Here is a 72,089-nt window from a genome sequence, read left to right on the forward strand (position 1 = left end):
CAATTGGGACCTTTTGGACCCTGTCCTGGCGCCAGTGGCACCAGGCTCATAAAGATGCCCAGTCCCAGCGCTGGAAGCGCCGGGCTCATAATGCTTGGGTGGACTTACCTGCAGCAGACCATGCTGCTTACTTACCTGCCAGTTGAACCCCTGATCCTCTTCTGTTTGGGACTACTTTTCCTGTTGGGTGGGGCAGGAGCCACTCCCTAGGTTCAGAACACTGGAACTCTTCTGGAAAGCAGGAACTCTTTTCTTAGGCGCGGCTGTGGAAGGAGACACCTAAGCACCACAGGAGGCTATTTAAACCACACCCGATGGATGAATCTTGCTTTGCGTTATTCTGCATTCTCTGCAGCAGAACGCTCATCGTGTCTTCTGCTTCTGATCCTGGGCCTAAGGGAACAAAGGCTTACCATCCTGGAATCCAGTCTTCAGCAGCACCTGTAAAGACAAAGAAAGAACAGGTTAGCATTACGGTCTTCAGTGGCAGCGCATCTCTTACCTGGTCCATCGGCTGTCACCAACGCCTCGCGCTGCATTCCGGCATCTGAAAGACAAAGGCTTACCTACTCTTCGCATGCTCCGGAGGTCTTCGCACTGCATTCCGGCATCTGAAAGACAAAAGCTTACCAGCTCTTCGCACGCTCCGGAGGCCTTCGGCGCTGCATCCCGCATCTGAAAGACAAAAGAAGGTGCGTTTAAAGACATTGGGCAACTTTATTACTCACGTGCCATTACTTCTTCCCACGCCGAATCCAGTGGGTATTCCAGCACCCTTCAGCTTCTCTAAAGCTCCGAACTTGTACCTGCAAGATAAAAGGGACAGTTAGTGCGCATCGTGAAGCAGGCTACAAGCGCTTACTTACGTGCTTCCAGGCGCTTCTATTCCTCACGCGGGTTCGATCCTCAACTCTCATCAGCCCGCCATCCGCCATCGCCGGAACCCTGCAAAACAAGAGATATCATTACAAAAGACTTTTAAGACATTTGAAGTGCCCAGAACTTACCGTTCGTGCAGTTAACGACGGACAGCAGTCCTCTGAGGTCAAGAGGCCTGCACCCTTATCCAGTGAAGAAACTGGTTACGGCACCCTGCCCCGAGGCAGATGGAGAGCTCGGCGTTCACTTACCTAAGGTGAGGGTGCTAACCTTTGGGGTTCTACAGAAGAGAAAGGGAAGAGGAGAAAGGCACCCAATAACCCCAGTTCATTAATCCCATATTTTCTATCTGCAGACATCTTACTCCTCGAGTCAGACATACAGTGCACAGAGGTCCAGCCCAAAGAGCCAATCGTGTGTTACACATCACCTTTGAAGATACGGCATTCACCCAGTCAAGACCGGGGCCTCTGCGGGAATCAGGTGAGCGTTACAAGTGACCAGCCTAATGCAAGGGATTTACAGTGACCATTACTGGCAGAGAAAGGCTGTGACTGCAGGCTACTGCATGTGATTTACAGTGACCAGCCTAATGCAAGGGATTTACAGTGACCATTACTGGCAGAGATAGGCTGTGACTGCAGCCTCATGCATGTGATTTACAGTGACCAGCCTAATGCAAGGGATTTACACTGACCATTACTGGCAGAGATAGGCTGTGACTGCAGCCTCATGCATGTGATTTACAGTGACCAGCCTAATGCAAGGGATTTACAGTGACCATTACTGGCAGAGATAGGCTGTGACTGCAGCCTCATGCATGTGATTTACAGTGACCAGCCTAATGCAAGGGATTTACAGTGACCATTACTGGCAGAGATAGGCTGTGACTGCAGCCTCATGCATGTGATTTACAGTGACCAGCCTAATGCAAGGGATTTACAGTGACCATTACTGGCAGAGATAGGCTGTGACTGCAGCCTCATGCATGTGCTTCACATGGACGATTACTGGCATAGATAGGTTGTGTCCGTAGCCTCGTGAAAATGGTGTAAACTTCTCATATGAAGAGTATTGTTGGTGGCATGGCATGTATTGTAATTTGTCGCAGTATTACCCTACAGAACCACTAATTGTATGGCTGTTTACCTAATTTGGTTGAAAATGTGTGTGATTTAAAAAATTTCTTGGAAGGGAGAACCTCAGAAAATGTTCAAAATGTGTTGGGGCTCCCTGGCTATGCTGGACCCTACATGCTAATTTTGGAGCAATTTAGGCCCCTCGACTGAAAATATTCCCGAGGCATGACTGGCTGCAAACTGCAAATCATGAAATTGACTGGATTATTGTCAAGTGGTACCCTAGAGAGCCAATCCCAGTGCCCCCTTAGTAGCTATCGCCCGACTAACCATCCCGATTGGTGAGCATGTTCCATGTTCTGTGTGTATGGTGGGCTAACTAGACCTTCTTCACAGTGACGTCAGCTTGGTTGCACATTCCTACACTTGCAGTGCCAAAGGGACAATCTGTTTTCTCCTAGTAGAAATGGGGGCAATATTCCTTACTGATGAATGGTCTGAAATATCACTTGTGTGGTGTGATGTTAATGTCTGTATTTTGTTTTGAAAAGTCATATGTATGACGTTTTTGTGATAATATGCCTATTAAACATTTTTAATATTGTTTATATTCCCTGATAAAGAAATAAGAATGTTTTTTATGAAATTTCGGTTGAACATATTACCCACTAGGGAAAGACTAGTAAGAACTAAACAGCAAGATAACAAAGAAATCTTTTGTCAGATATGCAAAAATCAAGACGAAACTGAAAGTTTGCATTATCTGACGATGTTATGTCCTGCCCTTGTCAAAGAAAGAAGTGTATGTCGATCTTACTTTGAGTCTACACAAAAGACAATGAGCTCTGACCAAAGATGGGCTTGGATACTGTCAGGGATTGAGAAACGAATGATATACATAATTTTTCATTTTTGGAAGAAGATTATGGAAAGAATCGAAAATGGGAACTGATTGAAATGAATTACTAAAATGCAATAAGTTTGATAAGACAAAAGGAAAAGTTTACTGTAAACTGAAACATTTTTTTTAATTAAAAAAAAAAACATTTTTAATTGACCTTTAGAATTATTTTTGGGGGGAAATGTCACCACTTTCATTTTTTGTCTACTGTTTATGATTTTAAACTTTTGCTTTATGTTCTCATTTTAAATCCTTTAACCAGACTTGAATTATTGACAATGGAGGAAAGGGTGAAAAGACTCCATCCTAATGTTGGTTTCCAGAATCGTCTCTGGGGCTGCTAACTCTTCCTTGACCTGTTTTTTATGTATAGATTTCCAGCCTTTTTATGAGATAGAAAGCTGTCCATAGCCTTTTTTCAAAATCCCTCCTTTCCCAGGTCCAAGTCTCACTCACTCTGTTAGATGCATTCACCCTGATGGCTAAGCCATTCCCCCAATATTTTATCCAAATGTACCATGTTTGGGTTTTAAAAACAATGTGAATAGGGTAGTTGGCCCTACTAGGAATTTATCATAAAAGAGCGTTTTTTTCTCGTCAAAAAACATTTGTCATGCTAACTATATAAGTATCTGACCTGTGTGTGTGCATTTACACTGTCCGATACAATGTGCTGACATGTAATACTTTATATTTGAGATGTGTATTGCCATTTTACACACTTCTGGCTATTTTCTGAGGCTCTAAACTTTGAACTTGTTTTGCGGGTTGCAAAGTGGTTCATAGTCAAAAGGGGTACTTAATTTTCGGTATTTGATAGTCTTTAAAAAAAAATCCTTCAAACATTTGGTGAATTGGTAGTGCATAAAAATGCACTGGATTGGAACTCTTCAATGATTTCTGACATAGTGGTCATGAACTTTGACATACCTGAATGCATTCTTACTGGTAGGAAGGTGCACTCTATTAACTGCCATAGTTCCCCAGTGTCCCCAGTGTGCAATATGAATTCATAATAATCTCTATGACCACATACCTACATGTCTGAAAATAAATATGAATGCTTCCCTCTCTAGAAACCGGATCAATCGAATGCCACAGTGCGTTCATTGTAAGACTTGAATTTCCTGCTGACATTGGAACGATTCACTTTTATTGATGGCTATTTTATACTTTTCCCAGTTTTGAAGGGTGGCTTTTAATGCCACTTGTGTCCATTTAAATGCTTCTCCTGACTCCATATAAGTGCTTCTATGCTGCGCGCTGCGCCAAGTGCACCCCTTAGTCTTCATAAAAGCTATTACAGCATTGGACGCGAGCAACTGCAAATCGGAAAGGCCGGCAGAATGACCTTCCTCCCAATACATCTTCCTGCTAACAGGGGCAATGCACCACAGTGTTTGAACGTGTTGGGGTTTAGTACATGAACAGATGTTTTTCAGTTTAAAAAGAAGATATTTTTATACACACTTTTGAAAATAATCAAAATGCTCATTTCTGAAACGGCAGTTTTCTGAGCTCTGTTGAACACTCGCTGGCTTTCTGGAAGCGCATCCGTGGGGGGATGTACTCAGCGGGGCGGAGGAGCCCAGAGGAGAGGAAACACTGGGAGAAAAGATGAAATGGGAAAGAAAGAGGCTGAACGTTTACAAAGGAATGGTGCACAAGGGGAGGAGGTGCAAGGGGAGGCGCTCGAGGAATGCAGGGGGGAAATGTGGTAGGAATATGCAGTGGGCGAGTGTGTGCAGGGGCAAGGTCCACTGGGGAGCAACCAACAGCTTCAGGTGCTTTTTGTTTGTTTTTATTTCATTATTACGGTTTTAGGAAAAAAAGTTAAAAGATATAAATTAGTTCATTTAAATCCATAATAAACATATTCCATAGTACATTTTAAAAAAATGTCTCCCCTAAAAGATCAAAGACGTTAATAAAAAATTGAATTGGTGTAAGTACTAATGAGACTCGCTCACCACTTATCTTTTTATTTTTATTTAAGTGCATAGTGGCTTTGAAACAAAACCTTCAGCACTACAGTACATACAATTGTACACAATTCACAGTCAGTTGATACAAAACAGATAGATTCTAAAATTACAGCTTCAAAATTAACAATTATACAAGACATTCAGTTACATTCGAGCTTCACTAAATAAAATGACAGTTTCCTTCCATGTGTGGAACGCGGCTGCAGTGATTACAAGACTTTCGGCGGAATACACAGCACTCCAAAATTGGTCAGACTGCCAGCCAGTCACAGAACAGGTTGTATCCCCAAGCCCTTACTATATTTCACCCATAATGCTGGGGAAATAGTGAGGATATGCCGGCTGGTTTCAATAGAACATTTACATGATCTGCAACACCTTTCCTCATCAACGAATTCCACGCCATGCGCCAGTGTACTCAGCTTTTGGCAGTATATTGAAGCGCAAATAACATATGAAGCGTTTGAGATCCAAAGAGCATGGTTTTAACAGCTACGAGCAATTTGTGTTAGGGCATAAACCGGTATCCAGTCATAATTTCGAATATAATATATTCGAAAGTAAAAATGTCGAAAATATTTAGTCGAAAAACAAAAATGTCGAAAAACAAAAATGTCGACTTTTTTTCGACTTTTTTCGATTTTATGTGTTAATAATAAATATTTTATTAAACTTTTCTTTAAAAATAATTAAAGGTATTTCCATGGGGAGTGGGGGTGATGGGGAGGATGGGGGGGTTGGGGATAGGGGTTTGGGATGGTTTTTTAAATAATTAATTAATTATTTAATATTATATTAAAGATTTTTTTAAAATAATTAAAGGTATATCTATGGGGGATGGGGGGGATGGGGAGGAGGGGGGGGGGGTTGGGGTAGGGGTTTGGGATGGGGGGTTGGGGGGGGGACCCCCCCCATAATAAATGTTACTATCTGGGTAAAAAAAAAAAAAGAGTGTTTTGGGTTTTCAATTTTTTTTTTACATTTTTTTTTCGAAATTATGACTTTTCCTATTATATGTATGTTTTTTCGACTTTTTTGCATTCGACATTTTTTTTTCGACATTTTTGCTATTCGACATTATGTTTTCGACTTTTTGTCTATAAACCCATAAACCCTGTGTGCTAGATACACTGTATAATCGTTTGGAGCTCAACTTGGCAATGTCATATGGCCTGTCACAGACCACAGTTTCAGGCTTCAGCTCTTGGAAATAAGGGAAAGGATATGCGTTGTCAGGAAGAATGAGAACAATGGAATCGAGATGGAGAGTAACCATCTGCTTCAGATAGCATTAGGACTGATTCAGGGAGTTGTTATAATCATTCTGTGCAATAAGGCCTAGCAACTTCTTACCCTCCCTGCTGGCCTAACGAAATGTGAGATAGAACTTGGTCTGTAATATCATCCAGTGGGCCGTCAGGGAAAGAAAACCGAGCTCCCAGCTCAAAGCCTCGACGGGGACAGCATTGGACATGCCCAATACCGAGCGCAGACATTTACATTCAAATTGGTCCAACCAATTAACCAATTTTGACGGTTCACTCCAGACCGTATAGTATGCTAGGAATTGCTTCGACTTTACAGATTTCCAAGAAACCTTCAAAATTGTATCCAGAGGCGTAGATAGGCAAGGACCTTAGCAGGCAAGGCCCACCCAAAATCTCTAAATGCTCACTCAGAGGCGCATTTACAGATGTTAATGTCACTGCGTGGTCCCAACTACATTCACTTCAGACCTCACTTGTAAGACAATACTGGCTACGCCTTTGATTGTATCCCCCTTTCCTGGCAATACATCTACGGATGACCAGCCACTTCTTAAGCACCTTTGAGTGACAAAGTCACCAAGGAATTAGGAAATGGGACAAGATTTAAGGGAGCTGCCCAGATAATTATACAATTTCACCACCTCCAATATAGCACCCTCTAATCTTCCCATGAGCATAATCTTGGTGTTTGAGATGTTGAATACCATCGATGCAAGGACATGAGTATCCATGATCAGGGCTGCCTCATTACTCAACTTAATGTCGACGTATAGGTATGCAATTTGCACAGCTGGATTGTCCTCAGATATAGGATTCAATTCTTCAGGGTGGTCCACAGCCATAAACCTCCTATAAAGGTGGCAACATTTTCTAATGTAGTTAGATTTCAGTAGAACAAATAGAAAGCTCCAATTGGCTTTATTTATGTAATGATCCTAATGTCTGCACCAATTTCAATACAGTGTACAGTGTCTAAAGTTCTGCTCTTACTGTCTGCAGTGATCATATGTGATCTATGTATTAACGGTACCTCTCTCCGAAGAGCTTTCTTCTTGTTCGCTCACCACTTCTCAGACAGTTCCAAAAAGATTGTGTATTAGTACCCGGCGAGGGTGCAATCAGAATGAAAGAGCCATTCTAATTGGCCCTCGCAGAGTCGTTACCAGGCCGGGAATCCCTCCGTCGGGATTCCACAGCCTTTGTCCCCGGCGGGGGGCGTGGCAGCCCCTCAGCCAATGAGGAGGCTCAAAGCAGGGCCATCCCCACTCCGAGCCTCCCCACGGCTGAGAGGCTACCTTCGGCCCCTGCCGGGGACAGAGGTAAGGCTTTTTTTTCCTTCCCTCCCTCCTCCCACCTCCCTGCCCTCCCCATCCCTCTTACTTTCTATGCCTTGGTCCCCGGCGGGGGACGATGAAAGCCTCCAGCCGTGTGAAGACTCGGAGCGGGGCCATCCCCGCTCTGAGCCTCCACACGGCTGGAGACTTCCATCGTCCCCCGCCGGGGACCCAGGTACTTTTCCCCTTTCCCCTCACTCCCTTCCGCCCTCCCAACCACACTTACCTTCTTTTTTTCGGGAGCGGACGCGCTGGAAACGCTTCTGTTTCCAGCGCGTCTGCTCCCGATGGCGGCCATGGAAAGGGAAAACAGACTCCATTTTCCCTTTCCATGGCAGCCATTTTCTTTGACGTCTTTTATTTTTTTTTCAGAAACGCTGCAGCATTTCGGGAAAAAAATAAAGCTTTTAGTGCCCCAGTGACGCAGTTTTTGTGGACTGGGGTACTAATAGCTATATGACCCTCCCGGCAGGGGCATTACCGACTCTGGTAATGCCCGGGGCCTTTATTAAGGCCCTCGCTTCATTCAGGGCCTATAACTATGGGCCCCGGGGCATTACCTAAGTCGGTAATGCCCCCGCCGCTCTGGGCTTATTGCTTAAGTAATGAATAAAGAATTTTGAGTACATTTGGCAAATAAAATGTTTCTTAAATCCCTGATTTCCTCACACAATAAACGAAAAAACTTTAGATTACACTATAGCCGCCAAACAGGAATATTGCCTCAGTGGCTAGTCTCTATTGATAACTTTGAAGGGTATAGTTGGAACGATTATGAACGTAAAAAATGTGAGGTGCCCTGGCCCAAACGGGCTCGCTAGCATTGTTTTAAAACAGGACCCTTTAGTTTGGGCATGGATTTTAAACATCCTATTAAAGAGGGTTTGCCATTCCCAGGAGATTCCGGAGTCCTGGAAGCAAACCATCTTATTACCAATATACAAGAAAGGAGACAGATCAATTCCAGACAAATTATAGATGGCTGTCTCTCTTAGACGTGACCAGGAATTTGTTTTCATATATGGTCCTGAGTGTCCTGCAGAAATGGGTAGAGAAAATCACCTACTTCAATTTAATTAGACCAGCTTTTATCTGGGGACTTCTACCACCCATAATATGAGATCCCTGGGCACATTACTCTGGAGATCATCTGCCAAAGGTGGGTCTGCCTTGTATATTATTTTTGTGGACTTCAAGGCAGCGTTGGACACTGTTTGCAGTGAAAAGCTATGGTGTAAGTTGGAGCAGTGGGGCTGCCCAAAATGGTTACTGTGTATATTGAAGGGACTACATCAGAATACGGGGTGTAGAGTGAGGTTGGATGACTCTGGTACTTTGTCGGAGTTGGGTGCTATAAAGAGGGGTATCAAACAGGAATGTGTGTTGTTTAACATATATCTGTCCCACCTCTCCTTGCAATTCTCTGTAGTGGGCTGTTATCCAAAAGTTGGAGGTGTGCCTTTACCATATATGTTATATGCCGACAACTTGGTGATATTTAACCACACCTTTAGTGGCACAAGGAGGGTGTTTGAAACACTCGCCTCTTATTCAGTGGAAAAGGATCTGACAATCAATATGGATAAAACGACAGCTATGGTGGCCCTAGCCCAGAAGATAAGTCTCCCGACTTTCCATACATCGTTGGGCACCCTTGATTATGGTGAGAATTATAGCCATATGGGCCTAGAAATGAGAAACAATATGTTGTATGGCCCGTTAACAGAGACTAAAAAGATAAACGCCCGCCGTCTGACCCACATGATAGACATTGTGGACAGACAGATGGCAGGCTACTTGATTGAGGGCATTATCATTTTATATAAACAAAGTTTTTGCCCCATAGTTTTATATGGCCTTGAAGCCTTGGCCATGGGGGATTTGACGTGGCTAGACAAGCTAGAGGGGCACTTTTGGCGTAGAGTACTACAATTATCTCCCCCGACCACCATGGAATACCTCAGGCTTGAATTGGGACTGACTTCACTGAGGAGCCTACTACTGACCAAGCGAGGCAAGCTTCACATGAAAGCTAATTCCAGCCCCAAATGACAATTACTTTCCCTAGTGGCGGGAGATAATAGACCACAATTGGAACACAGGGGCAGCACATTTTCAGCGTTTAACTATACATCATATGATAATATTAACTGGCTCCCACACTTTACTCGGGGCACAAAGTACACAATCCTGAAGAAAATCTTCAGAAGAAAAATGAATCAATGGTATTGGCTAAATAATTACGAACGCCTCTCCATTTTGCGATCCTGCAGATACGTATCAAAGGTCTCAAATAGTTATTTTAAAACTCAATCTTACCTTAGACAGAGCTCAAGTCTGGCTGTGCTCAATTTTATTCTTAGATTGCGCATAAATAAACTGCCTTTATTTGCCCTACGAGGAGCATATCTTAAGGTTCCACTAGCCCAAAGGGTATGGCGCATGTGTAAAAATGCCAGGCATGATTGAAACAGATAGACATGTATTTACTGAATGTAAAGGCCTGGGTTCTCTGTATATGACCACGTACAATAGATATGTTCATAGCTATGACTCGATAAGAAGTGAGGAGTCTGAAAGCTTACATAGCGTACTATACTGGCTGTGGCGGCACATTTCTAAACTGCTATCCATTGGATAGTGTACCCCCTGTAAGTACCTTTTGAATGATCTGAGTGACAAAGGGGATTTTCTTCATACTATTATCCTGACCCTCTCAGCCAGAGCACCCAAGCACGCATCATTAGTATGGCTGTTTGTTTTTCATCCTTCTGCCCAGTAACACGGGACTGCTACCCCTGCCTTCCCGTGCTTCACTACTTCCCCCTGCTAAACCCTCACTCTGGGACATCATGCTCCAACCCACAGGACCCCCGGTACTCCTCCTCACATAATCCTCACATGTCACCGCTGCTCGCCAGCCTGCCCTTGTGCGTGGGCATGGCTACTGCACCAAGTCCTCTCACAGCCACACAGGATTCCCCATAGTAGTTTTCCCCCACCATAGGCACACCTCACACAAGTACTACTCCCACCTTGCCTCTAGACCGCCCCCACCAGACCCCACAGTTCTGGCACATCCAAGCACTCGCTTAATGTTTGCATATCCTACCAAATCTGCACCCTATGCCATACAATGCCTCTTTTCTCCGTACCCTACCACTACTCACATTAGATTGCAGCCCACTCCCAGCCATTTACTACAATAGTACATGCACCAATACCAGCCAGACACCTGTACTTATTCATTACCCCTAACGGATGCTCATTCTCCCATCTTTACAGTGGCTAATCAGCATCACCTATGAAGGACCAGACAACCTAAACTACCCCGTGACCTTCAATTTTCCTTAATCAAAGACCAACCAACCAATGTGGTCTCATAATTGATTAACATGTGCTATTTCAATGATCAAATGTACCTGTAACTGTTATGGGACCACTCACCTCACTACCCACAATGCATATATTATTCATGCTTGCACAATTCATGTATATGATTCCAATCTGTTGTGTTGCATTTTACTCACCTTGTCACCATACACTTGCACATCACCACACATGCACAGCCTTGATGAAGACTTCGGTCGAAACACGTGTTGGCTCTTTTCACATGTGACCTGCACTATAGATGCCAAGATAACTGTCAGTGCCATTACAAACAAGTTTTACCTACCTACTCTCGTGTACATTTTTAAATGACATACAATTGTTTTGCCGCCAGGTTTTTTAATGAAAAAAATTCAGTGAAAAAACTCATCGAAAAATGAAAGGCGGTTGCGTAAGGGGATAAAAAGGGTAGAGTGTTAGGGATAGGGATACAATAATGGGGAAGGGGGCTTGCAGGACCACCAGATATAAAAATAATGTCAATTAGTTTTTTTGCAGAAAAATATTTGTAAAGAAACTCATTGAAACAAACAGATGGTAAAAGAACACAGAATCTTTTAAATATGCTAGATGCTTTGCCATTTTTCACATGTGCTATTCATTCTGATTTAACGCTAGCGTGTGGGTGTTTCATTGATTGTGCATTTTTTTATTACGTTTAAGAATATGAATTCATTATTAACTATAGTTTTTTTTATTATGTTTCCATGAATTGTTTTTGTTTGTGTTATTTCTTTAAAACCAGTAGTACTTTTAATTAACAAGTAATTAAAAAAAAATCTCTGTTTGGGGAGTGATGATAAAAAGATCTCCATGCACCAAAGTAAGCATTTCTCCACATTGACAATCGGAGCAGTTGTATCGTTTATAATGTTTAGATTTCCTGAAAATTCAGGGACTCCAATGGATCGGAGGGTATTTTTCACATGCCTAAACCAAGGTACAGATAACCACCCATTTTGGTTAAACATGTCAATCCTAGTTTCCTTATAAATGAGCAGCAAAGGGGATCTGGCTTTTCTTTGCTCAATACGCAATAGGTTTCAAACACACCATGAATTCAATAGAGGACCACCCCAGTGGAGAGTGAAGGGTCGGGTTTGAGGTTATTAGTGGGAGTCCCGAAAACTGTTTTAAGAACTTGTTTGATTTTCGGTCAATAAAATACATTCCATGTAGCCTCAAACCTCATCACCATAAATGCATGATTGTTTTCAATACTTTCAAAGCTGGTTTAATGTTCTCTTCATTTGTTCTCGTGCAAACATTGAAACTGCTGCAGAATTCTTAATTAAACTCAGATTTGATTTGGAGAGTTGGTCCTGCCAAGAGACTCTTTTATTGAATCTGATGTCTAGGTTATCAGGAAAATGATACTTCCTCAATAGTAAAATCATGAATAGCTAAGCGTAGACCATTTGCTTTCCTTTTACTCCCAAAATATACCATTTCATTTTTGAATAATTTTTTTCCAGACCCTTTGCCAAGCACAGGTCTGCAAATAACAGCAGTTTCTTTTTTAAACCTGGCATTGCATTTGACACTAAAATGGTTGTAGTGGGTCTATTGCTCGACCAAAAACTGCTCGAATGTATTTTGATACTTTACTTTGCATAGAAATGAAGAAGGCCTAACCTGGTTTCAGTTGCTGTCATTAAAGGTTGTTTGCCTTAAACGTGCCGTGACTTCATTATCGCGTGACAGCCTTTCAAGATTGTTAATGCACCATTATTGCCTTCCACTTTCTAGTGCATTGAAACAAGCAGCTCCCCAACAAGAAATTATAAAAGGTACAAAGGGGGAATGCTGGGATGTCTCCTGTCTAGTTTTGATCTCGCCTTGATGGACAACTGCAGAGGCTACCTTTTCTCTGGCTAGACAAACTCACAGATCTACCAAGATTAGTCAAGGTGGTGCAGAATCTTGTTTTTTTGTTTCACTCCACCTTGACATTTGGGGCAATGGTCAACGCGGCTGTGAGGCTGCTCACTTACAGTTCAGCCTCATTTGCCAAGTGTGTCCTGTATTAGGCCCCGAGGATACAGCTTTTTTCATACTGGCTCTGGCTCTTACCAGGATCTAATGCTGTATGTAATAGCCTTAACATGGAGCTGGCCAGTACATTTCTCAATCAAGTTCAACTCGACCACAACCAAGCTTTTTATTGATCTTGGAGCGCATTGCTCCTTTGGGGAATACATTAGGCCGGATGTCCATTCATCAGCAGATCAAGCTGAAAGTTGCTACTATTATTTGGAAAGCTACAATAGATTCTGAACTTCCTTCTCTCTCAAAGTTGGCTGTGCCTTGATGTCCATGAGACTACTAGGCTTCTCCATCGTCTGAATACCATTGCAGCTAAAGAGAATTCTAGAATTGTATTGTATTTAGTTTTAGGTTTTGCTAAAAAAATAGTTGTTTCAATTGTAATGCAAATAAAAATTAAAAATAAATTAAAAGAATTGCAGCTAAAGACAAGATGATATGTGAGAAATGTTTAAAAGCATGGGGTCTTTGTTACCTCTTGGCAAATTCTCCTGGTTTCATTAGTATGCTGTCCAACAAAACAAATGTTCTTAAAGTCCTTAAAATTGCTTTTTAATAGAGCATGGTAATTCCTGTTTTTACTTCTTAGTTCTTGAGTGCTTCGTTGGCTAATGAGATGAATTTGTTTGTTTCATTGTGTGCTCTATTTATGAATCATTTCTTGTGGTAATGTGATTTGTTGTATGCACTAAAGTGATGTGAAGCTGTACATCAGAACTTTAAGAGCCTTGTGTAACAATACTTAATAAAGTGATGATGATGTGATCAGACTCTACGGTTCGAGATTTGGCCAAGTGAGTGATTTCCTGATTTTGGAACCTTGAGATTTGAAGCTCAACTTCCCCCCACCTAACTGGGTGATCCTGAGCAAGCAATTACTTTTACCTGTGCCATATTATCTTCACCTGTTACAAATGGAATATCTCCATAACAGGCAGGCAGAGCCCCAGCATTAGACGCCACAAAAATCGGAACTTTTGCCTGTGCTTTATTTTGTTTGTGAATAGTACATTGCTTGACGACCACTAGTACTACATCCATGCTATTTAAACTCATGCATATGCATAGCAATGAAGAGCGATCCATTCAGTTAAGACATCTGAAACAACAGTAGCTAATGTAAAATATAACCCATCACAATAAAACTCAAACACAACAATACGTCAAAGAATCTTGGAAACAAAATTGTTATAGCAAGTAAAAACATAGGAATTACATTCATGGTAATGTGCAGTAGAATTGAAGTAGTCCCAATGATCTTCTATAACTACGTGCCCCTTATGCCTGTAACACGTTTGCATGTTTTCCACCATTTTTCTATAACACCACATTAAAATTGTTTTTTTAGAGTGCTCATGTAGGTTGTTAACTGCATCTCACTGATGAGCTTTAATCGGAAAAATTGTGCCTGTGATGTTCAACCATCTTTAAGAGATATCTGGTTTTGGCACATTTATATCGACACTGCTTTTAGACCACCTGCTTGGAATGATTAAAACCACATGTGACTGTGTCTGTGAGACGTTGTTTATCCTTTGAAGTCACTATCCTGATCCCATGCCAGGGCATATATTACTGTCCACATCAGAAGAGCATCAAAGTCCAAAGAGGTCAGAACAGGAAAGATCTAGGTGACTCCATTGACTTGAATAGAGTCCTCTTCCCTTTGACATTGGGTTTTGAGGCAAGACATCCTCAGACATGTTGGGACAAACCCAGGTAGACCACAGGAGAACCCCCATCCCTGGCACTCTTACATCTAGCAGTATTACATTCCAATGATTTCAATGGAACCACTGTCCCTATTCCGAGGGGTTCAGAGGCAAGATATATTGAGCCGAACCAGTAAAGTGAAGCACACACCGACCGTGCCCCCCATGAACTGATAATATTTCCCCCTTCACTCAGCTGGGAAATACACTGGAAAAACTCACTCAACTATTTAGCAGCAGGGCATACAGGGCATGCTAATGTGGAGAAACTTACTTACACCCCTTGTAATCTACCTGGGAAACCTAATTTGATATTCCCAAGGGGGAAGGGAAGTGTTAGGCCTTTTCCAGGTCCAAAGAATGACCCTAGACAGCACACACCGTGGCTCGCTCCTTTTTCCATACTTACTGCATTTTAGGAAAACCCACGTCCTCCTTGAGGGGGGGTCACAGACGGAAGACATCCAGTCACAATTCTTACAGACCTAGTGTGCCCTCTCCTCAGATCCTAACGGAGCATAGTGTGTGACCAGGGAGAGAGGTTATTTCCTCTAATCCGCTGATCGTGCACTCCCTTGCTGCCATGGAATCAAAGACAGTTAAACCTAAAAAAGGAAACAAGAGTGGTTGTTCTTGCAACTGTCTAATTTGCAAGCACAATGAATCGGTTTCGATTCGTGTCAGTGCTCTTTTCGTCCAAGTTAGGTGTTTAGTGTTCATAGTCCTAGTTTCCAAGCATTGTCTCATCCCTATCCTCTTTCCACAGCCAGTATTTTACCTATGCACTTGGAAAAACTGCAGAATCGTTATCAGACCTATGTGCTGTTATGTACACTGTTTATTGTATTACATGCAATTACTCTGCTGGTGCAGACTTGTATCGTTCAGAAATTCAAGGGCTCTGAATGACTGTTGTTTTTCCCCTTGTACCATCCCTCCTTGAGCGCTTTGAAACACTTGCCTTGTGTATAGGTGCTTTAAAAATAACCATTACCATACCATACCAGTAACTTTCTGGAATGACCCCCACCGTAGGAGTTCTATCTTTCCAGGTAACAGACTCTATTATTCTTTACCTTTGAAAAATTGTTTCCCTCATTCTGTTATTTATCTTTTATTCTGTTGTCTCCCTTGTTACAGCTCCTGAAAGTACCAATCCAGCGATAGGGGGTGTGTCACGTAGCACTCCTACCTTGGGGGGGGGGGGAGTCTCACAGAGTTTTTTATCCATCCTGTGGGCTTTTTCACTTAAGGTTTGTAGTGTATTGCTTCTTTAACTCCTGAGAGGTCCTGTATTCTTCGGCACCGTAATACTAGTAAGACTGAGATCCTCCTCTTTAGGACACCAGCTCCCTCCTTTCCTCCCTTTCTTGCTGCCCACTCTGGGCCCTCTTCCTGCTCCTTCCTGTGAGGCTAAGAACCTTGGTGTCATCTTTGACTCCACCCTCTCCTTCTCTGCTCACATCTCTGACGTCTCTAAGAAGTCAAACTATCAGCTGCACCTCCTCAGAGGTATTCTACCTTTTCTCACTTTCCCTCAGAAGCTCACTATCTCCGGAGCTCTGGTCCTCTCTAGGTTGGACTATTACAACAGCCTCTTTCCAAATCTTCCTGCCTCTACTCTTCGACCGTTACATCTTATCCAGAACAGAACCGCAAGACTTATACTTGGCCTCAAGCCCAGGCAATCTATCTCTCCACTCTGAAATCTTTTCACTGGCTCTTAATGGCTGCAAGAATCAAGTTCAACATCCTGTACATCATCCACAAGGCTTTCAGCAGCCTGGGACCACTCTACCTCCAACTTTCTCTTCCAAAACATCTTCCTTCTCGAGCTCTCTGCTCATCCACCTCCAACTCTTGCAGGGTCAGACACTTCTCCATGCAGAGACTTAAGGTCAGATCTATCTCCTCGGCTGGGGCCTCCCTCTGGAATCAACTCCCTGCCCCTCTCAAACTTGAGCATAACTGTGATGCTGGAAATGCATCGGAGGGACTGGAACTCTGTATCTTTATCCTTTACTGCTTTTCATCGTGTGTTCTGTCGTGTTTTCCGTGCAGGAGTCCATGTGGGACTCCTGGCAGTGCAGCCCTCTCTTTTGGTTTGGTGTACATACCCATGGGATACCCTTATGGCACCATTGAGTGGGGGGGCAACCCTGTGCCCCCAGTGTATGTTTTTGGGCACCTGTGTGTGGCCCACAGAGCAGGGTACGGGCTGGTGGCAGCTCCGCAGCTCCATGCTGAATTTGACAGGTGCTCTGAATATCCTCCATTTTGGGATACCCAGACCCTGCCATTGGAATCAGTTGAATCGTGATAGGAAACAAGATGGCCCCTGTGGCCTTTTGCTTTCTATTGCCTGTTACCTTGTTTTTCCAAAGTCATGGGAATCCCTGACTCTGTCCCTTTCCCCTGACCCGCTGTTGGGTGGAAGTTCCATATAGGGTGTTGTTGTGAAGTACAAGCCAGTCTCGCTGGAGCCTTCCCACTGACTGTATGTTGTGGGTACACCCTGTGGGTGGGACCTGGGTGAATGGAGTGTGTGACCAGTATACACTTCTTATTGTGGATGTCTGGTTTCTGGTGTTTGACACAATGACTGAGACATCACTGCCCGAAACTTGTATGAATGCAGTGTGGAGTGTTGAAGGCTGGGTACTTTTCCCAATACACATAACTTGTTGAAAGTGTTTGGAGAGAAGTGAATGGCCTGAATGCACCTGAATGCACTATGCACCTGAATGGCTGCCTGCCTGCAGGAATGCCCTTCTGACCGATTGGTTGCCTGAGTGAAACCCAGCAGAATGAATGGGAGATCAACTAGTATATCTGGGGGCCTCTCACTGCTAGAATTTGTGTTCAGAAGCTGAAGTCCAAACTACGAAGAGTAACTGGAGTGAAACTGAAGCTTAACCTTGAAGCCCTGCTGGAAGAGAAGTCGTGCTGCTGCTCTACTTCGTCAATCTGAAAGCTGCTGTTTCTCCAAGGACTGGCTTCCCGAGCTACGAGAGACCATTGTGCACCAGCTGATCTTTGCCAAAGCTCCCTGGTAGATAGACCTAAGACAGGTTGCCGACCGGAGATGGGGACTGCTGCGGAATCCCAAAGAGAAGCGCCCGGACTGTTGTCCGCCACCATCGCCGACCGCTATCGCCGACCGGAGCCGCCGTGCTCCCGTTGCCTAAGAACTTTCGATTCATGGATGCGCTCGTCCGCACCGCCGCCTGCCTTATCCCGTCTGAGAAGGCCAGGCCGTTGACGCGCCGAGGAGCATCCGCCGGTGGGTTTCCCGCCACCCAAAAGACCACAGAGATGCCGATGACTCGACGCCCTTGCTGGCCCACAGTTCTTCAAACTCTTTATGGTCCTGAACTATCGACACCGAGGTGCCCCGCACGCCTCTTCCTTGCAGGATGTTTAAGCTTCCCTGTCGACGAGCACTGCTAAGAAAGAAGCTGCCACTTCACCGCCGTAGTTCACCTTGTTCTTCGCCAGACGTTAGACGACCCGTGACTCCTGCCTTAAAGGGAGGGCACTTAAGCAGGGCCGTCGATTCCCTGATGAGGAACGCTACAACGCCAGGTACTCTGGGGTTGCTGAACTATTGGAAAGACTCTTGTGAACAATATATGGACTGGGGCTTGTGAGATATCTTTATTCTACAGGTTGCCCAGGTGGGGGGATCCCCACACAGAACTGTGTCTAGGTAATGGGGTCAGTATTCTGCCAATTGTTCTAACCAACTGCTTTCCTCTTATATCTATTGTTGGTTTCCTTTATGAACTGATTTGTGTGACATTTAACCACACAGTTGTTGCACATTAAAGAGATCTAATAGTAATTGTGGTACCACATAGAACTGTATATTTGCCATTATAGATAATTGAGTACAAAGTGAGTTATCGTAATATTGTACATAACCTTGAATATTAATTATATAAATACTGTGTTTTTACTAATACAGTGTGCGGACATTCCTTTGTGGGGGCTTGGGGACTGCACTGTACTTAAGAACCAGCCTGCATCACCTCCTGAGAAGCTAGGCCTTGATTGCTCGACCAGCGCTACCCTATAGAGAATCTTGGCTGGGGTCCTCTGTGCCTCTTCTCTGCCATATAGAGAGCAGAAGTACAGACACCCCCCTCCGGTCTTTACACCACCTCCGGTTCCAGAAGCAACTGAAGACCTTCCTTTTTGCTTCCGCTTTTTCTCTTCCTCTCTCCTGCTGATGCACCTGACGGCTCCGCGGACTGGTCACCTGGTCATCGTCTGAACTTGGGCCGAGCCTCCTGCATATCCAGTTGCCCTTGCACTGCCTCCAGCTCCCCAGCATTTAAGGGTCTGTATCTGCACCCCAAGAGTCTCTTCTCTCTGCACTTATGAGCCACCCGCTGGCTGCACTTGTGAGTTATCTTCACTTGCCCACTTCCGCTCCCCCTGGCACTTCTCCCCTTCCCTCTTCCCTGCACTTGCACAATCTGAATGACACAAGGCCTGGGAAGATTGTTATTTTGTCCTCCCTTTGTTTCCCCATCCTTGTCTTGTCACGCCTAGAAATACTTGTGTACAGGCGCTTTATAAATGCCACATAATATCATATCATTTAATATTTCATATCAAATCATACTGCCACAGACACAGATTGTCGTAAAGGGCACCTGATTAGCCCAGCCATTCAGAGACCTGATACCTGGCTCAGAAAGGGTACACGGAGCCTGGTCTCCTCAGTCATAGTGATGGAAGTAGGAGTGCAGATAATTTGGATGTTCTTAAGTAGGAGAAGCAGAGGTATTTGGAGATCTGAGTGGCCAGGAGTGCTGAGAGATTCAATGGAGCCTGGAGAAAGTAAATGCAGTATCACTGGAGAGTTCTATAACTCCCTGGCAGAAAGTGGAGAAGGTACTATATGCCTTAGGTCAGAAGGTCACAATATGTATTTATTTATTTATTTTTGTTGCTTATATAGCGCACCAATCCCAAGGGCATTTGTATATCCTCCTTTGCTAACACGAGAGAGAGAGAAACAAGAAGAACTCCCTAACAGGATGAGAAAGACACGATATTGCTTAGAGTGAGACGGACATGATATACCCTAGAGTCAGAAGGACAATATATCCCACAGGACAGAGAAAGAGAGAGCAAGAGAAACCTTATGGATGAGAAGAGCACCATATCCCTTATAAAAGGCAAACAAATGAGATAACCAGTGAAATTAGAAGAACACTATATTCGTTGAGAGGAAGAGAATGGAGTGGCATTCTTTAATGAGTGAGGAGGGCCCTGAACCCTTATTGTAAACTTGGGTACGATTACTCCAGATCAGGGAACATTGTGGCAGACTCTATACTTCCGGTTTGTCTTACAAATAGTGAGCAAGAGCCCATAACCATTAAAAGAGGACCTTTGGAAACAAAAGTGGCTAGGCACTATGCCCCAGTGACTGTGAACTGAAAACAGTTTAGCTGTTTACTCCAACTCCTTCCTATTTGCGAACGGTGGCTAGAAATCGTACTGGGCGCTATGTCCCGGAGCCTATGCTTTAGCTTAGTCAACCAGCATCCCTATTAGATTACGAACCCTGACACCTTATAGTTGACGCCCATCCTGACACCATTTGCTTAGATAGCTCTGAAAGAAGAATGTTTTGTTTTGTTGTGGTTTAGCACCTAATACCTTAGGCGTTTCCCCCACCCATCCCAATGAAGGTAAATACAGTCTTTAAAAGGCACTTCTGTGTCACGTGTTTTTTTTATCACATTGCCTACAACTTCAAGTTGGATCATTGATCCTGCAGTGAAAAAGGAATGAATGGGGGAAGTCAGCAGGTAAGTTATCAACGGGATGTTTTGTTTCTATTGCACATCACAGTCAAAGTTATTTTCCCACTTTCCTTGCTATAACGTTGAAATGGTTTGGTATATCCGCCCTTGTGCTTCATTATTCTGAGAGTACTTTGCACTGACAAGTCCAGAACTGTCACTGTCAGTGATCGCTGAACGTTTTGGAGAAGTATCTGTTTTGACTGTCCAAGCCATGTTCAAGGCCTTTCAGATTATTCTGATCGTTTGCCTGGAATTATTCATGTTAAAAATTGGCCATATTGTCTGCTTCCAATCTTAAGTGAAAACACTCAATAAAGAATTGCAAATGGATTTTTAAAACAGGCGGACACGCGTTTCTTACAAAAATGCGTATTGTTTGTTTTCAGATTTATAATGTTAAAAACAATTGCTATCTGCAGTAAGAATTTTTATAGACATGTGTACTCATTATGAGTAAGGCGGTAGGTTTGGTGGTAAATCTGCCGGATGGAATTACCGGTGGAATTACTGTTAGCGCTGCATTGTCTGGCAGAATTAATGCCGCATTATGAGTGGATAGGTGCATGCAGCTACCATCTGCGAAAAATGGTAATTTTATATATCAGTATTTCCTCCAAATTACAGTGGAATTACCGCTGGAAAGTTGAAAGAAATACCAAACGGTAATTGCGCCAATGTTATTACCGCCTAGAAAAAATAGAGTTATTTCGAAAATGGGAAGCTGAGCGGCGACCATCTTTAAAAACACGATCCCTCCTGAATCCACCACGTCCGATAGCCAGCCACCAGCCAAACTTTGCTGAAGCATGCCAGGAGGAAAGGGCAAGTCGAAGCTTCCTGAAATGAGGGTTCGTAAAACCAAATTATGCAAGGCTGAGTGTTGGGAGAATTCTCATTTCTGCGCTAATTCCCTTCAAACTTAGACCCCAAGCTCTTTCTTTTGCTGGACTTTAGGACTTTTTCATTTTAACCCTGGAGTGAGTGAGCCCTTTTTCTCACTGCCTTGTGTGTTTTGACCTGATTTGGATTATGTGTTTCCTTTTTTTTTTGGCGTTTGACAAACTCCACAGGCATCTACTTTTTGTATGGTGAGACACAGCACCTTCAGTTCAGTGTCCCAGAGAAATCCCTTGGATTTCTCATGAGGTTTAAATACCTTTTCTTTGGTAAAGTGAAATTGGGCCTCATTATTTATCAGACACCTGGTAAATGGGGACTTACCTGGGCATTACGACCCCAGTGGTCCCTACAGGCGCCAGAAAAAGAAAATCCCCATTCCCATTCGAGTCCTATTGGACTCAATGGTAATGGGGAGGACGGATGGACCGGCACTGTGTGCAACAGTGTTGGTGCATCCATCAAGGTCTGCGAGCAGGTGCCTTTCCGCCTGCCAGTTCAGACCAGGTCAGACCTGGCAGGCGGAAAGGCACCCGCTCGCAGAACTCGTAGTTTGCTGGTCCAGAAACAATGGTACCGGCAAGCTTACTGGTACCGTTGTTTCCGGACCAGCAACTTTGTAATGATCCCCATTGACTTTACTTACCTTTTCTCTTTGTAGGTCCAGTACACACCATCTTATCTTATGAGGAGTGCTGGGGGGGTTACTTAGTAGCCCCTTATCCCACCTACTCATGTGACATTTTTATGTTGCCCTCATATACTTTAAATAGCTGGTGGCAGTGGTTTAAATTTCCTACCATTGTGCTTTTCTACCGCAGGCTGAATCCTCAGCTGCAGTATAGCACCCATGGGTGACCATTTTGTCAAAATGGCCCTGGTCTTCTTTTTTCTCCATTTTCTGTTTGTGAGGTCTTTCTTCGGTTTTACTCTGCGTACCAAGCCAGGTTTGAGCCCTTTGTTCATTTTGCCTTTGGCGGGCTTCAGTACTGAAACCCACCTCTGGCTCCAGTGTGTCTGGAAGGGCAGGAAGTGAGGGAAGTTCCCGAAACTCCTCTACCCTTTGTCTTTAGGAAGGCGTGAATGCACGCAGTCCTGATTGGCTGGCTGGACAGCCACCATGCTGTTTGAGTGAGAGCCTGGGCTGTGCATGAATGGGAGAAACCTGCTTAAAAGGCAAGGGTTTTGGGATTAGAGGCAGAGTCGACCACTGGGAAGAACACCTAACGAAGAAACCATGAACAAAACTTGCTGCATCCTCCTGGACCTTTGAATTGCCCGGTGAAGCCCTGCTGCTGTGCTGAATCTCCTTTTTCTGATCGACAAGAGAAGCTCCAGAAGGGATGACTTCTTCCCTTGGGTTAGAGAGACCAAATACCCCCAAGACGAACTCCACTGAACCATCTTCCCCGACTGGCTGTACTTCTTTGCTGCTGCTGCAGGAACCGAGTGCCAGGGGTCGAGATATTCATAGTCGAGTGCAATGTCTGCAATGCAACCAGACGCTCCAGGAGTCTCTTAAGGAATCTCCAGAAGCAGGATGGCCAGAGATCGAGTCCCCTCACCAGAGTGCAGGACTCAAGGAGTGAAGGAAGCCCAACCGGAATCCAAGATCTGCAGTGGTGCTTTTACCATGCGCTGAAACCGGAAGTGCTGCTGATCCAAAAAAAAAAGAGCCCGTAACTGCTGCTGACCTCCAAATTGCTGCTGCCGGAGTCCTCCAGATGTCCTCCCTCTTGTCCCCACAACTGAGGCTCAGGAACCAAGGATCTGCAAAGCTGCAACAGAACAGAATCCAGCTGGACCACTCTTCTTCAAACCAGAGATACTGTTCAGACTTGGGGTACTTAACTCAGTGTCTTGTGCTTTGCTCTTCTCAGTTGAGACTTGCAATAGCTACTTTTTTATAGTTGATTTTGGCTCTACCCTCCACACATGTAACAGCTTGTGACCCTAAAATGATTTTCTACCAAACTCTCCAACTTTGTGCAAGACTTTTATTACCTACGAAGTGCCTCAGCTCCATTCACTGTGCTCCAACTGACCTTGGCTGTCCTGGCTCTCTGCACACTCTTCTAGTCTATTGACCTTGATATTTTTTGTCCATCAGTGGTGATAACTTGGTTTTAAAAATATTATTGCTGGGAAAGATTTTCTCTAGACTTCATTGGAGGATTTAAGTATACTCACATGCCCGAGAACCTGTTTAACCCTTTCCCTTCCTTTAACCTTTCCTTTAACCTTTACTTTCTGCAAACCTCAGAATCTGGAAAGTGTACTAGTGATATATAAATGCCATTACTGTCCTTGTGAATGAAGTCACCTTTGGGTGTAGGAAGTGTGTACAAAGCATCTCTAAAGAGAATCCACTAAACTTATGCTGATTCTGTAAAAGTAGTTTAAAGTATATTTGATTGTTACAGATATTGCCCTTTTGAAAGAATGCTTATTTAAAAACTGGCGTTAAATAAATAAATAACTATTTATAACTGAAACCTTGAGTGTAAGTGTTACTTGACTACTTGTATTTGCTAATTTCATTGCTACAGCTCTACATCTCACATTTACCCCTCTTGAGATAGGCCTGGCTGCTCAGTCACACTACCAACTTGTGTAGTACAGGCCTATGCCAAAAGGTGGGTTACCTAATACAAAGAGGACAAGTGTTGTGTAGTCTCCCACAGGGTTACTACATCAATTTGTGCCTAAACTGAGCTGCAGGTCTTAGCAGATGAGGTGGTGGACAATACCAAAGAGATTTTTGGAAGTCACCATCGCAAGACATCCATCCACTGCAAGACCACAAAATGGACAGAAATAAACGATAAGTTTGTGACGGTAGCCACTGTGCACAAGACGTAGAAGACAACAGGAAGAGGTGGAACAATCTCAATGTGTATGTCCGCAGTCCCATCACCGCTCACCACTGTGATACGTCAGCCACTGGAGGAGGCACAGTGGAGCTGCTGCAACTCACCCCATGTAGCAGGAAGTAGCAAGCACCCTGCACATGGAGGGGATCAAGAGAGTAGGAGCAGCAGATGCGGGAGCAGGATGACAAGCCATACCAGGTGAGCATAAAAATACATCATGAAGACAGGGCTATGTGAAGCCCTGTGTTTGTCCCAGCCATAATTAGGCCCACACTCAGGTGAAATTGTTGATACTAAGGGCCTCGTTACACGGAAGGCGGTAAGGGTTAACGGTCATCGGTAATGGTACCGGTGACAGTTAACCCTTACTGCCTTACTACAAGGTCCCTTTGCGGGACCCGACATTAACGGCTGGTGTAGACCAGACGTTAAAATAGGGACCCGCAAAGGGACCAGGGTGCTAATTATGGTACCGCAATTTGCGGTACCGTAATTAGCACCTTCCCCATTCCCATTATGCCCTATGGGGCAGAAATGGGAATGGGGAAGGGCAATGGAGGAAGGGGGAGTTACCTCCCCGCCAACCTTGGAATAGGGCGGTAATTCGTCTTTCCTCCAAGGCGGTGCCAGTAATTTACCGGCATGGACCAAGGTGCTTATAGCACCTTGGTCCTCCGCCTACCGTGTAATGAGGCCCTAAGTCTCTTACATCTCACCGTCTACAATGCCACAGGAATAGAGATGACCACCCATTCCATGTGTAAACCTGGAAGCCACACCATGAAATGAATGGAAAGAAATATGACTGTAAACATCAACCCAAAGATCCCCCCTGTCATGTCATATCCACCATGCCAGGTGAATGTAGTAGCTTGGCTCCACACATGAGCCAACATATATGCAAAAATGTACAAAGGGTCATATTACACACAAATGTGTCAGGCACCATGCTCTACCCCTACAATGAAAGTTGTATACCACCAAGAAGGTAGTCAGCGAACTGTTACAATCATGCCAAGTTAAATAGAGCTAGACAGACACCCTCCACAAAATAAGACCTATAACTGCAGCCCCCTGCGCCAAAAACCCAGGGGACACTTCTTAGCCATCACACCAATATAATGGCATTCTGTATCATTCCTACACCAGCTAAGTAATGTGGTAAGTGCAGTGCTAATTTCTTCGGCCCCATTGAACTGTGTACAAGACAGCCATAACACCTACATACGTCGATGTACCAAGTTCACTGATCATTTCCTGTGTGCCCTGTATATGCCTGCCCCTGTACACATGACAACTGATTCTGAGTCATTCCTCGCATTACAGGCACAAAAGGCAGCCAGGGTGAAGGTACCAGTGGCAATGCTGAAGTGCCTCCACATGCTGTGTTTGTAACCTCATCAGAAAACACAACCACCCACATCGGACAACTGCCACAGGACCCCACCCACAAAAGCAGGAGCCAATGTGTACCAGGAAGCATCTGCGATCTCTACCAGCATTCAAACCGCCACAGCAACATCTGCGCAGCCCTCCACCACCAAGCTGCCTGCCCCCATATTTGCTGCTGCACTCATCACCACTTTAGCTGGCAATCTTGCCAGTTGAACCATCCCTCATTGCAACTTTCAGCAGTGAGCCTGCCTTAAGTCATTTGGGAGTGCCTGCAGCGACCACAACCACCAGTCAGCCTGAATTGGCCTCCAGTGTAAGCCTTTGTCAGCTGTCAATGGTGGGGCTGGAGTTGTCCTGCCCTCGTCCATGCCCCCGCTGTAGGTCATGTGTCTCCTGTGACAACTCCTCCCCAGTCCCCATTCACTGATGACCTGCAGTAGCATTCACAGCATAATGACACTGTAAACACAGATGGCGATGAGGCTTCAGAGGGTGGCCATACAGCAATGGACCACAGTGTTCTCAAACACACCCACTCAACGGTTTGCCAACCTGATGGCTGCCCAGTGATGTATTATCTGCTATCTGGAAGAAGCTCACAATAATGGAGCAGCAGCACGAGGGGATGGAACAGCTCACAGAGCTTCAACTATAGCATGCACAGGACATTCAGGATGCTGTGCAGGGGGTCTCAATGAGAATAGCCAGGGAAATTGCACATCAGTACCACCACCTAACTGAGGTGACTGTGACACAACGTGTAGTGGCCAGAAGGTACGGGAACTTACTGAGACACTGTCAGCTGGCCAGGAGAATATGCAGAGGGCATTTCTACTTACAATGCAACACATGCATGGTCTGGAGTCAGTCAGCTCTCCCTCCATTAGCCCCACAGAAGGGTCACAAGCAGGAAGTGCCCATCGGCTACCATGGCACACCACACCTCATACACAAAGAGTGCCTTCTGGCCAAGAAAATAGCCAGAAAAAATGATTGCCAGTCTCCAAGGTGACATTGACATAGGGATTGAGGGTGAAGGGGGGGATATAGGTCTTGGGGATTGAAGGTGGATGGAGGGCATGGGTGTTGGGGATTGAAAGTGGATGGGGCATGGGTGTTGGGGATTGAGTGTGGATGGAGGGCATGGATGTTGAGGAGTGAGGATGTATGAAGGGCATGTGTGTTGAGGATTTAGGGTGGACGGAGAGCATATGTATTTTCTAAGTACAGATCAAATCACATTAACACTTGAACCGATGTGAGGACAGTCATTGTTAAGTGGGTGTGACAAATGTACTATATGACTATGTACAATTCTGTGATGCATGTGTGATAAAACGTCCTGAAAATAAATTGTCAATCACTTTTTGGCACACAAGATAGCCATCCCTGCCTTCATCAAGGTCACTGCATGGTGGGGAGTGTTTCCTGGCATGTGTGTCATCATCCACTGGGGGAGCCATGTCAACATCCAGGGACTTGGGGACATGATCCTAATGCACATGTTGTGCAGCATGACACACAGCACAACAATTCGCCCACCTTGTCTGGCTTGAACATTAGGGTGCCCCCTATCTGACGGAGACACAGGAACCATCCCTTCAGTAAGCCAAAGGTAAACTCTATGCAGAGCCTGGTCCTTATATGTGCCTCATTGTACACCTCCTCCTGGGCTGTCTATGGATTCCGGACAGGTGTCATCAGCCAAGGGAGCTGAGGATAGCCAGAGTCAGCTGCAAAGGCAAATGGGATAGGTGTTGGGAACATAACTATGAGCAAGTGTAACAATTAGTCATGTCATGATGGTCAACATGTCAGCTACTGTATATATTTCACATTTTAAATTCACAAGTTGTCTCTCTCCCTTCATTATATAAAGGCCTCTTGGAATAAGGAGGGAAAGGGTAAATGTCACAAAGGAAATATCACATTTCATGCATCACTGCCCCACCAGAGGTAACAGTCATCCACTGCAACTGGATTGCCAATAAACATGTTGTCTGTGGACATTCAATACTGGGTACTCCTGCATGTGCTCTTATAAGCTTTCTGATACATTTCTGAACATTGTGATAGTGCTCCTGCTCTTGGGAAATGACATCCATGGGTTGTAGTATACATGACATCACTGCCTGTCACTGGTGTGCTGTCATCATGCACAGGAAAACTGTGATGTGTCCTGTGTGTGTATGGTTTCCCTATGCATTGTGGTCCCTATTGTTCCCCCCTAATAGACTTCTTTGTACATTTTGGATCATGCATTTCTGTCAAGCTCTGACGTTGTTCTGCAGTCTCTTGTCCAGTGGGATGCTGCTTCTTAGGTGTTGTGCAATTGTGTCACTTGTCAGGTACTTCATGCATAGGGCTGTGACAGAGCAGGCATTTCATTGACATCAAATAGGTGTGCGTTTCCCCCTCCCCATTTCGTTGGTACCAATTTCCCTTGAGAAGCCAGTGTGTGTTGTATGATGGCGATTGTACTTACCCAGGATCCAGGTGTGTTGCACTCTGTGGGTATCCATATATTCTGGCAGTGTACTGTTTCACATGCCCATAGCTTCATGGGTGGAACATGGGAAGCGGATGCAGCAATATGTCACAGTGGAGTCTGCATCACAGGTTATCTGTACATTCAAGGAATGTCATTGCTTCCTGTTCCTGGACACCTTTTCCGATGCTTGGGTGGCCACCGACATCACATACGTGCAGTCCAGAGCTTCTGTGACATTAGGAAAATGGACAGCCGCATAGAACTGTGCCTTTGATTCATTTACCTGTGCCGGGATGATGGGCAGCGAGATGTGCTGGGGTGCATGTTGTATGAGCACTTCCAGCACCTGGCCAAGCATGATAGAAAATGTGGGCATGCATTTCATCCTTCCCACAGTGTGCTGGAAGGTTCCTCTGGTGAGAAAGTGCAGCACCGAAACAACCTTCAGCATTGCTGGCATTGCTGATCTTATGTTGATCCTGCCTGTTGATAATCTTCTATAAGGGTGAGTAGCTTAACTATGGTCTCTTTGTTAAGGTGTTATTAGTTGCCCATCAGTCATCCGCCTTTTTGCTGCATGCTCTCTGTGCTGCTAATGTACAGCAAGAGGTTGTGGATCTCCAGGTTTACTACTTCTCGTGTGAGGATAATGTTGGGAAGTGTGTTTGGGGAGGTTGTGGGCCTTAGCTACCCTTTTGGGGCCCATTGGGTGCACCTGTGTCTTCATTTTCATTATCTGCATTCACTTATCTCCACCATTTGGGTGGAAGTAAATGCACTTTTAGTGAATTATTACGATGATGAATTAAATTGGATTGGTATTTTGGTAATTCCATTGCTGCCACTTTTTCCACTTACCCCAGAACTCATAATGAGGCTCTTCATTTCAAGCATAAGATCGTGCCATCATAGTGCAAACCTTTGTCAATTGCGCCATGGACTTTTGCAAGTCTTTATTTGCAGTTCTACCCTATCTCCAAGCTTCAAGCTTCAAGTGATGCAGAGCATGGCGCTGAGATTGATCACTAACTTGAAAAAAATAGGACTGGCTAAATACCACCCGGAAATCCCTTCACTGGCTGCAGGCAAAGGATAGGATCCTCTTTAAGATACCGTGTCTAGTGCATAAAAGTCCCTGGGGCTTTGCCCCATATATCAAAGCAAGCAAGCTCATCAGTTGCTACCAACCATCAAAAGCACTTCAGTCTCTTAGTTGTTCTCGGTTGTATTGTACAGCCTGTGGTGGGCAATGCTTTTTCCATGTGGGGGCGAAAGCATTGGAATCTTCATCTCTTAACTTTTTGGTTAGACTCTTAACTCCAGTTTAGAGCACTCTTAAAAATGTTTCTCTTTACGTTAATTTCACAATAAAAACTCTCTTATAAGACTATCAGGTTAGGAAAACCTCTATATTTAGTTGTAAAGCTTCAGATGCGACACAGCATACATGCAACTCGTAGTACTAATATTTAGGGCTCAAGATTTTAAAAGCTAAATGGCGGTGGGGACTCGCAAAAAAGGTTTCTTCTATGATGCTCTAATTCTGGTTCCACGTGTTAAAATTGCAGCAAAAATGGCTGTTTACACAAAAAATCTTGGGAAAAAGGCTGTGGTTTTGCCGCCGCAATCCATGTAAAGGATGCGGGGGGACACCCTCGCAACCCACATACCCATTATACCATTTAAGAGGAGTGGGGGACACCCCTGCAACCTTCGCTCCCCTTAAATAGTGTAATGCGGTACACCTTTATTGGGTCCAACCACAGCATTTTTGCCGCAATTTTTTGTAAAGGCAACATTTTTTGCCAACATTTTATTACTGCATACCCTAATTCTTTGGAACTCACTGCCAGAAGCTCTCTAAACTCTCACTATGGGATATTTTATTTGTCCGTTTCTGGATAAACCTGGCCATTATTTTATAAATAGTTTGTACCTAGGTTAATGAGGGAGTTTGTACTATTGTTTGTGTTAGGATTGCGTCAGAAAAAGTTAAATTAATAAATAACCTGTATTGCCTACCATTCTGCCCTTTGCAGTGATGATCAGCAGCAAGAGACGATTTAGTTCATAGAGTATGCTTAATAAATGATCCAATCCAAACATCCTTCCACCAATCTCTCTGCAAATTTAATTAAAATGAGCGTGCAAACCCTATTGTGTTTGACCTGGCATGCAGAAAAACAAAATAAAAAAACGCAACGCATTATTGACTCAACTTATTTCATAACCACAATACGTTTGCAAGTTGGTACACTGACGTTGTTTGCAGTGCACAGACTTAAAGGGCTGCACATTTCCATTAACTGCTCATATGCTGGCACATCTAACACACTTTTATCACCCACATGTAGCAGAGGAAGACACTTTGGGCCTCATTACAAGTATTGTGGTGCAGTAAAAAAACAGAAGTATCGTGGTGGTAATTCCATTAACGCTGCATTACTGCACTGCCGCACCACAGGTTTGGAAGTGAGGTGCAGGATTTTTCCTCCACCAAAAAATTGGAAATCTGCTACTTTACAGGCAAACATCAGCAAAATCAGCCGAATTACTGCTGGCAGAATAACTAGCAATTCCACCCCAATCCTATGGAGTCCTAAGCACTCCATAAAATGGGGACTTGCACCAACTACCACCACTTGTAATCCTGCAGTAAGTCTGTAGGACCAAGTGGTGGTAACGGTAATTCCTTTTGGCAGCATTCCGGCAGAATTCCTAGCGGTATATCGCCAAACTCATAATAAGGGCCATTGTGTTGTCTCACCATGAATCATCAGCTTGTCGGGCAGAGAGGTATGTTATGAGACCTCATTACAAGTTTAGTGGTATTACGGGAGTAAATCTGCTGAAATACCATCAAACGGATTTACCATTACCACCACTTGGTCTGATGGAATGACCGCCATATTACAAGTGTTGGTACGTGGTGCTAGCCCTCATTTATTGGAATCCATAGGAATCCATGGGGAATTCGGTGGAATTACCACCAACAGTAATTCTGCCTGTGGTAATTCCACTGATTTGGCTGTTTTGGGACAATAAGGCGTAGGAATTGTCTCCAGGAATTCTGCTGGAGGTTTTTCCTCCACATTGCCTCCCAACACATAGTTTGGTGGGGCGGTAATGCGGCAGTAACGCAGTGGTAACTCGGTTACTACTGTATTACCAACGTTTTTGGCCACACCGTCAAACTCATAATGCGACCCAAAAAGGTGTCTCAAGTTCTATTAGGTAGGTAACAGAGATCACTATTAAAAGGTTGACACAACAAATTACGGAGGCAAGAGAGGGAAGAGAGGAAGATTACTGTTGTAGATATGTGGGTGGGAGTGATATAGGAAAAACTGTGTCTGTGTCTACTTATATAAGAAAACGTGGGGGTGAGGCTCTCCGAGCACCGCATCTGACGCGTTCGATGGAGGATCTGTGAACAGCCTTGTGATTTAGTCCCTTTTCCGCTCTGCATCCACCAGATCTTCTCCCATCTGAGTCCCCAGACTCCTAGGAGCTCCTTGCATCCATCCTGACTGGATCCCGGCCTCTGACCTTCGAACATCGGGCTGTCGAATCAGACCCTTGTGGCAAACCAAGATGGCACCTGCAACTACGACCCAGAGTGAGATGGGAGCCATGCTGATTTCTGTTGACCTCCTTTTCAATTCCAGCCCATCGGATCTGTACTGTAGGCCCTTCCCCCACCCACTTGCACCTTGAGGATTGTCGGTCGAGGGCGAAGACTTGGTGGATGATGCCTGCATCCGGGGCCTAGCTTGCTTGTTTTTGGGCGAACACATTGAGATGTCGTAGTGTCACTTTATTGACTGGTTGGTTCTCCTGACTCCTCATTCCTCTTGTGACAGGCTAAAACCTCTACTAAGCTTCTCTCGGCTGGCTGCCTGGGGTACCCGTACTTTGTCCAGAAAGATGTCTATGAAAATCATAATATCTGGCAAGGGAGTTGTATCCTTGCCCTGATGCACAGCCATAGCCAGACCAAGGGCAAGAAATCAGACCTTCCTATCATCACCCAGGTGCATGCAGAGGTGACAGAGGACCCTGCATGTATCGGTCCGGTCACCAGGTCTGATCTCCAATCGTGGCTAGTGGATTTGAAAATGGGGGTCAAGAAGGATATGCAGGAGGCATTTGAGGAGCTGAGTTGAAAGCTAGCTGATGTCAACAAGAAAGTTGCCGCCACTGCATCTCGGATTGATGACCTGGAGAACAGGACCTGCAAGTGGGCCTATGAACATTCCATATTGACCAACAGAGTGGAAGAGCTTGAGTCATGCAATGCTTTACTGCAGTTAAAACAGGATAACTTGGAGAACAGGTCCAGGTGGAACAATATCTGTGTGTGAGGGGTCCTGGCACAGCTTCTGGACACTGACTTGAAACCTTACATTCTCAACCTATTTCAATCCCTCCTACATTGGCCTGACGATCATGACCTAGAGCTCAATCGTATCCACCGGGTATACTCTTCCACCCAGCTACATAATAATTTGGTTCCCGACGTACTGACCAGGGTGCACCACTATTGCTTCAAGGAAGACATAATGTTCACCTCCAGAGCTGTCCCTGATCGGGTCTTCCGGGACACAAAGTTAATGCTTCTGGAGGAACTGGCCCTGTCCACCTTGGCAAAGAGGAGATGCCTCTGTGAATTCACCCAGCGCTAATATGATGACAAAAAAAGAAGAGACTGACCAAGTAGTGCCGCAGTGGTTGCTATAAACTTTGATTAAATTATAAACCGGACCTGTCTACCCCTAACTCTAAGGGGATTTCCCTACCTAAACTAAAGGACCATAGGTTCGCGTCAGGAGGTCTGTGTGAGTCAAAATAAAAAGGCACTGTCCCAGTCACAAATGCTCCTACTCTATCCCTGTCACTACAACAAAACACCATAAAGTCCAGCTATTGTTCATAATCGAGGAGAATGACTCCCTTCTCCTGGATGTAAAGTGTCCAAATGCCTGTCACGTGGTTCAAAGCAAAGGTTCCATAATAGTTCCAGGCTCTGCGTAACCCAACAGAAAATAAACAATCCAATAAAGTTCTTGTGGGTCCAGGAGAAGGACTCCCTCCTCCTAGGTGGTTGCCAATATCTTTCACAGTTCTTTGTAAGGTTTATAGCTACCTTATGGAGGTTTTCCCAATCTCTAGGTTCTGCACAATTCCTGATCCGCCCCACTGGGACGATGAAGCTGTTCCCCAGAGTCCCTCCCAACCCTCCAGCATCACACTCTCGTAGAACTGGACTGGGAACTGTATTACAAAAAGGTTTACTGTTTTATCCATTTCCTTATTGAGTACAGTCTCAAAGTGCTGTTTTTTTCCTGGCTTTTCCAGAGTGAAGAAAATAGAAAAGATAATGATTTTCTTCTTATCTTGAGGAAGGCATGGTTAAGGTCATGAGCTGAAAAGTTGTGACACTTGGCAGGATCGGTTGTTGACCGATCAGCAATGTGTAGCAGAGTGATGACTGAAGATGATTGGGGTTTGGCTCGATGAACCAGCCCTGGATTATTCTGGGGTGTGCCCAGGAGGACCTCTATGTCTCTATCAATGATTTCCCTTCGTGTGAAGTCTGTTCTCATCGATGATTGTCCAGAAGACCTGTTGACGCGTTTTGGTTTCTTCGTATTATACTCGAGAAGGTAACCCCTTAAATATGGTTCAAGGGATGTCTGTTTTGCAAAGCAGCACGGACAGACTTTAATCACAACTGCCAAGGTGAGGGTTAGCTTTTTACTGTACTTAACGTTTGTGTGTTTTCAGCTAACCATCCATCACACCCTCCTGCTATTTTTAATGTCCTCTGAGGCTCTCTTAGGTTCTCCTTGGGCCTCTTCCGGCTTTAATAATTCCTGCAACCTGATACTTGGTGTCGGGAGTCTTCACCATTTCGGGCTGGGTTTTCCTGACGGTCAATCGCCTTTTCCCACTCTCACTGGGGTTTGCATTTTAGGCCCTGTATAGCTGGCTGTCGGGAAGCAGACCTGTGGCTCGACCTTCCTTCCTTCTATCAATCGTCCAGCCACCCCCTCTCTGGATAATGTTCAGGTCTCTGTAAGTAGCTATGCAAATGGTTAGGTTTAGTGGTTTTGGCACAGTTCTTGTACACACTACAGGTCACTGTACCATGACCCACTCTGCGCCCTTCCGTAGGGACAACTCTCGGCTGACTGGTATCTCACTTTCATCTCTTCTTATGAACGATGCACTTCTGGTTAACTGGGGTGTTCCGCCACTCCTTCTCTTGTTTGGCTTGACTTCCACTCACTGGTCATCAGTCTTCAGTTGTATAGCATTTGGCATTCTGCCTCCATGCGGAACACCTATTCCCTTCTTCCTTTCTGCTTTCTCCACGGCCAACACCCAGTCGTTCTGCGAGACGTCCTCGTGCATTCCCTTGAACTGCACCCTCCACATCTCTTGCTCAAGCTTCTTGGGCATGTCTTTGTGTGCTCTCTTGGCTTCGATCTCTTTCTGGTTCTTGATTTCTTTCTCCACCTACAACTACTCTTCTCCATCTTGTTTTCTCTCTCCAGTTCTCTCCTGGGTACTCTCTGTGGTACTCTCCTCTGTCCTCTCCTTGTCACACTTCTTGGTACTCTTCCCCCTCTATTTGTTTAGATATAGTATGGCCCACTCTGGTGTAACGGCCATTCCATTGACTACAGCTATTATGGTGTTTTTTCCAGTCGTTTGATGCTTTCTCGAGAGCTTATTCATCTCAGTACCTAAACCATCAGGGTGGTTCGATGTTTCATAGTAGAACATGGTTTTAGACATGAGATTAAACTCATAAGGTTCAGGTCCTATCATCAGCCTACTGGGTTGGTGTTTAAAGGGGCTGTGCCTCCCAATTGCGTTCTTATCCCCAGGAGAGGAGTCTCTCTTAGTGGGCCCGCGCACTTAGGGGCTGTAACTATAACCCTTTAGTCCCCTGCCTCCTTGCACTTACCCAAGCCACGCTGCACTGGCTGCACTTACCCATAACATTGCTGCCCTGGTTGCACTTCCCCTTTCTCTCCCCCTAGCACTTCACCTCTCTCCCTTCCCCCTGCACTTTGCATTTGCACTTGCACAATCTGAATGACACAAGGCCTAGTAAGATTGTTTGTCTTGTCCTCCCTCTGTCTTCCCTCCCTTGTCATGCCTAGACACACTTGTGTACAGGCGCGTTATAAATAGCATATCGCATCATATTGTATTCTCCTGCATATTACCACCCCTAGGGGGACTATTGGTTAGCAGCCTCACCTCCCTAGCCTCATAGTAAGGGGTTTTCCCCTGGGGAGAAGTGACGCCATCTGAAGAATTGTCACACTACAAGACAAATCTCTACGGTATTGCTGGGATCTTCCCTCTGTCTGTACCCTCAATAGTGAGCGTAAGATGATTACTACGATGCAGGAGGCCAAGGCAGTCAAGGAGCCATACTCTTGCCCAGCCTCACCCCCTCAGGCATCTGCAGTGGAGGGGCAACAGGGTTCCAGACCGTTTATATCGACTCCTTGGCCTAAGGTATACTCACTTGGGTTCACGTTTCAAATGTGCTCAACTACTTATATCAGTAGTGGTGTGAGAAATTGAAATAAATCATCCAAATAGTCTCTTTGTCAAAAAGTATATAGTTGTTATTTATTGTTGGATTTAACAGACTGAATTGTAATGAGCCTGAGAAACAATGAGCTGACACATGTTTCGAGAATACGTTCTCTTCTTCAGGACTCAGGTGGTCAACAAAACAAATTCACATATATTTCACATTTGTGATGTTAGTATTCTGTGTGTGGTTTTTACAATCATTGAATAACATAAATGCTGACAGTATATTCTCTACTGTCTATGACTTTATCACACACCACAATAATGTAAAAGAAAAAACCATTGTAGTAATATATACAATATCAATTAGACATGTAGTTATAATGATAAATGTTGTTAGAAGATGGGAGAAAGACATGCAGACAGAAAACGGAGAAAAACTAAATGTTACATTTCTTCAAATATACTTTTATTTCTCATTGTTAGTCCACCTACAGTTCAATTAATGTTAATCCCTTATAGCAATGGAAGTGGCTTGAAGTAAGTGACTCGCATTAACGAATCCCATAGTTGCTCAGTGCCCCAGAGTGATTAAGTGGTGTGCACAACCCGATTAATGGTCCCAATGTGTGGAAATGCCTAATGCTGATAAACATGATGCCAATATTTTAAAGCAAAAACACCTTGTGTTGGAGTTGATCATTTTAAACTGAACCTACGACGTGCATAGTAAGCCCGTCACCTCAATAACTTGATTTAAATTGGTTAGATTTTAGGGTTGACAAAGCAAAAACAAAGAGGTGATGGCTGGAATATTTAGAATGAATCTGAACCACTGGCATTGCTCTTGGTAACCCTCCAGACCATCGTTCTTCACCTGCCAAGCCATTGAAGAAGGGGAAAGACCATATGCAAATCAGGTTTGGTCCCACCTCAAAAGGGGCAGTCCAGCCCGAACTGCTAGGTCACATCCCTTCTGCATGAGACCACAAGCATCCCCAAACAATGTTCGGCCTAGTTGGGCCTCATAAGTTAGAGGTAGCTTGGCTGAAACATGTCTGGGGATGCTTGTGGTCTCATGCAGAGGGGATGTGACCTAGCAGTTTGGGCTGGACTGCCCCTTTTGGGGTAGGACCAAACCTGATTTGCATATGGTTTTTCCCCTTCTATAATGGCCTGGTAGACTGAAAAACGATGGTCTGGAGGATTAACCATAAATGTGCCCATGGTTATGATTTATTCAAAAACTTCCAGCCATCACCTTTTTGTTTTGCCAAAGTCACCCCAAGTGGGACGGGTATGCCCAGACTTGGGTCCCGAGTCTGCCGAGCCTAGAGACCCATGCTACTCCTCACTGATAACGCCCAACAAGGCTGAAACATGTCTGGGGATGCTTGTGGTCTCATGCAGAGGGAATGTGACCTAGCAGTTGGGTCTGGACTGCCCCTTTTGTGGTAGGACCAATCCTGATTTTCATATGGTTTTTCCCCTTCTTTAATGACTTGGCAGACTGAAAAACGATGGTCTGGAGGGGTGCCCAATGCTCTGCCTGTGTTTATGATTTACTCAAAATCTTCCGCCATCAACTTTTCGTTTTTCCAAAGTCACCCTGAGTTGGCCAGGTATACCCAGACTTGGGTCCCGAGTCTGCCAGGCTTAGAGACCCAAGCTACTCCTTACTGATGATGCCCAACAAGGCTGAAACATGTCTGGGGATGCTTGTGGTCTCATGCAGAGGGGATGTGACCTAGCAGTTTGGGATGGACTGCCCCTTTTGGGGTAGGACCAAGCCTGATTTGCATATGGGTTTTCCCCCTCTGTAATGGCTTGGCAGACCGAAAAACGATGGTCTGGAGGGTTGCCCAGAGCTGTGCCTGTGGTTATGATTTATTCAAAACATTCCAGCCATCACCTGTTTGTTTTGCCAAAGTCACCCCGAGTGGGACGGGTATGCCCTGACATGGGTCCCGAGTCTGCTTGGCCTAGAGACCCAAGCTACTCCTTACTGATGACGCCCAACAAGGCCGAAAAATGTCTCAGGATGCTTGTGGTCTCATGCAGAGGGGATATGACCTAACAGTTTGGGCTGGACTGCCCCTTTTGGGGTAGGACCAAGCCTGATTTGCATGTGGTTTATCCCCTTCTGTAATGGCTTTGTATACTGAAAAACGATGGTCCGGAGGGTTGCCCAGAGCTGTGCCCGTGGTTATGATTTATTCAAAATCTTCCAGCCATCACCTTTTCGTTTTGCCATAGATTTTAGGGTTACCAATAATTTGCACTCTCCAAATGTACTCGAATTTCTGTTGCAATGATGTAGTGTATTGGTATTTTCTGGTGGTGTGGAAGCTTTTCAATAAAAGCTGTCTGCAAATAAATGTAGATTGCAGGATTGAAAGTAATGTGATACATTAGCAATATACAAATGCTGTGTGGTGGGCACAAGAAATATGATTATTTACTTACTCCACTATTCTGATGCTTTCTAGTGGCTTGAATATAATCACGCTGCACTGGTAATAACAGTGTGGTGAGCTCACATATTTTGGCGCGGAATGAGGGGGGCGCTCGCCTCTGAAGGTGAGCTATATATGAATTAGCTTGCACACCTGATAACACTGAGCTGTAATAAAAAAGTTTAAAATATTGGTTATTTTTATATAAGTTATGTTTCAAGTTAGAAAGTTAAGCATGAATCACTGCTGTAAATATGGATTTATATATTGCCGCGGTCGAGAATTCGTAGCAATTAAGTGAACTGCTGCAAATATCATGGTGATAAAATAGTCTGGTTCTTAAAATATGGTGTCCCCAATATCTAAATAAAGCCTACCTTGCATCTTGAGATAGCCGGTTTCCCAGCATGACAGTCTCTCATCGACCGTTCCTAGCGCAGGAGCACTGGAAATGTAAACATAATAGTAGCAATGTGTTTCCATGGTGAGTCGTACCATGAAAAGAGAAAATGGACTGGCAGTACAGATGTGCAATTGTACTCAGATTTACGGGTGCCATCTTTGCCCTACTATGTTGAATTGTGGCTAACTGATAAATCAAACTGTGTCATATTTATAAAGTTATGTGGTGACCAATATTGAGGTGATATCCCATTGGACGTAAATTGTTTTGAAAAAGAAATTAACTAAATGCATGATATAAGATTAACTGATGCCGCATGTTAGCAGAGTCTAAAGCAATGACATTAAAATTGTTTGCTCCCCTTATTAATAATAATGAAGTGCACACAATCCTTTTATGCCTTAAAAGAAGCAATTGGTTGTTCTGAAGATTTATAAATATGAGGCACTGACACATTGGTTAGTGTGTATGTGCTGTAAGGAAGGCATGGCATCAAAGTAAGACAGAACAAGTGATCACAGTTCAAGGATGTTTATTAAACTGTAATCTAAAATACGACCATCATAAAATAATACAGTCCTAGTGGAGTCTAGCTAAATAATAAGGGTCTATACGAGAAAAGAAAATATTGCCAATCCTTACCGCTCTGTTATAAAAGAGTGTGGGATAATGTTCATAAGAAGGAAAGAAGTGTTCATAAAATGATGTGTAAGGATGTTATGGTCAGGGTGTCCCTTCACCACGTTTTTACCGCAGGACAAGGCGGGACTCTCTAGCACATCACAATCCTGGGCTTCTCCAGCACAAGCTTACAGTTCCTTTTCTCAGTATCAGGGCCTTCTGTGTCCAAGTCTCTTCTCATGCAAAGTCTCTTGTTTTAGAGGGCCTGATATGCCAAAACAACAAAACAAAAGTTCCTTCTGTTAACCGTTATGTCTGGTTATTACCCTTCACCCTTGGATCCCCTCTGTCAGGCTCCGCTCCTTCTCTTATTCGCCAGCCTCCCTACTTTGGGCTCAGACCGACCAGAGCACTTGCCAATTAAAACAGAGACTGCCGAAGGGCAATCTCATCTCGCTGGGTCACTCTGTTAGCCTACAGCAAGCGCAGGCTTCATACCTTCACAGTTTGCACAGCATTCCCCTCAGCCGTGCGCAAATGCCTGTTTCACAATATCAGAAGTTCTGCAATGTGTCAAGGACTTTCGATTGTACAAGGGATTTGGCTTGACCCTTGTATGACCACATTAGCACCTTTTATTGGCCTTCCCTATGGCCTCTTGATACGTGTAGTTTTCTTTAGATAAGTCACAATGTTCAACACCGTCTCTTTGCTCAGGGGAGGGGTAGCAGCCAGAGACCTTCGACTGAGCGCCCACATGGTGCTGGACCACTCTGACTCTGGTACCAAGTTTGTTCACAATTTACCTCTTGTCTATTTATTTTCTTAATGTTGCCAGTGCAACCTTGAGCCTAACAAAATCTGTTTTACTATCTTGTTCTTCCGACTCACCGGCTTTGCTGAACTTATTGGCGGTTCCTTTGCCTCTGGAGTCAAGGACCCTACCACGATGATAACCACCTCTCCCCACCCAGGCTATCAGTGCATGAGGGTTCCAGGTACTGCCGACATCCGTTGCACCATTTGCCAGCTGCGATTCCTGGGCTTATTTTGCTTTTATCTGAGGCTTCGCATATCTGGGTTGAAAAGGGCAAGGGCAACTCCATCTTTGACGTCCTTTCAGGTTTTGCCACCTTTCTCCTCCATTTGAACTGCCATCCTGGAATGGCTGCTTCCTCATGCATTTGACCTTGCTCGGAGTGTGCTCTTGTACTGCACCTTTTTTCCCTATGGAGAAGGGGAAGGGTAGTCAGGTGTGTGCAGTTGTCAGTAATTGCCTCACTCTGCCTGACCCTTGTGTTGGGACACATCAGGTAAACGGCTCGAGTATTAGTCCGTTGACATTCACGCTGTGAGAAAGTGTTTGTGTTGGAAAAGAGGGGGTAGAGTTTCTAAGTATCCTACTGGATGGTGAAAAGGTGTCATGAGGAAGGGGATACCGAGTCTCACCCTTCTGTGCCCCACTTCCACTCCCTGAAGACCCCCATCCAGGTGATCCTCCCACACTGGTCTGTCCCAGGAACTGGATCTAATAGTGATGGCCATGACCTGGCCACCTGGATGACAGATCCCCGGGGACTAGCAGGTGAGACACCTTTAGGTTTCTCACAGACATCAATATTATCTGATGTCAGTGTATGAATTACTATGTAGCAGTTTGAGCGTTCAAATAATATGCTGATGCTTTATCTGGAATCTGTTGAGTCACAGTTACATGAGTATTTGTAAGCATCACTCTAAAGAGCATGCTGCGAGTCTAATGCACGGCCAATGAATTGAAAATATCCTTAAATAGACAATTTGGAAATTAATAAGTTGTAACCCGTTTAACATGGCGGATATAGGGCCTGATTCACAGAATGCTTTCCTATGGGGGTGCACCATTGTAAAACACTTTTGTGAATCAGGCCCATAGTATTAAATAGCTACATTTTGAAAGCAAAAGTCCTTCACAGGAAATAAAGGTTGGCCCACCCCACCACACCCGGGCAAGTCACTACAATGGGCCGCTGCATGCAAGCCAACCTGTAAATCTGCACGGTTAGCACATTAGACACATTCCAGTTGTAGCAGTTGTGATGGTAATGACCAAAATGTACGTTGTTAACCTTGGAGTTTAATTGATTACATTTTACTGAATTTAATTAACTTTTAAACAGCATTTTACGAACTGCTTTTATCAATTGATTGTAACCTTTAAACATTAGCTTCTATATAGAATCTTCCATTTTCTTCTGTGTTTGTGGACTTTCTAAGTCCGGCGTGCTCATAAAGCATATTTCACTGATAAAATACGCTATTCTAATACTTCGACCATTGGCAGTAGAAACTACAATTCCCAACCTTCCTTGTAGTTTCCTCAGGCTTTCTGGCATTGTCAGGCGCATCAGCGCCGGCTGGTCAAAGCCAGTTTGTGTCAGTTCATGACAAGGTGAGTGGTTAAAGCGTCCTCCTCGTCTCCCTCCACCCGTATATCAGATTTCTTGGTCTTTTACTTGCCAGCTTCAGAAAACAAAATACAGTTTCGTTGTGAATTGATATCTGACACACAAAGGAATCTCAGGGCTAGGATAATGGCTATATCAATTGACAAATCCGACAAACCTAGCCTGATTGAAGGCAAGGTATCTAACTGCAAACCACTAGCTAGTGATCTTAATGTATACACGGCAGGATCATCATCATCAGTCACTACTTTAGAAACTCACGCTATCGCACAGGCATCAGCTCATAAGATAATGGACTTTAATAATGATACTAATGTAGCATTATATTCTTCACATTCACTTAAATGTGCCTTGTCAAATACCTGCTCATTAATAAAATATGCAGTGGAAGTGGCTGATTTTATCATACAAACCAAAGTTAATGCCTTGGCTGTCACCATGAAGCTGCCCAACACTCCTTTCAATTGGCAACTCCACCTGGCTTCTTGTTCTTACACCTTGATCGCGTAAATGATAGAGGTGGGGTTGTGGCCTTAATCTTCAGACAAGAACTTAAGATCTATATGTCAGATATCCTGCCTTTTGATCATTGACAGGCCCTATTACTGAAACTAAATATTGATCCTGTTACAACTTTGAGTCTATTGCTACTTTATAGACCACCTATAACAACACCCAGGTTAAAGGAGCAATTGCTCCCTTTCTTGGGTAGCATCTCCAAACAGCAATCTGCACTCTTGATCCTGGGCGATTTTTACCTGTGGGCTAATGATCCTTCAGATCCAGAGGCTACATCGATGCTGGAGACACTTCAAGCCTTGGACGTTGTCCAGCATGTTGACCTGCCTACTCACATAGGTGGTAACACGCTGAACTGGGTATTATCCAAGAACCAAAAGATATCTCCTATATTTGTAAATTAATGTATTTGGTCTGACCACCATTGTATATCTTTTGATATATGCTTTCACTATCCCTCTAATGGAAAACATCATCCTACCAAACTGCCCAGTCTTGCTAGGATCCTCTGACATGTGACTCATGAGACCTTTAAGGCAGTGTTTATTTCTCTACTTCCCTCTCTCTCACGAAGAAAATATTCCTCTTGAAGAATTTATATTTCTTTTTAGACAGGCTACGAACCACACTTATGATCTTCTGGCACCTCTAAAGTCTGTACATCAGAAGAGGTTGGGTGTCTCTAATGCATGGTTTATTGACGCCAAAACAGCTAAACATAAAGTAGAAGGTATCTCAATCTCCTTGCATATAACCAGGCAGTTAACATTTTTCAGCCAAATCAAGACCCAAGGAATTATTCTGCATTTTACCGGAGTCAAAAGGGAGCACTGCTGATCCCCCTATGACTATTGACAATGACTTGTGTCAGCGCATTCACAATGGGTATCTGGAGAAAACGCTAAAACATCAGAAAAATATAGCAAACTAAATGAAATCACTGAATGGCGTTGCCGACGCCATGTGTCGTTTGACCACAGATCTGACTCTGAGACTTTACTGTTCACTTTTAAGGAAGTATCAGAAGAGGAAGTTGTGGATGTGGTACATAAGGGGGGGTGGAGGGACATATTTCCTGCCGCACTATTTAAGGACTTTATCCTGACCTTAGCGTTACCAGGTTTGTTATCCGATCCTTTCAGGAAGCTCTCGTCTCAGACAATATTAAGGAAGCATGGGTCACCCCATTAATGAAAAAAGAGAACCTGATGTGTGTAAATATAAGCCTATTACGAATGTTCCTTTTGTAGTCAAAATCCTAGACAAAATCGCTTACAATCAGTATCAAATGTTTGTAAAGCATCAGGACATTCTCGCGGTACAGCAGTCTGGTTTCCGTCCTAAACATGCGACTGAGACAGCTCTGCTGGATCTGAAATCTAATATCACCAGTATTATCGAGGAGGGCAATGCGGCATTACTTTTGCTCACAGATCTCTCTACTGCTTTGGATTTAGTGGACCATTGCCTTTTGGCAGAGAGACTGACTAAAGTCGGCAAATGCACTTCCTGTGCCACTTCCTGGTTCAAATAATTTCTTGGTCCATGAACCATGAACATGGTTAAAAGTAATGCACAATCATGCAGAACCTATTTCACATGTGGATTCTCCCAGGGATCTTGTTTGTCGCCTTTGCTTTTTAATATTTATTCTAGACATCTATGTGATATTCTGTCCACTCTGAGGGTGCAGTTCTCAAACTACGCGAACAATACCCAGATTGTGTTGAAGCTGTCTGGCTCATATGCTAATGATTCTGAGAAAATCAACAAAATCTTCTTAGCCATACAATCATGCATAGCTTAGAATTCATTGGCTTTGAATAATGCCAAAACCTAGCTTCTTATTCTTGGCACCCAACAAAAATTGAAAGAATTGGACCCTAGTTATAAGAGTTTTATCATCGCGGACCATGTTATCTCAGTCTCTAATTTTGTTAACACACTTCAAGTTTTTTTGGACTCCCAGTTGTCATTTAAAAAGCAGGTTAGTTATCTCAAAACATCCTGCTCCTATAATGTCCATCTGCTATAGCAGATTCACCCTTTTTTATCTGAGGAAAACGGAGCAATGATTGCTGTTGCAATCATAAATACAAAATTAGACTATTGCAATAGCCTATTGGTAGGGACTTCCCAGACAAACATCAGAAAACTGCAAGTAACTCAGAATAGTGATGTACGTGCGGTTTATGGCCTCAAATGCCAAGCCCACGTCAGCGAGGCCCAGAGAAGCTTGCACTGTCTTCCGGTCCAACACATGATCCAGTTTAAGGGCCTAGCTATGGTTTTCAAATGCCTACATGATGAGACGTTTCCCCATCTTACTGCAAGAATAAAAAAGCTCCCCTTAGACGTACCCCACGCTCCAACAATACCACAAGACTCAGCCAACCACAAGTTAATCTTAAGAAGATTGGTGCTGCAAGTTTCAATTTCTGTGCCCCAGCTCTGTGGAACACACGTCCTTCGGTTCTCAAGTAAAGTGTTTGACCACCCTCTTCAAAAAACAACTGAAGAGCTTTCTCTTTGACAAACAACAAGGATAATGTGTCTCTTCCTCTGGCTCCTCTGCTTGCTACGTTTCTTTCTGTCTTGTCTGTTTTCCTTCGATGTTTTGTCTTTATGAGTGCCCTGAGATCTTTGAGTTAGTGACGCAGACCTTTCTCCTTTACTCCTGCTTTTTCTCCTCCTCTCCCCTGCTGAATTCCTGGCTGCAGCTGATTTTGTCCCCTCCCCCGCCAGTCAAACACCTGCACTGCCCTCTGGACAACCCCTGCACTTGGGCACTGTATTCTGTATCCTTTCAGTCCCGCTACCAACACTTGACAACTGATGTCTGCACTTAACCTTGCACTTGCCACGAGCTGGCCGTACTTTTACTTATTGTTATTTATTCTATTATCCCTTGTACTGCACTGTCCTGGGCCTCATTACGGGTCTGGCTGTAACCGTGCCACTGCAACCGGCGGGTTGCGGCCGGACCCGTAATAATTTACGAGCGACTGACTTCCCGGTGCCACCGGGTTATTACAAGTCTGGCAGCGGAAAGTCAAACGCTGGTACATTTATCAATCCCCATTGCCATAGAGTCCTACGAGTGGGAGTGGGGACGCGCAAGCACCAGCACTGTTAACAACGGTGCCAGTGCTCCCATGACAAGTCTGCCTACCTGTCCAAATTCTCAGAATCCGTAATGATGGAGCCATCACCCGTAGTATAGCCGAAGAATTCTTTCTACAAATGTAACCCTCTGAACACACAAGGTAAATGCAGAGGGATCAATTAGTTGAAAGATAAAGAACACCACACAAACGACCAGGCTCTGCAGGGAAACAAGATGAACAGCTTAGATATGGAATCAAACATTGAAATAGTCAACAAGAAACTGACCAGAAGAGACAAGGATTCCAAAATGCTCTGGTCAAGGTATAGGAAACACTGGGTCAAGATGCGGTCTATGAAAACAGAAGAATTGATATGAGACTAGCAAAAAAGGATTCAAGAACAGTAGGCTGCAAAGAAGCGGGAGACTTACCACTTGTCCTGATGATATCTTAGTACCAAGTGAGCACTGAGTGTACTGTACCTAAACCGACGGCACAAGGACGCCTAATCGGACTGAGGCAGTCTCTAGTCCAAACTCTATCCCACCGGCACAGGGACACCTAACGACTTAAAGGGATAGTCCAGTAAAAAAAATTATTTAAAAAATAGATAGGCAATTTAAAAAAAATAATACCAGCACAATTTTTTTTTAAACTTCCTATGAAAAATTTTGAGCTATTCAAGCTCAAAACTCGCAAAAGCAAGCACATGAGCGCATCCATTTTGTGAAATGGATGCCCGCCTGTGCTGGCTTTTGCTTTTGCGGCACTAATGAAGGAAAAGCCAGCCAGCTGTAGTAAACAAAAGCTACCGCTGGGTGGCTTTTCCTTCATTGGTGCCGGGACTCGGAGGACGCGGACCGGAGACCAGAGCAGGAAAGCTGCAGCTGAATCTCGGTAAGTGCTATTTATTTATTTTTAAAAATAAGCATTAGCTGCGTTTTTTTTTCTAGGTTTTCCGGGCTGGAGGAGCCCGGAAAACTTAGAAATAAAACCGCAGCTTTAAAAACGTTGTATTTATGTTTGCGGTCGCTTTTGAAGCGACCGCAAACATAAATACAACGTTGTGTTTGAAATCGCTGCGGTTTTTCTTTCCAAGTTTCTCAGGCTCCTCCGGCCTGAGAAACTCGGAAAGAAAAACCGCAGCATTTTCAAACACAACCGTGTTGTGTTTCTGCCTGCTGTGGCTATCACTTTGGGTCTCCGGTGCTCCCCCATGCTGCGGTGTTTCTCCCTACAGCTGATTTCCCATTTGGGGCTCTCGGGCTCCCCACGGGGGCCCGAGAGCCCCAAATGGGAAATGCTAAATGCTGCAGTGTTTCTGCCTAAATCTGCCTTCCCATTTGGGGCCCCCAAATGGGGAAGCAGATTTAGGCAGAAACACAACCGTGTTGTGTTTCTGCCTGCCTTGGCTTTCACTTTGGGTCTCCGGTGCTTCCCTGGGGGAGCACCGGAGACCCAAAGTGATAGCCACAGCAGGCATAAACACAACGCGGTTGTGTTTGAAAACGCTGCGGTTTTTCTTTCCGAGTTTCTCAGGCTCCTCCGAGCCAGAGGAGCCTGAGAAACTTGGAAAGAAAAACCGCAGCGTTTTCAAACACAATGTTGTATTTATGTTTGCGGTCGCTTCAAAAGCGACCGCAAACATATTTCTAAGTTTTCCGGGCTCCTCCAGCCCGGAAAACTTAGAAAAAAAACTGCAGCTAGTGCTTATTTTAAAAAATAAATAAATGGCACTTACCGAGATTCAGCTGCAGCTTTCCTGCTCTGGTCTCCGGTCCGCGTCCTCCGAGTCCCGGCACCAATGAAGGAAAAGCCACCCAACGGTAGCTTTTGTTTACTACAGTTGGCTGGCTTTTCCTTCATTAGTGCCGCAAAAGCAAAAGCCAGCACAGGCGGGCATCCATTTCACAAAATGGATGCGCCCATGTGCTTGCTTTTGCAAATTTTGAGCTTGAATAGCTCAAAATTTTCCATAGGAAGTTTAAAAAAAAATAGTGCTAGTATTATTTTTTTTATATTGCCTATCTATATCTATCAAGTTCAGCGCTTCTCTTCTGTGTACAGTAGGGTGTAACTGGTAAGTCCTCAGGACAAATACTGATGTAATCCAAATGGTTGGAGGTATTCCTTATTGAGATGAACGAAGAAACCACGTTCCGGGATCAGTTTGGTGAAAAGGCGTGTCACAGAGCGTGATGGAAGAATAGCCAATGAAGAATCAATTTGGCAGGCTAGAGAGTAGTTGATAACGGTCCGGGTTCGGTGCACGAGAAGACAAACAAATCCAGTTCGGTAGGCAAAGGAAGGTCGGTAATCGTTCCGGGTCACAAAGGATCACAAGGTAATGGAGAGGGGAACAGGGGCCAGACAATAGAACACAGGATGCAAGATACAAACAAGATGTAGTCGGGGCATTAAAGGGCCTCATCACGACTTTGGCGGTGACCCTTAAATCTGGCGGTCGCGCTATTACCGCTGGATTTAAGGGTTCACCAAATCAGGACTTTGGCAGATTTCGCCCCAGCTCTTGGCTGGGGGGAAATCCGCCAAAAATTTGCGCTATTACTGCCGGCGGGAAATCTGCCCGCGGTAAGAGCGCGAATTTTCCCCATTGAGCCCAATGGGGAATGAGACATTCCCGAATGGGCTCAATGGGGAATGGGGAATTACATTACCGCCAAACTCGTGATCCAGCGCTATTAGCGCCGGGGAGTTCGGCGGTAGGGCTAATACCGCCGGCGGTAATACCGCTGGTGTTTCCACCAAAGTCGTGATCAGGCCCAAAATCAGAAGCGAGGACTGAGCAACCTGGAAGTGTTTATATGGGTTGCCATGGAAATCACACCCTTAACGTCGTAGATTGTGAGGAGGACGTAATGGATGCCAGAGTCGCCATGGCAACCCGTATCCACTGTATTTGTGGATTCTGGAATGGCAAAAACGTTGTTTCACGCTCAGATGTTTATTACCTTGAGGAAAAGAACGCTCAAACACGGGACCAGGTCGAAACCTGATAGTTCCCCTCCTCAAAGATGCCCTCCTCTGAGCGGACCAGAATCGAGAGATCAACGATGGGGCATGGATGTTTTGAGCAGGTTCCCAGATCCTGTCTTCAGGACCATAACCCTTCCAGTCCACCAAGTAGAGACGCACTCCACGAGACACTTTAGTATCTAGGATGCGACGGACCTCGTATTCCTCTGAACCTTGAACTGAAATGGGGGGCGGATGATCAGGCAATCGAGTGTTGGGATGGAACGGTTTCAGGAGTGAAACATGGAAGACAGGATGAATGCGCCAAGAGGTAGGAAAACGTGACGCACAGTGACTGGATTCACAAGAGCAATGATTGGACAAGGACCTACATAACAAGGTAAAAGAGATTGACAGCCTGGTAAACATAGATTTCGTGTAGCCAACCACACTTTCGATTCCACCTTATAACAGGGAGCCGGTGACCTGTGTAGATCTGCACGTTTCTTTTGATGGAGTTTAACTGCATGCAGCTGTGCCGAAATCGAGTTTCGAATCTTAGTCAGATCACAAACACAGGCCACGGCAGCCGGGCTATTAGGCAAAGCTGTGGGTTCCAAGGGAAGTGTATAGGGGTGTCGGCCATACATAGCAAAGAAAGGTGAAGTACCGGTAGAGGTATGCAAAGAATTATTATATGGGAATTCATCCCTGACTAAAACAGACAACCAGGTGTCTTGATGCTGTAGAATAAGACACTGTAGATATTGCTCAAGAGTGGCATTTAGACGTTCTGCCTGACCATCCGTTTGAGAATGGTAAGCCGTAGAAAAATGATCCTCGATGCCTAGGGAGTTTGTGAGAGCCCTCCAGAACTTAGAGGTGAATAGGGTTCCAGTATCAGATACAATGACATGTGGTAGACCAAAAAAACAATATACTGGCCTTAGAAACAAATCAGCCAAAACCGGTGCACTAGGAAGACCCTTGCAAGGGATAAAGAAGCCCATCTTGGAAAAGGAGTTGATCACTACGCAGATAGAATCATAACCATGATCGTTTGGTAGATCTGCGATAAAGTCCATGGATAACATCTACCAGGGATGATCAGGAACAGGCAAGGGACATAAGAGACCTATGGGCTTGGAAAGTATGTTTTTGAACTGGGCGCAAACAGCGCAGGATTTTATGTACTCTAGGACATCTTCCTTCATGGAGGACCACCAACACCAACGTTGGAGTAGGTCAATTGTCTTCCTTATCCCTGGATGCGCAGCAAACCTGGAATTGTGGCACCACTGGAGCGCGATTCTCTGGGTCTCATGGTCAGGGAGATATATTAAACCCCCATGATAAGGTAAACCATTAAGAACAGTCCACCCTAGTTCCTGAACCAGTGCTGGATTGTTACACACCCAGTTCAAGAGAGTAGTGTGTAGAGGGGTTTGTACCACACAAGCACAAACGACCTGTTGGAGAGACAGGAGAGGCTCACCGTTGTGGTCCTGTGTTGGAACGCCATGTATACTTCATAGTGCATTGTCCTTGGAATGTTTGGAACCAGGTCTGTAAGTTATTTCAAAATGTTACATGGAGAACAACTCATGGCATCTAGCGTGTCGAGCGGTGGTGCATTTCACCGATTGCAGGCCAAGGAGGTTACGATGATCGGTGAATACCTGTACAGGTAATGATGTACCCAAAAGATGATGCCGCCAGACTAAAAAGGCATCGCGAACTGCCAGTAGTTCCTTTTCGGTAATGGTACAATTAGCTTCATACAAAGTTAGTTTCCTAGAATGAAAAGCCACTGGATGTAAGCTCCCGGTGTCAGGACATTCTTGTGAAAGGATCACCCCTATGGTGACATCTGAGGCATCTGCTTCGACAATAAAAGGCAAAGCAGGGTTAGGGTGTAGCAATACTGGGGCTGTAGTAAAGGCCGATTTGAGCTGGTCAAAAGCCACTTGAGCTGCATTACTCCAAACAAACGTGCTCTTAGAACTAGTAAGAGAAGTCAAAGGCAATGCCATAGAAGAGAAGGATTTGATAAAACACCGGTAGAAATTGGCAAAGCCAAGGAATGACTGGAGTTGTTTCAAGGTAGCAGGGACTGGCCAATCCAGAATAGCCTTAACCTTGGTATTGCTCATATTTATACCACGGTCTGTAATATGGTAACCCAGAAATTCAACCGATGAGGCATGACAAATGCATTTCTCTATTTTAGCATACAAGTGGTTTTCTCTAAGCCGCTGCAAAACGGACTAGACGTGAGATACGTGAGAGCCATAATCAGGTGAATAAACAAGAATGTCATCCAGATATACTACAACAAACTTATCCAACATATATTTAAACACATCATTGATAAAGTGTTGGAAGGTAGCTGGGGCATTGCAGAGCCCAAATGGCATAACGCAGTATTCAAACAAGGCATACTTAGTTTTAAATGCTGTCTTCCACTCATCCCCAGGACGCATTCTAACCAAATTGTAAGCACCCCTTAAATCAGGTTTGGTAAAGACTTTGGAGGTACCTAACTGATCGAGCAAAACCGATATCAGAGGGTTGGGATATTGATTACGTATAGTAATGGCATTGAGCTCTCGGTAATCAATACAAGGATGTAGGTCTCCTTCTTTTTTTAGTACAAAACATGGGTGAGGCTGCAGGAGAACGTGAAGGTTGAATAAACCCTGTACTCAAGGATTTCTCGATATATTGCTTCAGAATACCGTCTTCTTTCTGAGTTAAAGAATAGATTCTACCATTCGGTATTTTAGCCCCTGGCATGATAGCAATGGGACAGTCATAGGCTCTATGTGGAGGAAGCACCTCAGTGCCTTTGGGATCGAAGACATCCTTATAAACCGTATATTCACGGGGCACAGGCACTGCAAAAACAGCACTCACAGTAGAGTCAATCCCCAATAAGGACCGACAGGGATTCCTGCAGTTAGCTGGAGACATGAAGCAATGTTCAGTGCAGTATGAGGACAAAAAACAGAGTTCCCCCTTTACCCAGTCAATGGTTAGATTATGTAACTTCAACTATGGTATGCCCAATATCATCCTGAATTGGGGAGCTGTTATAACATCAAAGGAGATGGTTTCCGAATGTCCTGGGTCAGAAATCATGATCAGAGGCACCGTTTGTTTGGTGACCACGCCTGACAACAAGGTACTACCATCTACTGCATTGACTAGCTCGGGACGGTCTCTTCATACAAGAGGCACTTTGTTTTCCTGGGCAAATACGAGATCTATATAATTCCCCATAGCTCCTGAATCAACCACAGGTTCACCGAGCCAAGATGAACCCGTCAAAGGTTTGAACAATGCCTGAAAAGTAACAGGAGAAAGCATAGTGGAGTCCACAGATACAGAACTCAGCAGCTGGACCCCTTCCACTACCGAGTTTTCATGTTTCCCGACTTCTTAGGCTTTCTGGGCATGACTTTAGGAAGTGCTCAGTAGAACCACAATAGAAACACAGGTTTGCGGAGCGTCTCCTTTCTCTATCAAGAGGGGTCAAAGGTCCTCTTAGGACACCAATCTGCATTGGTTCAGGCTGATTGGTGACTGTAGGAACTCGTGGAACTAGAACCGGTATTTGGGCTCTCTTTTCCCCCTTTCTCTCTGCTTTGCGTGCATCGACCTGGAGAACCAGATCCAATAATTCATGGAAGGCAGTAGGAACCACCAGAACTATGGCCAGAGTATCCTTGAGAGTGTCTGAGAGACCCTTATAGAACAGTGAGGCCTTCTTATCCTCAGGCCAACCAGTTTCAGCTATGAGCTGATTAAACCTAGTGACATAGGTAAGCAGAGGTGTATTCCCTTGTTGTAAACCCAAAAGTTTTAACTCAATAGCCTGGGTTTTATATCTTGTGTCAAGAACCTGGCTCATAGCCTCCAATGAGGCATCGCAGTCAAACAAGAGGGGGCTACCACCTTCCAACAAAGGATTAGCCCAGGCCGCAGCAGTCCCTGCCAGATGAGAAAGGACGAAAGCCACCTTGGTAGCGGAATCAGGAAAAGCATTAGGACGGCACAAAAAGTGCAAGAGGCACTGGTTCAAAAAGGTTCTATAAACCCTAGGATCTCTGTGAAATCTCTCAGGTGGAGCTAGTAGGTGTGGCATGGCCATATATACCGGAGCAATAGGCCCCGCTTGGGGAATAGGATCCCCGGCACCGGCAGCTGCTACCTGGGGAGGGAACTCTTCCGCTGCCGGTACCAGTACCTGAAGACCATCAATGTGTGCCTGTGTGGTAGCATGAGCTATTTGTATGTCAGTATGCAGTTCTGCTACGAGTTGCATTAGTGCAGCCAAGGTCTCATTGGTGTCCATGTTTAAGGCTTCTGATTATGTCAAAATTCTCAGAATCCGTAATGATGGAGCCAAGCTTGGACCCCTAGTGTAGCCGAAGAATTCTTTCTACAAATGTAACCCTCTGAACACACAAGGTAAATGCAGAGGGATCAATTAGTTGAAAGATAAGGAACACCACACGAACGACCAGGCTCTGCAGGGAAAATAGATGAACAGCTTAGATATGGAATCAAACAATGATATGCTAGATAAGAAGAAATAGTCAACAAGAAACTGACCAGAAGAGACAAGGATTCCAAAATGCTCTGGTCAAGGTATAGGCAAGATTGGGTTAAGATCCGGTCTATGAAAACGGAAGAATTGATATGAGACTAGGAAAAAAGGATTCAAGAACAGTAGGATGCAAGGAAGCAGGAGACTTACCACTTGTCCTGATGATATCTTAGTACCAAGTGAACACCCAGTGTACTGTACCTAAACCAACGGCACAAGGACGACTAATGGGAATGAGTAAGCCTCTAGTCAAAACCCTATCCCGCCGGCACGAGGACGCCTAACGACTTAAGCGCAGAGGATGGCAGTCTCAAGTTCAGCACTTCTCTTCTGTGTACACTAGGGTGTAGTTGGTAAGACCTCAGGACAAATACTGATGTAATCCGAATGGATGGAAGTATTCATATTGAGATGAACAAAGAAACCACGCGTAGTCACGGCTGATTACAAAATCAGAAGCGAGGACTGACCAACCCGGAAGTGTTTATATAGGTTGCCATGCATGGAAATCACACCCTTAACGTCGTAGATTGTGTGGAGGACGTAATGGACGCCAGAATCACCATGGCAACCCGTATCCACTGTATTTGTGGATTTGGGTATGGCAAAAGCATTGTTCCACGCTCAGATGTTTATTACCTTGAGGAAAAGAACGATCAAACACAGGACCAGGTCAAAACCTGACACTACCATGGCCTCTGCGCCTGGCAGGATCAGACCTGTCGGGCACAGCGGCTCAGGCAGGCAGACTTGTAGTTTGCCGGTCCAGAAACAAGGCTGCCCGTGAGCTTACCAGCACCCTTGTTTCTGGACCGGCAAACATGTAATGAGGCCCAATATCTGAATGCTCTTCACTGGTTCTGGGTAAGATCCCTTCCATGGTATTCAATTCAACTCCAAAATGTTCAAAAAAAGAAAAAGGTTTTCAATCATTTCTTGAAAGTTCAAAGTCAAAGCAAAAGTTCAACAAACACAAATTCACTGGTAACAATTCTTTTGTTCCTGGATGAAAAGATCCCCTAGTTTAGAAATCAGGGTTCCTGGATCAAACCCTATTCTGCCCAGGAGGGCTTCTTACAAAACAAAGATACAAGTGAATGGGTTGTTGTAAGCTGATGCACTCCCTTACTTTGCAATCACCATACTCTGATGTGTAACTCGAAAATTGTTATGCAAAATAGATGTTGCCACATAAAAATAAGAATTTGAAATACCTAGGTGCGATACTCCACAATTATTTTTCTGACAGTATGGTGATTGCAAAGTAAGGGAGTGTACCAGCTTATAACAACCCATTCACTTGTATCTTTGTTTTCTGAAAATATCCCCTTCCAACTTCCAGAAAAGAAATAGCACCAACGGTAATCCTGCTTATGATGATAAATTGTCTCTTCTTCCGGATAATTTGTCACAGTTCAAAAGAAAGTGTAATATTCTCCCACTGTCAATAATACACAATTCTTAAAGACTTCTTCAGTTACAACTTTACATTTGCTATATTTGTATAGGATGCTTTCTCTGTGCTGCTGCCTCTATTTCTAACTTTCGCACCACAGGTTGCATACTATGAAAAGGGGATGCCTATTGGCTTGGGTAATGCGTGTTCTTCTCTTCCAGGCTTTAAACTCTTTTCTTCTTTGAAACAGAACAAATGTCTCTTCCAAATACAGTATAGAGATCAGTCGCTCAAGTGAAAACACAATTAGGTACATGCAACCTCTCATTCTCTTTCAAGTAGATATTAAGGTTTAAAGTTGAGTAATTAATTGTATTCCCTTATATTAATTAGGGACACACAACCACTCCGTTATACAGTCTTTAGATACATCAACAATGGGTTTCCAGTGCTTTAGCTTCTCATTCAAGAATGAATCTTTAATGTTATGCGCGGTTGCTACAATTCCATTGTTAGTAAAACTGACATAACAAATAGCTTTTCCTCTCATTAGATCTTAGGTGAGTCAATTAGCAGCTGGCTTCAATTACCTGCAAGGCTTGCGCAGTGTATCTGGATGCCATGCTTTCCTCCCCAGCTTCACTGACACTGGTAATGCGTGTTGCACTGCTTTCCTGACTTCTTCTGCCTCTTCGAGTACTTCTGGCTCATTGGGGAAACACACCCTTCTCCAGCACAGGTCTCTTTGGTCCAGCCGCTTGATCTGGGAGTTCCCTTTTCTACTGAGACCCTCGGCTTGCCTTCTGCTTCTGGCCTTAGTCTCCTGCACTTCCACAGCGCTGCAATCACAGCAACAAGGCTCATATGGGGAACACACAGCTTCCTGCACGTCTTCTGTTGCACAGCCTCTGCATTTAGGAGTTTTGGGAACAGGACTCTTCCAGAGCTTGCAGGTGAAATTTGCTGTCTCCACACTCTGGTGTCCTTACTGTTCTTCCACTTTCTTGTGATTTACCAGCCTCATGCTTCTCCTCTGCTACTGCTGCTACTGCCAGTTCTTGTTCCAGCTCCTTCTACTCCTCCTTTCCTGGTGGGGCCTTTTATGCCTCACAGGTTCAATGATAGGCTTCAGGCGTAGGCCATTAGCCTTAATTGCCTGACTATTGCAATGGCTACTAAGCTTAATTGCCTCAATACTACATCTACATGACTCTTCAGCCATCTTCCTCATTTCAGTACCTCTAGGATTCTGGGACTTGTAGTTTCTTCGTCAAGAGTTAGGGTTTTCAACTTCTGCATTTTTTATTAGGGTAGATTTAATTCCCTTAAGGCTTTTAACAGAGGGGCTATGAGAATTAGCAATTACAGAGAAAGATGTTTTAGTGAAGACAACATTTCCATACTCCTTTACATTGTACTCTTGGGATTGAGGAAGGTATTTAGTCTGGGATACATAAAGGATCTTTCTTTAGGTATGGTTTGCTCTGATTTTCTAACCTTAGGGTTCACAACCTTAGATTTCATATGAGGTTGAGAGTCATTAAAATGACAATAAGTCATAAGCTCATTAGGTACAGTGGTAAGAATCTTCCTAGCAGAGGAAAAATACTGTGTCTCATCCCATGGAATCTCCTCACCACCCTGGGCTCTGTCTCCTCCCAGGTGTTCCTCCCGCAGTACACCACCCCCAGGGTTGAGATAAGGAAGCGTCTGCCTTCGCCTGGCCACCTGCGAGGAGACTTTAGGCAGGGGTTCAGTGAGGAATCCGTAGGATTCTTCACATTATAGTCTGTTTTCTCTTTATATGGTACGACTCACCATGGAAACACATTGCTACTATTCCTCACCATGGAAACACATTGCTACTATTCCGTTTACTTTACTAGTTCTCCTTGGCTACCAACGGTCGCTGAGAGACTGCCAGGCTGAGAAAATGGCTATTTTGAAAATCAAGGTAGGCTTTAATTAGATATTGGAGACACCGTATTTTAAGAACCAGACTATTTTATCACCATGATATTTGCAGCGGTTCACTTAATTGCTACGATTTCTCCACTACGGTAGTATATAAAACCATATCTACAGCAGCAATTCATGCTTAAGTTTACAACTTGCAACATAATTATATCAAAATAACCAATATCTTAAACTTTTTTATTACAGCTCAGCGTTATCGGGCATGCAAGCTGATTCATATACAGCACACCTTCACAGGCAAGTGTCCTTCATCCTGCGCCATTATTCGCAAGCTCACCACAGTGCTATTAAAACATTACCATTGCAGTGTGATTATATTCAAGCCACTAGAAAGAATCAGAATCATGGAGTAAGTAAAAATAATATTTCTTGTGCCCACTACACAGCATATGTATATTCCTAACGTATCACATTACTTTCAATCCTGCAATCTAATTTTATTTGCATATAACTTTTAAGAATCGTCCGCACCACCAGGAAATACCAATACACTACATCATTGCAACAGCAATTCGACTAGATTTAGACAGAGTGAATTATTGGCGACCCTAAAATCTAACTGATTTAAATGAAGTTATTGAGGTGACGGTCTTACTATCCTGGGAAACGTCATAATTGCAGTTTAAAATGATCAGCTCCAACACAACGTGGTTTTTCATTCAAATATTGGCATCATGTTTATCAGCATTAAGTGTTTCCACATATTGGGGTCATCAATCAGGCTGGCCACACCACTTAATCACTGGGGCACCACACAACTATGAGATGCCTTAAAGCAAGTCACTTATCTCAAGTCACTTCCCTTGCTATAAGCGATTAACATTAATTGAACTGTAGATGGACTAACACTGAGAAATATAACTATATTTGAAGAAATTGAAAACTTTGTTTTTCTCTGTTTTTCTGTCTGTATATCTTTCTCCCATCTTCTAACAAACTTTTATCACTATAACTACATGTCTAACTGCTACTGTATACCTTATTACAATGGTTTTTTGGTTTTTTATTTTTCATTATTTGTGTGATTGTCACGCCACTTACTTGGGTAGGGAGGTGGGGTCATCAGACCCAGCGGGCCACGACATTGAGTCTCTACCCTCGGTAGCACTTTTTGCAGCTGCATTCAGTCCTGATTGCCGGCTCTCTGGGCACAGCCATGATTACGGGTCTGTGCATGCGTGGACATCCGTGTCCTACATTCCCTGCATGTGCAGTCCTCCTGGCCTTGGGACCATGCAGGCTTGCGTTACAAGCCTCATTTGGGTCCCAGGCCCTTATTAGGGTCCCACTTCCCACAGCGGACCGCTTATCAATGCGGTCAGTTCATTGATCGTGGTTCGCTCGGAACTCTTCCTGTTCCTTGTTCTTCAGTACTTCTGTTCCTGCCTTGTAACCCTGTGGTGCTGCCTTTCCTTTGCCTGCCTGGTCGCCTGGTCTGTTCCTGGCTCTCTGTTCTCTGTCTGGGTTCAGTCCCGGTCTCCTGGTTGGTTCCTGGGTTCTCGTTCCCTGTTGGGTTCTCCTTGGGTTCTCTATGGGTTCTCTTCCTGGTTGGACTGCCTCCTTCCGGACCACCGTGGTATCCTTCCTTCCTGTCCTCCTCTCTCCTGTTCCCCGTTTCTTGTTATGGCGGATTGTGCCTCTTGTTATTGCCCTGCTTAGCGTCTCCGTTTGGTTCCTTGCCTCCTGTGACCAGCGCCTATCTCCCTAGACCTACGCACTGCAAATTCGTGGAACCTTGTTATTATGCTGGATCAATTCTACTGGATATGGTATGGCCTTCCCTACCACTGCTTGCACTGTCCTGATGCCACGCTAATCAGGCAAGTGCCGTCCCGTGGCATTGTGAGCTGGTCCAGCCCCATCTTGTTAAATCACCAGGAGGGTGTTGGGTTGGTGCCCCGCGTTACTGGTTCTTCGCTTCAGCATTTATTGATAGGCTGGCTACCTCTTCACATCAATCACCAGGCAGATCAGGTACACAGCGCCCATGTGACACTTCCTTTAACAGCGATGAATTCATAGAAAGTTGTTATGCCGTCCGCTGGTCACACCCCGTGGACGAGCGCCCATAGGTCTACTGTTCCTTCCCTCTCTGGTTCTGGTCCACATTCACCTTCTACCCCCAGATCTCCACTCCCTCAGGCAGTGTGGCAGCGGCGGCAGGTTATAATATACAGGAAGGGCACATAAAGGCATCCTGTTGGCTATGGGCATACTAACCTGTTACTTTCACCTCATCAGTGACAGCTACCCTGGCGTCTCGCATCCGGCCAGCGGAGCCGGCGACTCCTCCCGCTGCATCGTCACGCCTCCAGGAAGACCCGGCAGCATATTGATACTTTGGCTCACGTGATGAGGAAACGTGCAGGATCACGCGTCATGTGACGGGGCCACATGACTCTCCTCTGCCCATTCAAAACCTGAGAGGGAACGCTCATTCAGTGCTTCACAGCTGATCCATTTGAGCACTGTTAGGCGTCTTCTTGTATTACTGTCATGGTACTGGACTACGGACAGTTTTTTTGGATTTCTCTTGTCAAGCTCTTGGTCATCGTATTGCTCCGCTGCTTCAGGACTCTTTGGACTGTTTTTTGGATTCCATTGGATTGCCCTTGGCTTCAACGCACACGGCTGGTCTCGACCTCGAAACTCTTCACGGACTGCATACAGATCTCCACCACTACTACCTCCCAACGTGTCATACCCGCCCACACAGGTTTTGCAGTCCTATACCATCTCAATTGCCTTCCAGTGCGACGCCTTGCCCGCTGCTGCTTGTCGCATACTGCAGCTGCACAGAACACCTCCATTCCATCTGTGCTATTCAGAATCCAGACTCCCCCATCTTGGTAAGCCCCTTGGTATTCATTTACGCTCTGTTTTCATTGGTTTGCTTGCCATTGTACTTACCAATTGCTTGCCTTACAGCGGTCGGGGGGTTTCCAGTGTTCCTGGTTCCTGGCATTTCCGGCACTCAAATACCTGTGGCCTCAAGGATCGCTCAGGGAGATATTTGTATCTTCCTGAGTGGTACTTGTGGACAGAGGCCCCATAATCTTCACGACCATCAAGTCATAACAACAGTAGAGATTAAACTGTCAGCATTTAACACACAATACTAACATCACAAATAAAATATATGGGAATTTGTTTTGTTGACATCAGAAAATTATTGAGATCCCTGAAGAAGAGCACATTTTCTAGAAACACGTGTCGGCTCATTGTTTCTCAGGCTCATTACAATTCAGCCTGTTAAATCTAAAAATAAATACCATACTTTCTGACAACAGAACTATTTATTTCAATTTTTCACACCACTACTAATGTAAGCAGTTGAGTGCATTTGAAACTTGAACCCAAGTGACTATATCTTTTGACATGGAATGCTAGGGAAGCGTCCTATACCCCATTCAAGTCTCATGCGAAGCAAACACAAATTATAACTAGCTTTTTAGTGCATTGATTAGGATAGGTTCTCCATAACTAAATGATTTCCTTGGCCTCAGGTGTCCACTCCAGTAGACCAAGGGGTCTGTCTGGCTCTGGGGATGCCCCACTGGACCATTGTATGCCTGTGCCCCAATTACTGAATATTTGGACCTCGCTGATGATCGGCCCTTGATGTGGGATCCCTGTGTTGATGCCTTCTCAGCGAAGCGGTCATTGACGTTGCTGGAGGGGGCACCAGGAATCTGTTCTTTCTTTTGCAGAGTGTTCTGTTCTGCTGTGCTTGTGACTGGGTTCCTTTCAGATTATCAGGTGTCATGGGGAAGGACTACACTGGGGCTACCCTGAAGCCCAACTGGCATTGGAGGAACTTTTGGGCTTCCTTGGTTGGGCATTGTGTGTGCAAAGGGTTATTGAGGTTGGTTATGGTAAAGTTGGGTCTTTATTTGTTTGTGTTTTTTGGTTTTGTTTCATGGAGGACTTGCACTACTAGGTTTCAAAGCAAGGGGCTGAAGGGTTTTTATTTGTTAAATTTATATTTGCTCTCCCAGTGTTGGTGTAACGGTTTTCTCCCTTTGGCTGCTTTGAATGACTTTGGCTGAATGCTTTAAAATAGCATCCCTCGATGTGCATGGTCTATACTCTCCGGTCAAGAGGAGGTCTGTGCTGAGTAGGCTCCAAACATCTGAGATACACCTGGTAATGCTTCAGGGGGCCGACCACTTTTGTCAGGATGAAAGTAGGCTATGTAGCATGTCATTTCCAAGGCAATATTTTGCTTCAGCTACGGTTAAGAGGAGGGAGTGGCGCTATTACTCGCTAAGGATATTCCATTTGTTGGTGGGATGGTTCTGAGAGATCCAAAGGGTCAGTTCCTTTTCCTGAAGCTCACCCTACTCAGCCATCTTGTGACTATGGTTTTCCTGTACCTCTCCAAAGAATCTCAGCATGAGTGTTTTCATTCCATGCTACCCACACTAGCGTCTATTGCTGAAGGAGAACTGTTGATCAGCAGGGATTTTAATCTGATTCCTGACCCGACATTAGATAAGATGCCCCCCCTTCCACAGCAGATTATAGGAACAGCTTGGCCTTGAGTATGTCCTGTGTAAATCGGGTTTTGTGGATCTCTGGAGGCTCTTCCACAGGCTAGACAGGGAATATTTATTTTATTCACATGTACACAGGGGCGCCTCTTGCATTGACCTTCTCCTGCTCTCAACTTCTTTGCTTCCTCATGTTTCTGACTCTGAGATCAGCCCGAGGCTGTTTTTGGACCACTCTGGCCTTGCTGCGATTGAGAATAGATAAGCCACAGCCATTGTCCACCCATGCCTAGAAACATTACGATCTCTAACTTCAAGATGTGCTAATTTGTGATGATATTGCTTTGCCGAAAACAACAAGGATGGGACATCCCTGAGCATCCTGTGGGATGTGATGAAGACAGTCCTACATGGGGAATTTATCAACTGCTCCGTGGCCCATTTTAAATCTAGGAACTCAGCCAGAATGGGCCTTGAATCCTAAGTACGTGTTTGTGAGAAGGCCCACATGCAAACGCATTCAAAGAAGGCCCTCAGGGAATTACGATTGCCCAGGGCCAATTTGAAGGCGCTGATGGCATCTGACTTGGCCAACTCCCTGTTGCACACAAACCAGTATTATTATACTCTGTTGCACATTCTGAATGCTCACAAGACCTAGGAGGTCCGCCTCTATCTATCATTGTTATATTTGCATTTCATTCCCACTTTCCCTCCATGTTGCCCTGTGTGCGCTTTGAAATACATTGGTCCTCATTACGAGTTTGGAGGTAGACATGCCGTCATTACTGGCATGGCTACCTCCAAACTCGTGTGTGTCTGGGTCCCGAAAAAAGGGAATTACCGGGCCATTCCAACTTTTGCGGGCCCGGTAATTTCCATTTTCAGGACCCAGACCCGGTACGTCCCCATTCCGATTGCGCCCTAATAGGCAAAGTTATTCCACTGCCAGTGGTTAATGTCTGGTGGTATAAGGTGGGTGAAGAAGCTCTGCGCTACCACTCAAGGTTGTCTGCCTAATTACATTTCGATTTGGCTTCCCGTATACAGATTTATTGAGTCCTATGCCCTTTGGGCTATTCGTCCTCAAATGTTGTGAACTTTCTCGCTGCTTTGGAAGTGACCCCCCCCTTGCTATGTGTCTGATTATTTACCTGTTTCTGTATAACCTGCTCCGTTATGACTCCCCGCTTCTTAGTGTTTATTGGTTCTTTTGATTTATTATTGTTTTGTTTGTAATCTTGAAAATCTTTTTAAAAAAGGAAAAAAAGAAAACTTTTGGTGAGTTGTGGTGTCTGAAAGCCTCATCCAGGCCTGCATTAGCCTAATGATGTAAAAGAGGTTGTTGTTCCACGAAACTTCTTTGCACTATGAATACATTTTTTTCATAAATATACTTTCATTCTAGAGATGTTTTTGGAATGCTACCCTCTTCTTTGGAAGCTTTTTTGCTGGTGAATAAAAAATATACATGATATGGTATGATATGGCATTTATAATGCGCCTGTACACAAGTGTTGCTAGGTGCAACAAGACAAGGGAGGGAAGACATTGGGAGGGCAAGATACACGATCCTACTAGGCCTTATGTCATTCGGATCATACAAGTGTGACACAGAGAATTGCAGGAGGAAGGAGAGGGGAATATGCAAGGGAGAGGAAAGGGGGAAGTGCAATCAGGGCAGCATGGCACCGAGTAGGTGCAGCCAGGGTAACACAGCTCCGAGTAAGTGCAAGGAGGCAGGGGACTGTAGAGGATACAGTTGCAGTCCCTAAGTGCGCGGAAGGACAGGAAACAGTGGAAAGGAAGACCGGTCGTGTAGGAGCCTGGTAACCAGTGAGATTCTGAGGGAATCAAGCAACCAGTCGGCAGAGCAGACAGGAAAGTTAGCAAGGGAGTGAGAGAGAGAAGGCAGAGCTGCTTCCGGAACTCCAGGTGGTATGGCTCAAGTCTGCGAAGGGCAGGGAGGCTGTTCCAAAGGGAGGCATCTGAAGGGGAGAGAGAACTAGCCCCCACTATCTGCCCGGAGAAAAGTCTGACCCTCAGAGAGTTGGAGGTAGCTGACCAAAGGAATCTAGGAGGAAGGCATTTTGGAAGAGAGAGTTGGATGCAGTGCAGGCCCTGGCCCCAGAAAGCTTTGTGGACGATGCAGAGGGTCTTGAACTTGATCCTTGCAGCCACCGGGAGCCAGTGGAGAGATTTCAGTGCTGGAGATATACAGTCCCTGAGCTTTAGGCAAAAGATAAGTCACGCAGTGCTGTTCTGATTAGTTACAGGGGGCAAAGTGTAGAGGTAGGCAGATTGAGAAAGAGGCTGTTGCAGTAGTCCAGCCTGGAGAGAACCAGGGCTATGGAGACAGTGAGCTTCTGGGGAGAGTGAGAAATGGTAGAATACCTCTGAGGAAGTGTAGCTGGAAGTGGGCCTTTTTGGCAAGGTCTGTGATGTGAGGAGAGAAGGAGAGAGAGAGAGTGAAGTCGAAGATGACACCAAGGTTTTTTTGCCTCACAGGAAGCAAAGAGAAGCGGCCCAAAGGAGGGCAAACAGAGTGATAAAGGGAAATCGGTAATAGGGGTCCCAATGAGGGGGATATGCATCTTACTAGCATTAAGGCAAAGATCATTGGAGGTGCACCAATCCTGAATCGCAGATAGACAGTCATGAGCGAGGAATGAGAGGAGGCTGAGGGAAGCCTGAAAGAGAGCTGAGGGTCATCTTCATAACACTGAATATTAGAAGAGAAGGAGGAGATCAGGTGTGCCAAAGGGGCCAGATAGACATTGAAGAGCCAGGTAACAGGATATAGCCCGGGGGGACACCACATGTGGAGAGAGAAGTGGTGGAGGGAAAGGACCCAACATGGACCTGGGAGGGACAGTCCACAAGGAAGGAGGTCAGCCACGCCAAGGCCTGATCCATGATGCCCAGGTTCACACAGAGTCGGTTGAACAGGGTGGCATGACTGACTGCGTCAAAAGCAGAGGAAAGGTCAAGGAGGATGAGGACAGAGGGCGAGCTGGAGTCGAAGTTAGAGAACAGATCTTCACAGGTGTTCGGAACAGCAGTTTCTGTGCCTCTGGCTGCTCTGACACCAGACTGATGGTCATGGAGGCAGCCAACAGATTCAGTGTGGATGGTAAGCTGGGAGATGGCCAGCTTTTCCAGGATTTTCCCAGGAGAGGAGTGACAGTGATAGGCCTTTTAGGAGGGGATGCATAAGGGAGTGCTTGAGGAGGGAGGGGAAAGATCCAGCAGCAAAATAGAGTGATTGCAGAAATCAGCTAGGGCTGGAGCAAGGCTGGCAATGTGGTTCTTGATGGTTCTGGAGGAGCAGGGGAGCACCTGTTTGGATGACACTTTCATAGATCGGACTTGTCTAAAGACATTGGCCCTCATTACGACCCTGGCGGAAAGCGACTGACCGGAGCGCCACAGAGTAAATAGCGTTTCCGCCATTGCACGAAGGAGCAAAGTGCGGCCCATTCCGACCCATCGGGCACGAGCACCACGCCACGGCGGAAGTGCAAAGTCCCCGATGGCGGAAATGACCCCAAAACGGCCCACACCGCCGCCGTACGGCGCCCTAGGTGCAATACCGCCACCCCTCTTAGCGGTCACCGCAGTGTGCGCCTACCGGAAAGTACGGTGACCGGAAATATACGGAAACGGAAGTTAAAACATGGGCCCGGAACGGGAAACATCCCGGCGTACACCTATAAAAACACTAAAACCACACAACCACTAAAATCACTACCCTGAAACACACCCCAACCCGTCAACCACCCTAGCGAAACCAAGAAAAATGGGAAAAGTAGCGAAGAAAGCGTGCGACCGCAAGCGGCAGGTCCACTTCTCCCGTGAGGAACTCACCGTGCTAACAGAGACCCTCCAGGAGAATGCTGCCGTCGTCTTCTGCACGCAAATGACCAGGACGGCACTTGCAAACAAGAAGGCCATATGGGCTCTGGTGGCACAGCGGGTAAGTGCGGTGGGGACCGCACCCCGCACCCCACAGCAATGCCGCAAGCGATGGGACGACCTGCGGATACGCGTCCGCAGCATACTCTCTGCCAACCGCAACATTGCCACAGCCACCGGGGGAGGTCCTGAATCACCCATCAAGTTGACCCCCTGGGAAGAAATCTGTGCCTCCACCATCGGAATGGAGAGCATAGAGGGAGTCGGAGGGATGGAGAAAGGAGTGCAGACATCCGAAGATTCAGGTAGGTGGGCCAGATAAAACAATGCCAAATCCACACAGTCCATCCATGTGAAGTACCATGCGTCCACATAGTGCAACAGAAACACATGTCCAGGAGAACGTCCACACACATCGGCCTGATAGCGCACGTTAAAACCCACAATAAATACATAAATAATTAAAAACCCCTAATACACGCACTACACGTGCAGCAGGCACACCCTAACTGCAGGCTGCCAAACAACTGCACCCTCACTCCACACACAAATCAAAGCACCTCCAAGGCCCCGACCCAAATCACCCTCAGGTACCACCCCAAAGCATGTGATACAATGCCATTCCAATTCCCACAGACCCATCAATAACCCTCGCCCTCCTTTACTCCACCACAGGGTCCGATCCAAACGACGAGCTACAGGACACCCCTACCAGCACACCTGCAAAGAGGGCCAAGACCAACGGCCAGAGACCCTCCACCTCAGCTGCACGCATCAAGACACGGCAGCAGCACAAATCAGGTGGCAGCACAGAGGAGGGAACATCAACAGGCACCCCAGCAGCCAGCATGCCCACAACACCACCACCACAGGTCCCCCCAATGGATGCCACAGAAGGCACTGCCTCTGGTGGCAGCAGCACCATAGGTGACACCCCATTGATGGCAGCATGCTCGGACACAGAAAACGGGGATGCCGAAGTCAGATCCATCCATGACCTGTCCCAATCCCCCTGTCTGTCCCATCCCGTACAACATGAGGATACCACGCAGGGGCACCCACAAGACGACGACTGGCCATCCCCCACAAGCCCTGTGGCAAGGCAACATGAGGACAACAGCCCCTCTGTGACACCCCCGCAAATGGCCATGGCCCAGCAGAGGCAACAGTCCCTCGACCAGTTGATCGAACAACAGCAGCAACTGGCCACACTCCTCAAGGACCATGCCGATGAATGTGGGGGCACTAAGGCAGACATAGAAACATCAACTGAGACACTTAGGGCAGAAATGGAGAGAGGTACAGAGATGCTAAGGGCACAAATTGAGAGAAGCACCGAGAGCCTGAGGGGGGAACTGCATGCGACGTCCAAAGACGTATGTGCCGAACTTGCCGCAGTGCGCCGTGTGCTCACTGAGCTCTCGCAAACCCTTAGGGACATGCATGGACGTGAGCAGGCAGACACATCATCCGTTGCAAGTTCCGTCCAGGGCAGCCCCCAACGTAGATCTGGAAGGAACCTGCGCTCCACAGGCAGGGGTGCCCCTGATACCCGCAGAGGGGGCATGCAATAGCGACAGCCCACTGACAATGAGCATCTTTGGACACTGGTGTTCGGGGGGGAGGTAGGAGGGTGGAGGGGGTGTGTTGGGCTCACTTGGGTGGCGGGTCGATAGGGTGTTCAACATGATATCACATATGCCATAAAAAGTGCACGATCAACCAATGAGAAGTGTGGACATTGATCTTTGTGTACTAGGCCATCATAGGCGTACAGTCCATATTGTGCATGTCCCAGACACACGCAGTGCCACGAGTCCCGTGTCCATGTTTCAGCCACCAGGCGTGAGTGCTTGAAGCATACATCAATGAGATGCTGACGAATGTCACGGGCCTCCGGTGCCTCGCAGACTCCATGAGGTGCTGCCACATCCCCACCCTCATCATGACCATCATCAGGTGCTTGCAGTTCTGCGTCAGGGGGCATGGGCACATTTCTACGTACGCACATGTTGTGGAGCATGACACATGCCATCACCATCTTTGCAACCTTCTCATGGCGGTACAGGAGTGCCCCGCCAGACCTGCTGAGGCAGCGGAAACGAGTCTTCAGTAGGCCGAATGCCTGTTCAATGACTACACGGGTACGTGAGTGGGCATGGTTGTAGTCCTCCTCATGCTGGTCCCGTGGGTTCCGGACTGGTGTGAGGAGCCATCTCTTCAGTGGATATCCAGCATCACCTGTATGTGGACGAGAAACGTATGATGTGGAATGCCATTGATACGTACGCACACCCCCCCCCTTCCTGGCAGGTCATTGCCAATTCACATACCCCACATCATCATGCATGTAATGAGACTCACCGAGTAGCCAGGATCTGTTCCCTGCGTGTCGCTCCATGTAGCGTGGTATTGTCCTCAAGACCATAGAATCATGGGTTGATCCAGGGAATCGGGCACAACAATGTGTAATGATCCTGTTGGAGTCACACACCATCTGTACATTCAGGGAATGAAATTGTTTTCGGTTGCGGTACTGGGCCTCCATGGCATGTGGGACGACCAATTCAACATGGGTGCAGTCGATGGCACCAATGCAACCCGGTATGCCGGCAAGTGCATGGAATCCCACTTTTGTGTTGGTTATTTCCTGCTCCGAGCGTGGTAGAGAGATGTAGTCGTCTGCGTGCTGCAGGAGGGCATCGAGCACTTGCAATAGTGTCCGTGAGAACAGTGGCTGAGAAATGCCATGCAACTGTCCGACTGTGTGCTGGTAGGTGCCTGTGGCCAGGAAGTGTAGTACAGACACCACCTTCAGTAGGGGTGGGATGGCGGTTGGGCTATCTATCATGCTGACAAGGTCAGCCTGTGTCATGTCCACAATGGCGGCTATGGTGTCCCGGTCCAGACGGTAGAGGGTGTGGATCTGCTCATCAGTGAGGTTAAACGGATGTGCTCGGAGGCGTGGTATTGCGGGCTGCCTGCGTGGTGGTAGTGGCTGTGCTGGTGGGCCTTGCTGGCCCTGCCTTGGCCTCCTCCTCCTCCTGCGTCTCCTCCGTGCGGCTGGTTGTAGTTGGTGTTCGTCTTCTTCTTGGAGTCGGAGCACTTGCAGTGCTATCAGGTCCCCCAGGGCCAACATCGCGAGTCCTGCCGGTAGCATTTCGGTGTGGTTGTGGGAGGAGACTGGCTGTGCAATTTATGTGTTTTCAGGCTGTATGGCCTCCACCTGTGGTGATTGATTCCACCTGTGCAAACTGCTCTCCCCTTTGGCCGAGCACGTCCCGCGCACAACGCTGCAATTCGGGGAATTGTATCTTGCTATTGCAATCATGTATTTGTACCCGATGGCCGTGTAAGATTGGTTGATATGTTCATTCTGCTGTGGTCCCATTGTTTCACATACTATCTGTGCAGTCGCGAACAGACTTGTGAGGGGTCAGTGGAACGTAGTACTCGAGTAACGGTGGGCCCTCATGCATCACTGTACCGAGTTGCAACGACGGGCGGGGCGTCCCATTCGTGGGTGAAGGCAGTTGCCATTTTCACACACAGCCGCACTCGATGGAATAATTAGTGATTTCAAACGGCCACAGATGCCTTTTCGACGTGATGTTGCAAATGAGGAATTCGAAGGGCGGCGCTTTCGGTTTCCAGCTAGCGGCGAGGAGATGCCCACAGGTCTGACTGCAAATATAACGTTCTATTGTTCTATGTCCTTGAGACAGGGCCCATGGCGAGGGAGCAATGATTGATATGAATAGTTTGGGATGCGCAATAGCTACGTGGGCGATGAGGCCGTCCGTTCCCAAATACATGTTACTTCACAACACTGGAATTACGGGCTGGGGCACTGTGGATTTAGCAGGCTGCATAACGCACAGACTCAATGGATGTTTCTAATGTCATGTGAGTAATTATTCAGGCGTTTTGATCCCGGGATGAGGGAATGATGGATGGATGCATGGGCAGGTGATTTGATACAGAGTTTGCCATGTACAGGGCTTCTTGGGATCTATCCGCCTCCCCTACGCTATGTGATGCAGGGCTGCCATAGTGGGACCATCGTCCATCTGGCCTTGTTGAGCCCTCCCTGTCTCGAGGCGCCCTCAGACACTTGTGTCCATGCACGTTAACATTCCCATCTGATGGAATCTGTTTTGACAGACGCATGCACAGGTACACTCGTTTGTGATGGTGTTTGCACCTCGATATAGATGGTTATGAGTCGCAAGTGGTTTTGGGGTTGTGATGATCCTTTTGAGTGGGCTAGCATGCATATGGCTGTGGATTTCGTGTGATCATTGAAGTGAGTTGTTGGAATGTAGTTCTGATGGCCATTCTGTTCTTTTTCTTTTCTTTTGGTTGACAGGTATCTCCTCCCCTTTTGCCACTGCCATCTGTATGCCACTCCTGCAGATGGATTTTACTCCCGACACCTGCTGCTTCGTGTTAATCAGTGGAGCAGCATTACGATCTTATGGGACGATCGCCAATGGCCCACATGCCCTTACGCAGTACTAGTGGCTCGGAGCAACATTTCGGCCTTTCAGCTGGACTAGTGCCTCCCCATTGGGACGGCCCTGCGGTTCTGTGCGCTTCCATGTTGCCTTTTCGTACGTGAATGTGGCTCTGTGTACCATGGGGGAACAGGGCGACACACAGGTAGTGGCTGGTCATTTCTTGCGGAAGCAGCCCACAATGGTGATTAGTGTTTTGGAGTTCATGGCCTGATGGCTGTATGGGCTTGGTGATTTTGATGTGCATAAAATTTCTATTCTGATTTGGCCCGTGTAGCGTTTTTCTTTGCAAGTGATGTGGCATATGCCTATTTGGGGGGCGATGTATTGTGAGGAGATCTGCATTGGGTTCCAGCTTCGGGGTTTAGTTGCGTGGTACTGTGCTGGGCGCGTTTGCCTACGAAGCCCAGTGAGGTCAGGGATGGGGGCTGCCAATATGACTGTTTGAATGTTGTCATGCTCAGGGGCGGGGGATTGGGTTTTGTGTAACAGATGCCAGTCAGCCAGGTGGACTGGTGGAATGATGTGATTTTCGGAATATTGCTGGTCACAGGTGCCTGTGTTTGCGTGCGTTTCTTGGTGGGGGACTGTGGTCATGTCCATTGGGATGGCTTCTGTATTCGTGCCATCTGTGCCCTGCAGCTCCCATTGGCCCCTCTTGTGTTTCTTTTGTTCGTTGCCATGCATGGGTGACTTGTACATTTCAATGGTTGCATTGTGGCTTCATTGCACCTACGGGGAGTTGTACTTTGTGGGCAGGGAGCGGTGTACAGGCACTCAGTGGGGCCGTTTACGGTTGATTCGCGATGCCGTACTTCTCGCCATGGCGGAATGGTACATTACGCCATGCCTGATGGCGTTAGGTACATGTCCGCTAGGGTCGGAATTGGCGTACCGTTGCGCCATGGTGGTGTTTGCGGTTTGGCATGGCGCGCGCGCGCGTGCTTGGTGCAGTTAGCGTTGGCGTTCACTACGGTGTCGCTAATGGCTTCGTACTTTGCGGTGACGGGTCATAGTCGCACCGAGCGCTATTCGATGGCGGTATTGCATTTCCGCCATCGTTTTTCGATTTCCGCCAGGGTCGTAATGAGGGCCATTGTCAGGTGTTGTCAGAGAGAAGGAGGAAAAAGAAAGGAGAGGGAGAGGTGGCCAAAGGGGGCCTGAGAGAAGGAGAGGACAAAGAAAGCGAGGACAGGGTGCCCTGAGTTTTAGTGGTGAGGCGAGAGCCATACCAATGGCCTGGGAGGGAGCAGGAGAGGTAGAGACTGAAGTAGGATTGACCAACTCCTTGCAGATTTTAAAGAGTTTGGCCATGTTGTTAGAGGCCGCAGAGACGCAGGCTTGGATATGGACCCTCCTTTTGGAGAGGACAGAGAGTCTATATTGCCTTTGGAGCAGGCAGCAGGCCAGTTTGTCAGCGGATGCACCCAAACCCCTCCACTTCCTCTCAGCCACCCTGCAATTGCATTTCAGGGCAGCAAGGTCGGAGTCATACCAAGAGTTGCACTTGGAGGTAGGCTTCAGGTGGATTCTCGTGTCAGGGACAAGGATGTCAGAGTGTTGGAGATAGAAAGATGAAGTTTAGAGCGGGATGTGTCAGGCGAGTCAGCCACAGGTGTAGGAGGAGCAGAGAAAGTAGAGGCAAAGGCATCTACTGACACTTCATGGGCAGAATGACCGAGAAGGAAGGTGGCAGTGCTGGGGTAGGCTTTGCTAGAGAGGCAAGAAGTTTCAGGTAAGAGGAGAGCGAAAAGTGGTCAGTCCAAGAGAGGAGAGTGGTGAGAGAGTTAGAGAGGGGGCTGTCTGAGGAGATGAGAACATCTAAGGTGTGTCCAGCAGAGTGTGTATGACCAGAGGGTTGAATGGAAATGGAGAGAGAGTCGCATAAGTTTCAGAAGAGCCCAGAGGAGGGATTAGAAGCATCCACGTGAATGTTGAGGTCTCAGAGGAGGAGAAGTTGAAAGGTTGAGGCCAGGAGAGAAGAAGAGAAGTCAGCCCATTCAGAGATGAAGAGGGTGACCTGGCCAGGTGTATTATAACACAAGGGCCTCATTACGAGTATGGAGGTAGCCATGGTGCTATTAGCGCCATGGCTGCCTCCATATCGGGCTCCAATAACGGGTTCCTTCAATGGGGAATTACCGGGCCATTCCAATATTGGAGGACCCGGTAATTCCTCCTTGAAGGAACCATTCCCCATTCCCATTTGAGCCTCCATAGTCGATGTCAGGGACAGGATGCGCGGTGGAGTTGCTGTTCTTTGTCTTTTGCCTGAGACATTTCTGCAGCGAGTCGTTTGACACACCTTCTTCTGGACCATTAGACTGTTGGGCCGTTGGGGGATAAGAGAGCCATGTTAGAATAGTATGCCGGGGGGTGTGTAGAATTTGGGTTGTCACTCCGGCCAGAGGTAACCTATTAGAAGGTGGAATTACATGAAGAGAAGAGTGTCCTGGATTATGTTCTCTATTTCAACCGATCTTTTCCAGGTGTAATACATTAGGCTCTGCACTTAGCGCATAGGGATAGATGAGGTCTCATGGAATTTGGCTCTGGCCGTAGGGCTGAAGTGTGCGCATGGAAGGTTCATAGAAAAACTAAAACTTTCCAGCTGGTGCCGTTACGACTTTGGGAACTGCTGTGTCTCGTATTGATCGTCCGCGGTAGCCGTGTGATGAGGTGCTATCACATTGGGACCTGGCCAGGTGGCCGGTAGATGGTGGCCACAGAGAGAGGCCAGTAGAGATAGAGAGCATGCAGATTAGGCATTCAAAGGAGGCATAGGAATGACAGAAGCAGATATCCACACCTCAATGATCAGGGCCACTCCACCTCTGGGCCGGTTGGTTCTGGGCTCGGAGAGGATCTTGTAACCCTCAGGGAGGAGGGTGTCAAAACCTGTGACAGAGCTGGCCATGAACCATGTCTCAGTGAGAGCGAGGACCTCCAGGAAAAGGTCTTCGAGGAGGTGGCAGATGTCACAGGAATGTTTGACAGCTTAGCAAGAGTTTA

This window comes from Ambystoma mexicanum, chromosome 9 (assembly GCF_040938575.1).
Source record: "Ambystoma mexicanum isolate Mex_15411 chromosome 9, UKY_AmexF1_1, whole genome shotgun sequence".
Taxonomy (NCBI): domain Eukaryota; kingdom Metazoa; phylum Chordata; class Amphibia; order Caudata; family Ambystomatidae; genus Ambystoma; species Ambystoma mexicanum.